Genomic DNA, 72,089 nt, shown 5'->3' with positions numbered 1-72,089 from the left:
ATCAAGTAAAGCTTGGAATTTATTCTATTGGCGCAGAATGCGGAAACCGGCTTGCAATTGTTATTGATGCCGTTGGGCAAACATCAGAAATTTTAAAAAATGTTATTGTGATAACCATTATCACGGCACTACGCATGAAAACCGAAATCAGTGATGAGCGTTCTTCTGCCTCAGGTAAATATACCAACGCATACGGCTTTTGATATCAGTTAATAGCTTGAATTGCAGGAACGAAGCGACCACCTGTTGCAGACAGTTTCGAAAAAAGCCATATGTGTTTCTTGAAGTGACCTGCTGGACTCAAGCTCGAGAGATTTATACGCAGAATCTGCTAATGTTTTTTTTTTAATTTGGCAGCAACGGCTAGGAATGGCTTCCGTCAACATAAATGTAACATACGCAGCAGCGTCCTCTAAGAGCGAACACCCATAACAGATACCGAAGCTCCTCGATTTCTCATAGACACTTTGTGACAGTTTAATTGAAGTGAAGCTGTTGGACTCGACAATAGATTGAGGCTGTGAATTGTTTTGGTTCCAGCATTACTTTGATTCTAGCATGAACTCTAAAATGCCAGCACCCTTAAATACGACAAACTCACGTATACAGTAATAAGGCTTGACCGCATGCTTCTTGTTCTTAGCCTTAGAGAGCAAATGTGGCACCTGTTACGAAATAATTTACAGCTGATATGCATCCTCCTCACTTAGTGTGAAGTGCGCCATATTGGCAGCTTCAACGTGTGTACCCGCATGGCTTCAATCGAACCAGCAGGAAGTAATTTCTTTCCTTGTAAAAATTAGTGAATTAAAGTCAATCAAAATGAGTAGATATCCGTTTTCCTTTCGATCCACTGGACCTCTTATAATTTTTATAAAGTTAATTGGTATCGTGAGTAATTACATTTTTGTTCTTTATCCTCTCTAAAAACAGAAGTCAGTACGCACAACAAGCACAGCGGTACCGTATAACATAAATTATTGTGTTCTATACAACGAAATTAAGTCTTGTCATTCTCTTGTCTGCCCTTTGATTGGATTCATAACATAATTTACACTACGACTCTAAAAGCATTTCCAAGAAAACAAGTACGGCTCAATACCCCTATTATTGCCTATATATACGGGCAAAAAGCATGGAGCATTCAAAGGTGATCCCCAGTTTCATATCGACCATGTTGCTCGTCTCCAGAAAGCACTTGATCATTTTGGTCATTTACGATTTAACAGTGTGTTTCACAAATGGCCAGCCGAAACACCAACTGCCTCCGCAGCCTGCAGACGCTGCAAAGGTAAAACATATTTTAGCCACTTTTGACGCGCTGTGCATTTAGAGTGGATTTCTTTCCAGCGTATTGTGCTCGGAAAACTTATTTGAAGATGAACAATGCCTCCAAAAAACTGCATACAATTCTTTATACGTGACTTTGTTGGCCTCACCAATATCTGAGAAAACTAGACAAATTCACATACTATTTTGTATCTTTATATTTACCTTTCTTGATCTGCCTGCCAAACAGCGGAATTTACAAAGGTGTCGGCCGTGAACACATCAGCAGATGTTTTGGGAACAGAACCCGTATGCTTCTTCGGTCTCTTCTCAGCGAACGTTGTGGTCATGTTCTCGGCATTGCGAAAATTGCTTCCGCTGTTTGAGCAATCGCTTATTTCATATCTCAATTGAGGTGTATGTAAATAACACACAAAGTGCTTGTCAAAGCAAGCACCAAACACGAGTCTTAGACCCTACATTTACCTTTAAACTGCAGGTCAAGAATATATTTCACCAACTGTATTTCACTTAGTTGTTGGAGAAATTTTTGACATTTCATTTGGTATAGATTTGGTCAATATAAAAAAGGAAATCAAGCAATAAGAATGCTGGGACAACTTTTTCTTATCTTGACAGTTAAAGTGTTAAAATAATATCTTCCTCAGGCCCATCGTACAATATATTTTCCATGTACTTCAATCATTTTTAAAGTGAAAACGAAAATATTGACGTAAAATATTTAGTCCGAAATATAAAGTCAAATGCCTGCGGAAGTATATGAAAGTGGTTTAGTAATATTCGTGCTGTTCATGAAAATTGCCAATAATTTGACCTAGAACCCCGTGTCGTGACATTCGACGAAAAGTATCCTCGCCCGTGATATTCATTGCGAATGCGCCGAGACTCGATGAAAACCGAGGATAAATTCCCAACACGGCAAATCACCACACAATGTTGCAGCTTTGATGTCGGTGGTTATTTATTTATTTTAGTTGTAATACAACTGCCATTACGGGGGTTTGAGCAGGGTGCGGTACAAAGTAACAGAAAATGCAACATAATGGCAGGAAAAGATGCACAGGTTATAATAGTTACCTAAAACAGGCACATTAATAGGAAACCAGTATTAGGGAAAACGCTGAAAGTGACACAAACTCTACTTTGGTTAACAAGAAAAGGTGATAACACATATAACGAATTTGCTAAGACAACGTTGTTGCTAAGATAATTCCAATCCCCGACTTTTCTCATACAAAAGAATACCTAAAACAGCCATTACAGAAGCAAAACTGCGGTACTCATGAATCATGTCTCTGAAGCATCAAATTAGCAGAAGAAAAAGGAACTCATTGACTGATGTCATAGTGTTCTTTAATAAATTGATACATGTTTAGTCTTGAGCGGTTTTGTTTGGATAACGGGGATACATTAGGACGGGCCAGAAGCTCAATAAGTCAGCTGCATCTCAAATTGTGTGAATGAACTTTACGGCTCTTTTCTGGAGTTCATCAAGTTTTTGAATATAAACCTTTATAGGAGGCACATAATATAACAACATAGTCTGGAATTGGGAGGGCAATAAATTTCTATTCCTATCTTCAGCGTTGGCACCGTGTGTAAAGAAGCCTGTCGCATCCTCGACGGCAAAAACATCGCCACCCACACTCTCACGTGGTTCCCCGCTCACATGGGATCCATCATGGGAGGCCCCACAAACCTCAACGAGCTGGCCCACTCCAAGGCGCGAGGTCTCGCTTTCCGCGACCGTGGCTGGCCAGGAGTGGAGGAGAACCGAGATCAACCGACAACATACAATGAAATTACGCAGAACTTTTATCTCGGCAGGAGAGACTTTCCACTTCCTCACAAGAAGTTAAATAGAGCGCAGGCATTGACCCTCAGATTATTGCAAACAGGCTCGTATCCCAGCCCAGCTTTATTACACAAGCTTTATCCCGACACTTATGCCAGTAGTTCTTGCAGGCACTGCAATGACTTCGCTAGCTTAGACCATATGCTCTGGCGTTGCCCCTCGTTACGAGGCACGGAACAAATGAATGAGGACAAGCGGCTCTCCGCTATCAAGAGCCCCGATGCCGGGGCGCAACTATGGGCTGTCCAGAGGGCCCACGATGCGGCGGTCGGGCATGGCCTGACTGTCCCAACGTGGGAGCGGCCCGCTGCGCGCTGAGTCGCGTACCTCAGGACGTTTATTAAAGTTTTACATCCATCCATCCATCCTATCTTCGAACAGCTGAGGTAGCTATGGTTATTTCTCTTCTAAAAATAACTGATAGTATGCTTTAGCTGTGACGTATCCAACATGTTTAGTCCCACTCATATCACTAGAAATATATATGTCAAGATATTTGACATATGACACATCAGAAAAAAACCAGCAGAAATGACCCTGAAACACCAAATGTTTTTTATTATATATCTGGACAGACACATTTTTATGAAAGTTTTTACATATCTACCAGCCCTCGCTGTCTCGCACCACGAATCATGCTCAAAAGCCTCATTTAACTATATCCGGTCCGACTGACTGTTAACCTACCAGTGAAGAGCACAGTCTTGTGCATACGGTGTTATAGTAACAGAGAGGTCTTTCTCAACTAATTTATATATATCCAAATTGAAAGGCGTGTAAAACATTTAGAGTTGGTTTGTGCTTTTCGACTTGCGCCTGCACGTCTTCCAATATAATAAAGACAGGATCGGAAGACCTATTTCCTTCAGACATATATATATATATATATATATAATAAAATAATATATATATATATATATATATATATATATAGTAACTGGATTTTTCAATGGGCCAAGCGTATTTAGGAAAATCAGAAGCACAACTTCGCGGTTATCTTCGGTTTATTATTTGCCCAACAGTTTCGGTCGGTGGACCGACCTTTTTCAAGGTCGTTGAAAAAGGTCGGTCCACCGACCTTTCAAGGTCGTTTTTCAAGGTCGTTTTCAAGGCCCTTGAAAAAGGTCGGTCCACCGACCGAAACTGTTGGGAAAATAATAAACCTAAGATAACCGCGAAGTTGTGCTTCTGATTTTCCTATATATATATATATATATATATATATATATATATATATATATATATATAAAAGATGTCCGAGAAGCGAGCCCTGTGGGACACCTGATTTAAGTGTTAACTGGGCCGTTTCATGGCTTTTAAAGGGACACTAGAGGCAAATATTAAGTCAACGGTGAATGTTAAAATACGATCACAGAAACCTCTAAACGGTTGTTTTGTGCCAAGAAAAGACTTATTTTATGAGAAAATTGCGTCTGAAGTGTGTCCGTGTACCTTTAGCGCCATTCAAATCGCCTGCCTTCCCGAGCGAGGAGTGGTGACGTCTTGGTCTCATAATGACGTCATGCCGCCGGTGAGAAAGCGCCGCCAGCAGACGGCGCTACGGCTTAATTGCGGCAAACGCAGACGCGCGGCCAGAAACAGAGCCAAGAATAGTCGACGGCAGTGCGAAAGCGAAGGAATAGCGTGCGCCGCATTGTAAACATGATGACCGTCGACGCTCGTCGTAATGAACTTTGTTGACGACATTGACAACGACGCATTGGCTAGCGACGCTGGGCTCGATTTCAGCGATTCAAGCTCCGATGAGCAAGACATGCTGCTGAGGGCTCGCGCTGCCGGCATCGTTGCCTACTACGACGGCGGCCGCGACACCGGTTTTTTCCGAGGGCGAAAGCAGCGAGGACTCCAGCAATGCGGCGTCCGGCGACGAAGCTGGTCACCGTCTGCACGTGCCGTCACGCGGACTGTTCGGGCATCCCGGGACATCACATGGACGTGGCATTCTCTGCTGCTTGCAATTTCAAGTGCGAGTTTAGCGAGCCAGCAACACCAGCGCAGTACTACGCGATGTCGGAACTACTGAAACTCGAGAGCCCGTGGCGCAGAGTCGAGCGAAAACGAAACCTTTTCACCCCCCATGTCGCTTTCAAGGGTAACGCCAAAAAGTTGTTTTTTTTTTTTCGAAGAATATTTTTTTTTCGAAGAATGTAATAGAAGTAGAGAAGTAGCATTTTCTTCCGTCTTATAACCCAACGAAATGATGTTTGTAATCCGAGTGGTTGAGTACTAGTGACAATTTTTTTGAGGAGTGCCTTCGTCATCGGGTAAGTACCTGAATGTGCTTGAGGAGTCTCTTATGGTGTCCTGCATTTACCTCAATTTCCCGATTACTAAAGCTCTGTTCGCGATTATAATTAGACGCTCTACGGCATTGCTCTATCACTTTAGCTTGACTATTTATTTGCATTTAGTGTCTCTTTAAACTGCACCCTCTGGTGCCGTATACTTACATAGACTAAGATTCAGATAAGAGCTGTAAATGAGTAAGCAATGTATGTAAGTTATAAATAATTTTATGTGAGATATTTTCTCGAAAAGTTTTGAATGCTTCATAAAAGTCACATCGATTTTCTTGAATTAATCATAGATTTGGCAAAATAATAGGTGGTGGCCACTAGGTGCTTACAAGTTCAATACCCTTTCTTGAATTCATGTTGAAATTTGGTCAATATTTTATAGTTATCTAAAAAGCGTAAAACATCTTTACGTATTGTGCGCTCTAAGGATTTGTTAATGTTCGAGATTGAGCAGATAGGCTGTAAACTTGTTATGCATGGTCTCGCACCATTTTTATGGTGTCAGACCATTCAGACCATCCTCCAGCCATTCGTAACTTGGCCCTCCTCTAAGAAATACAGGAATTAGGCTGCTAGTATATAGAAATCACTCAGCATATCTTTAAAGGAAAGTGAGGAATATGCAGTCTGGCCCGGTGCTCTTTTTCTGCGTCGAGCATTAGGAGCATGTTTAAAACACCACGTTCACTTTTTAAGAGATCCGGAATAGGGGGCAAGGAATTATATAAACCAGGTGACACCTCATCATCATAAGACCAACTGGAACTGATCAATAAATGCGTTGGCAGTTTTCTCCTATCATCCAAATAAATATTCTTAACTTCAAACACATCGCATTGAAAATATTTCGGCGACACTTCCCTCAAAAATTTTTCGGAGACGCAGTGATGAGTTTGGGCAATCATTCCTGATAGAAAACTTTTTGTCAGAAGCTAGATGCTTTCGAAGGTTAGACGAAACAGGTAGAAACTTTTGTTGCACATGTTGTGAAACGTAGCCTGATTCCTTTTTTTAACGGCTTCAGCTGTCTATCCAATTGCAATGTATCCCGAGAACTGCAGGGATTATTTTTTTTCTTAGCAATAGTTTGAGCAAACTTTTGAATGACTCATTAACAACACGCTTAAAGCGTTGCCATAGCTCATACGCATATACTATAATTGCTGAAAATGTGTCCAGATGAAATGAAAGCGTGTGTACAATCGAGACGTCACCCGTACGAAAGAAGTCTTTCTAACGAATACTATGACGGTAGTTTTTGAGGTTTGCATTATTTATTGTTAACAATACACGTCTTGTCACTTCATATACTCAGAAAAACGTCGCAGGTGCTTTCACTAGTTTCGGACCACTTCGAAATTGAAGATCCCATGTTGTTTTAATATAGCCCATAGATCTTTACATATCCACTAATTGTAATAAATAAAAGAAGAGAACAATGTCCGGGATAGGTTCACCTCAAATGTCGTTATTCAAGTCTGAGTGACATTGTTTGTCAATCAACATTTTGTCAAATAATGTCTCCAGAAAGGATAATATGGTCATCGGGTTTCACATGTTTCCTCATGTACTGCTTTAGGTCCCCTAAATTTTCGACACGATAACTAGGTGCTCTGTACAAAATAGACAATATAGTCTGACCTCTCAACGCAACTGAACTCAACGTCATTCACATCAAGAATTTTTACTAGCGTACTGCTATTCTTCAAGAAGATGGCTACACCGTCCCTCTTGCTACCCCTGTCTATTATGAACGCACTGTAGCCGCGTGGAGTGAACTCACGATTACATATTTCGTCACTTAGCCATTTCTCGGGTAAAGCGACCATATCAGGATTATATGATAGAAGAGTTCACTCCAGATCAGTACGCATGTTAATCGCACTCGTAAAATTTATTTTAGGAACTCCTTTAGGGCTAAGCTCGTGCTCATGTGTTAATTTCCTGATTTCATGAGCTTAGAACGAGATAATTTATCATCGTTCCTGCCAAACACACCACTGTCAATACTCAGCTTATCGTAAACCAACTTTACTTTCACACCTGCCTGCTTTTCGCCCTCTGAACACTGCCACAAAAGCTTCCGTAACGACGTACCCTCCTAGAAAAGTCTTCAGAGCGTGATATGTCGCTACCTTTTAGTGTATGAGAGGCTTTTAACAATAAGTTTTCTCACGGTAGTCTAGAAATTTTATAACATATGATGGGTTTTAATTTTCACTTTCTTTAAAGTCTGGACATCTCTTGAAACCAGTTACGTTTACGCCTTGTTTGTAAATGCGTAAGCATTTCTATGTCTACCCTACGAGGAAGCCCGTCGGTCTGTGTGTCACGTAAGACGAATCGCTATAAAGAAATAGTGTTTACAACAATAAATTCAAAAGAAATTCAGAAGGTAGAGAACCTACGACCCCAGGCTCAGAAGCCGAGAGTCTTACCGACTAGGCAAAACACTCACGCTTGGAAAAGCTACAATATGAATGTGTTGTGCCGGTGGTATGAAAAAACAAATGTGCGAGCAGAACAGTTTCCATGAAAGCTTTGTTGAAATATTTGGTGATTGTGGAATAAAAGATATCTCTAGGACCATCTGTATAGTGGACTTTGAGCATTGTAGACATTTTGAAAATTCAGATATTGCGAAAATTTAATGCCTAACAAGCCACATACATCCCCGATGCGTTTCAGTGGTCGCGGGATGCATCTTCCGTTCGGCCATTCCTTCATCGAACGAAATACTACCGATCTGTAAGGCCGCATTTGCTTCGCGTCCCGCAACACAGATAAGCAGTCAGTGAGTTTCTAAGGAGTGATGAGGGGTTATATGGGTCTTAACGCTACTGATAATGGTTGGACGCGGATGGATGCTAAGGAGCGATAACGGCTTATAATGGTAGGAGCAATTATACTATTGATAACGATCGATAAGAGTTCATAATGGTCCGATCATGTCTGATAAGTTTATCAACGCTTATTTGTCGTTATCTGTAACGACAAATAAGCGTTGATAATGATCAGATCAATTGCGATAAGATTGATAACGAGCGATATGGGTTGGTAAAGGTCGGATAGAGACCGATAACGTTTATAACGTCCGATAAGCGTTGATAAGGGTCGGATCTAGTCCTATAAGATTGATACCAACCGATAATGGTTGATCAAGTTTCATAAGATTGATAATGCACCGGGCTACGTGGAGATGAGCAAGTGGCACAATGGTTATACGCATACTTAGAGAACTACCAGGCCCTGGAGGACACAGAAGAGCTCACTACATGGACAACATACCCAGGAATCACTCAAAACTACAGTCTCAGCCGCAGAACACTCCCACCACGGCATCCACAGCCTACGAAAACGCAAGAGAAAACACTCCGCTTGTTGCAAACGAATACGTTCCCACACCCAAGGAGGCTTCATCTTATGTTCCCTACTCAATATGACGAACAATATAAATACTGCGAACAACTAGGAACACTCCGGCACGTAGTCATAGATTGCCAACAAAATCCAGAAGTGCCTCCCCTACTCGCTACCCCCCACCCCCAGGATCAGTGGGAAACAGCTCCCACCTCTCGGACCAATCATGTTGGTTGAGAGAGTGGTTGAGGTCGCAGCCAAGACGGCGTATGGATTCCTGTGAGGAAGCAACCACTCCTGAAAATCAAGTAGTCCTTATGTTCATTAAAGTTGTTTTCTCTCACTCTCTCCAGTGGTGTTACTGCAACAACTGCTTGCTTAAACTCGCATTTAACTTTTTCTTCTAGTTTTTCGTTCATTTCAACTTTATGTTGGCCTAAACCATACATTATTCGGTGTTGTCACCTGATTCAGCTTTCCAAGTCATTGACCTGTTCTCACTATTCGCGACTTTGTCTCGTAAGTTCATATTGTGGCTTTTATACTGTCTACTTTGATGTTTACCATGTTTATGTTACCCAACCACCGCTCAATGTCATAAGTTGTTTCTGTTAAGTTGGACATGTTATTTGAGATTTAATTTCGAGCCACCTGCATGTCAGGTATAGTTGATTTAATCTTTCTGTGGTCTATTTAGCATTTCTAAGAAAAGTTATTTTTCGAAGGTCGTCAGCTTGTTTCCGGATTTCTGGAAAGCAGAAGATTTCTAACGAATGGGCTAATACAAGTCAAAAGATATCTAGCACAGATTGGGCCAGGCAGGGGCATCAAAAAAGTGATTATGAGATTGATAACCACAAGTTGGCATGCTTCTATTAACCTGTAGCAGGAACCAAAAAGGAATGCTCAGCATCTTGCCGGGATCGCTTCCGCCATGCCCACTGGTGAAGCAGAGTGCTCCGAGTGTCATTATAGCTGTTCGGAAAGGCACGTGAGATTACATCAATGGTGTCGAGGCGATAGCCGGACACGTGGCGCATCAAAAGATTGGTGGCTCCTTGACAGCCCATTTTCCACGTGTCAATAAGTGCACGCCAAGGTTGCAGCTCAAGTCTCCCGTTGTTGAAGTGGAATAAATAAATAAATTATCGGGTTTTAAGCGTCAAATAACAATCTCATACGGGGCACGCCATTGTGGGGGACTCCGGAATAATTCTGACCACCTGCCTTTCTTTAACATGCACTTAAATCTGCGTACACGGGTGTTTTCCCATCTCGACCCCATCGAAATGCGATCGCCGTGGCCGTGGCTTCAACCCATGACCTCGTGCTTGGCAGCGCAACGCCATAGCTCTTAGCCACCATGGCGGGTGCTTGTTGGTGTGTCGCAGGGGCTAGTTGAGGCTTGGTTTTCAAGAAGCGCAATAACCTGTAATGTGAGGCTGTAATGCGAGGCCCAGCATGTTGCCGAGATTACTGCCGCCATGCCCACTGGTGAAGCAGAGCTCGTCGTTCGGGCGAAGAACGAAATAAATAGGTGGTTACTTTCGTTGCGAACAACGAGACGCTACTCTACAAAAACGATCCACGGCAGAATTGTTTTTCGTGCTGGCAGTGTAAAAAAAAAATGTGCGCAGCTTGCACTAGTGGTGCAAGGCTGGAACAAACAGCGGAGCTCGTGATCGACCAATCTACTGCCAGGGTCGCTTTCCCGACATTGCTGTATACTCAACCTACAGTACCAAGAAATTCCAAGCACTGTAGTCAAACGCAGACTCTGGCGTTCTCGTTCTAGAAACTCGGGATCTTCGACTCGACGACGCCTCTTCTCGGCTGCAGCTTCGGCATGGTATTCCGGATCGGCTCACTGCCAACGCGCATATTCTCTCTTGGCCGCACGACGCGCTTCAAGACGCGGCCTGGTGAAGCGGTGACATGTCTAGGCGAAGCAGGGCCCATGTGGTTGCTAGGCGACGCGAAGTGACGTCATGGCTAGACGAAGCAGGTGCATGGTCGTAGAAGCTCGGCGCGGTGGTGTGGAGGGGTGGCGAAGCGAGGCGCAGCTGTGCCAAGTGGTTGCTAGGCAACGCGCGTGGACGTAATCGCCAGGCGCAGTTTCTGGTATACGCTATATGGGCCAACCTCCGGCTTAAACAGTTCCACTTTTAAAAGTTATGGTTGATCTCCCTTTCATAGGAATCGGTAGAACACGAAAGTGAAACGTGTCTTCACAGAAGCTGTTGCATGTTTGCCTCATGAACTCACGGTCCGATGCAGCGAAAGGCACACGATTTGCGGGCCCGCGACAACGTTGCAGGGTTGCTTGGCGCGTGGAGTCCTGATGGCGACCGCCGTCCTGCTGGCGAGTGGATCCGGCGAAGGTGCGAGCATCTGGCCCGGCTCCGTAGTGGCTACGGCTGCCAGTCGAGTAGTAGTAGTAGTAGTAGAGGTTGAGGAAAAGAGAAAAGATGCATGTTTCTGCAGCCCATATAGGGAGCACGGCTCAGCATCTGAGGGGCGGGGAAAGGGGGATACAAAGTAGGAAAAGTGGAAGAAGGGGAGGGAGAGGGTAGTGGTCATCGTCTCCGGCAGGGTGCCCTTACAGTCGGTCAGCCAGCATCGAATCGGAAAGGTAGCAGAGTACGACCTTGAATACCCTGCTGGAACTGCGGTCTGGGAAGAGCATGACCATGCTGGAGGCTGCAGGCAGGCCCATGCGGCGTAGTTGAGCCACCATGGTGGCTCGGTGTTGGTTGAGTGCGGGGCAGAAACATAGGAGGTGCTCCAGTGTTTCGTCTGCCCCGCACTGTGTGCAGGCTGGTGAGTGAGTTCTACCCAGACGGAAGCTCCGGGCGGCTGTCCAGAAGCAGCCAATCGGTAGGCGTAGCAGGAGGGATCTCTCCCTCCTTGTCAGTCCCCGGTCCGGCAGCCGGTCGAGCTGCGACGCGCACAGCTGTAGCAATGCCAGTGGCAGAGTTCGCAACGTGCGCCGCGAACGTGCGAAGGCATTTAGCTTCATGTTGGCGTGTCTCTCGCCTAAGCAAAGACAGATTCGCCCAGCGATGTCGTTGCCTTTCTGCGCTTTTTAGCGCAGCAGTTGTCTTAGGTGGTGCCATCGCAAGCGAAGCAGTAGGCGGTGCACTGCTAATGTCCGTTGAAGCCGCAATCCGTAGGCGACGAGGCGCCACAGGCTAATCCGACGTTAACTGCCTACACGAGGCCACATAAGTGCATGGGTTTGTCTGATCTTCGGGCTTGTGGACTTAGATGTTTCTGTGGCTTTTTTTAATTATTACGCTTTATTTGCCTTAATTGCCGTAAATTTCACAGCAATCTATACTTTTCGACGCGCAGAAGACGCTGTCAACACGCACAATCGCTACAAGTTACAACGGTTCAGCTTGTCGAAGTGGCAAAATCGAAACGCACCAAGCGTCTCAATTCACTGGATCGCCCACGATACCTTTACGCGTTTTGTGTCCCCAGTCGCAGCACGCGTCCATGGCGTAATGATTTAAACATCGTGACTTTCTGCTAGAGGTCCTGTGATCGCATCCTGCCATTCGTCAATTTTAATAATGTTTGTTATTGCGTGATTATTTATTGCATAATTATTGTATGACACTCTACGCACACGGCTACACTTGCTTCTTTATTCTAAGGCTACACAGCGTTGAAGCCTCTGTTCCGCTCCTTCGGTAGTCCCTGTCGGTGCTCCCTGTCGCTCCCTGTCGGCGCTCGTTTGTGTGACGATGCAGTACTTCGCTTCACCGCTCCTGTAGATGGAGGCGCCGGAGCCGACGTTTCATTCGTTGCCGGAAATCAATCGTGAAACTCGGCACAAAACACTTTCGCGTTAAAACAAAACGAAAGGCTGACAGAAGCAGGAAACGCAAATCTCTGGGGTAACTGAAGGAGAAAGGCAGCTTAATAGAACGTGTGGCTTGCTTAACTTGCATACTTGCAGATCAGGTTCCTTCTTATCTGCAGTGCAGGCGTATTTGTAATGTCATGCGTTCACTGTTTCTTTTTGCTTCTGTTACATATTCTGATGTTTCTTTTAATACGCCTTTCCTATTGGTAGCAAATGTGATGGCGCCATCTTATTTCTTTGGACTTGTGTACTAGATTATGCTTGCCTTGCTTATTATGCGTTTTTGTTGTTGTTCCCCTGAGGGAAAAGTGTTTGAAATGATGTGATGTGTGTACCACTCCTACCTGGGCTTCCAAACGGAAGCCGGCAGTATTTTTAAACAAATAAATTGATTCAATAATTAAATAATTACTTTATCAATACAATCTTACACCACCCTAAACTGGACAAAAAAGTATACACAAGCCAAGTGCATTTCCACCTTTCTTACTCCTTACTGCATATAGCTTCTGCAACAATGTAACTAGAAGACGTGGAATACCTATTCAGCCGTTCCGAGATCGTGGCTGCGGTAACATGAAACAAAACAAAACTTGCTCGAATAAAACGCATTACATGAATAGGAAACCTGAGGCTCGTATCATGTACAGGCGCGGTCACTGCTTGCGGGAACAGGGGAGTCCGTGGCAGCCCTCCACGGTGTGCCACCACCTGCACCACGTGAAGTCTTGGCAGTCGACTCACCATAGTAGACGAGTCGCCGGGCTTATTTGCTAGTTGCTTTGATTGCGCCTGCTTCGCAAAGCTTCATGAGCCGCCAGTGGTGGGGCACTCCGTAGAGCGATGCCACTTGATCCGTGTTCCCACTAGCAATGGCCGCGCCGGTACACACGACTGGCGAAAGAAACACTGAAAGCACAAAAAAGCCTATCCGTTTCCTTCTTTTTTTTGTTAAACTTTGCATTTCTTGCACGAGCGGTTCAGCAAAGTTTTTGATGATCACATACCTTATTGGAAACATACACGTTTGCCCAGGAAAGTTAAGGCAAAATATCACGAAGCTGGGTGCTGTTTTTTGTGTAAAAAAAAACATTTTTCTCAATCCCAACATTCCCCAATTTCATCCTACTTCAGCCATCACAATAACAACCACCTGAAAGTAATGACATGAACGGAAAACCAAGTAATATAGCCCGTAGCCAAACAAAAAAATAACGATCGTTCTAACATTCGTCATCATCATTATCAGTCGATTTTATTTCCACGGCAAGACGAAGGTCCCTACAATCCATCTCCCAATGCACTTGTCTTGTGTCAGCCGACTCCATCTTGTGCCTGTATATTTCCTAATTTCGTCACACCACCTGCTTCTCTGACGTTCTCGACCACACTTGCCTTCTCACGGCATCTATACTGTAACTTCAATAGAACTACAAGAAACTGCCCGACGCTTTACATGGCCTGCCCAACTCGATTTCGCCTTCTCAATCTCAGCTAGAATATCACCTACTCCCGCTTGCTCTCTATCCCCACCGCTGTCTTACAGTGTATTAACGCTGTGCGTATAATTTTTTTTTTGCCTATCGCTTAGTTGCATGGTACCTCACTTCTTCTCAAGCGTCTTTTTTATCGACCAACCTTGTGCCCCATGTGTAACTACAAGTATGTAACTAGTTATCGCATAAATCACCTACCAGTAATAACTAGTTATAACCAGTAATAACCAGTAATACCCAGTAATTACTAGTTATGCTAGTATTATCGCCCTCCATTAATAACTAGTTATCGCATAAATACTTATATGTCACTAAGAAAAGGAGCCGCAACCTCAGAACCAATACATTTTCCTGCTTTGAGTGAGCTTCCCTCCACGTGCGATTTGGTGGTAGATTATGCGCTACTATGTCCAACGATAACGTCACCGACGCTATGACAACAATAACGCCAACGTCGGTTGCAGGGCAAAGCTTATTTCTTGAATCACATTGAGGTGTTAGGAAATCTGAAGGAGCAGGCAACAGATTGGGTGTTGCACGCGAAAGCAATCAACGTGCTAACATTTAATACTGAGCAGTTCGTCAGAGAAGCTGATTGAGTACTGATTTCATTTCATGACCACGTTACCAATATTCCGACTGAACACCACTTACCCTTACCCATAGTGTTGCATTCGAGTTACGGCGACATCAGAGTGCTTCAATATCTGATGGAACATGCGATGTTGCAGGTTTTCGAGAACTTTCCAAGCGTCGTCGCTATTTTCGACGTTGACAACGATGGAGATCTTGATTGCCTTAGGGCCGTGCAGAGTGACTACGACAGGAATGCACGAAGTGTGAAATATGTGTGGATGCTCAGAGCACACGAAGGTCATGAACCGTAAGTGTAATATAGTAGCTCCACCGGCGCAGAATGAGGAATGTGAGATGACAAACCAAATGGAAGAATTCTGGCATCATACATAGAGTTAATATAACCAACTCCACCGGCAAAGCTCCCCGTATCACCTATGCATTGAAACTGGTAACCGCATGGACGCCGCCGTGATAAAACGACGTCAGAACTAAAAAAACTGGGAAAACTGATCGTATAGTGCAGTTATCAAATCTGTGCTTGTCACGTCTATTACGGGTAAAGTTGAGCTCTCAGTACGAGTCAAAAGCGAACGCCGACGATGAGATGCGATTTTGACAAAACGCGTGATCGGACGCGATTGTTTGCATCGCTTAGTATGGTGGCGCCATCTAGTAAGGCACGTGCACATGCATCCTCTCCCTCATAGTAACCTTTATAAAAAGCTATCCGCTCTTTATTAAAAATATATAGTGACCTTTACACAATGTTCGCACGCACGTGCTACGCGCGAATACTTATTTTCGCATTATAGCTTGAGTGTTGTTACTATTAAAAAAAGGTTTTTAGCCATTTTGGAGATAACTGCTTTGGCCACAATGAGTACTAGTAGCATGGCGGCTCTTTCGCCCAGCTTTTGTTCTAGGGTTAGTATACTAACTTTATCGCATACGGAAAGTACTTTCGAAAAAAATGTGAGTAACAGTACAATTCTGACTTAACAAAGTAGGCGAGACCCAGTAATCGTTTTGTTAAATTCAGAACTTAGTTACATCGGAAGGACTTGAAACACTTGCTTGGATAACACATTTGTCAATGTACGGCAAAAGATGTAATTTTTACCTGGAGTAGCTTGGCCAGACTCAAAAATTGCGGAATACTGCTGTACTAAGAAGGCAATAAACAGTTCCACTCGGTTGCGAACGAGCAACTGGCGACGTCTGGTAAGCCGAAGCTAAGTTTCCGATGCTGTGAAACTGGTAGGGCCAGTTTCGCAAAACTCAAACTACCCGTGTCAAGCCGCCATGGTAATGTGATTAGTGTATAGATACCGGAATAAAATGTGTGGCAGCATTGGACATCAAAGGTTTCTTTTGACGTGTTTCAGTACCCATGCTTTCCCCAAAAAGTTTGTTACAACGAGCGAGGCATAGTTAAGTTCGTTGCTTCGATGTTTTCAGCTGAATAAGATTTATGAAATTGTGTCTGGTAATTGAATGCACTTCGACGAATAATAAATTCCAATAGCTCAGGTTTTCTAAAATTCAAGTCTCGCTGCGCGTGTAACCTAAGAAAAGGTATAGAATATTTTTAGGGATGGTAAACAGATAACCTTGGCTAACTCGCTCTATCTAGCTACTTTGCACTACGAGGAAGGGAGAGGGTACGTAAGTGTGTGACGACGTATAATGATGAGATAAGAAATGGAAGCAGAACTATTGGTGCAGTTTTGATCAGTATCGTTTTCATCATTTACATAATCCCTCGATGCCACAGGGATGTGTGTTCTTGCTGGCGTTCCGGGAGGAAAAAAAATGTAATAAGCTAACAAGAATAAGCGGGCGTCTGGCCAAGTTAAATAAAGCAATTATATCACGGCAATGAAGAAATGTGAGAGGAACGTACAGTACGGTCCCCACCTGAATGGCATTTCAGCACATAATCACCACCCACGAGGCATAACAATGCAAGAGCTAAAATTTCCTACTGCAACAGCGGTGAATAGAAAGCGATACATACGGGACAACGCAAGTCAGCGAATTTGTAACATTCTAACACAAGGCGAGTGCAGTGGATGGGGGATAAATGCCTGCGAATCGGGGTAGACAGAGCGTAAAAAGCGGTGGAAATTTGTTTGATCAGTTCCCGACTCGCAGTTCTATAGAGGCGGACGCTGCCAGTGCATCGAGGACCCAGAGGAATTCTTTTTGGGTGTAGGTGCTGGCCAATGGGTGGCACTAGAGTTGACAAATGCCTTTCTTTGAGAGATTTATTTTGTTTTAGTGATGTGGTCTTCTGGACATGTTTTCATGCCCTCTCTCCACTCTTCAGTCGGATACGTGCACAATGACTGCACCAGGCTTAAGCTAAAAAAACAAAAACAATAATACACCCACGCTTCTAATTTATAATTACGATGTCATCTTAAAGTGTAATATTGTTTTTACTTCACACATTTCTAAACAGAAGCTTCATCCATTTGCACGATATGTTAATGTGTCACACAATTTAAATGGTGGCTTGTGTTTTCATAAAGTAAAACTTGCGATGTGTTTTTCAGGCGTAATGTTACATTTCTGGTTCTTCCGGAGCGAAGATAGGCGAGTTTATCTTCAAGAACGTAAACGGTAAGTACATTAAACCAACTCTACGAAAAGAGTGCGAAGTTAACACTGCTGTATCTGTATACGTATGCTTTAGCAAAAAACACGCAAGAAAACAAATTTAATTTCACATAAAGATCTTGGAGCTTTGCAAGCATAATTTGTTGCACAGTGAAATAAATTCAGAAAGCGCGAACCAGTGAACAAGCACGATAAGGAGCAGCACTGTGGAGAACTGCATCTAATGTTTTAAACAACGTAGTAATAGGCGGCTGTGTAGTCATTAAGGCGAAAGCCTTAAGGTGTCTATGTTGGCGGTGACCGTGGCGAAACTGCGCCGTGACGAAAAATGGCCGAGGCCGCAAAAAATGCTTGGATTGACGTCACATATCTAAAACAGGTTCCTGTAAACAAAGTAAACTAGTGGCTTTGAAAAAAAATAATTTCGTACATTTCGGTCTCGGTGGGAATGGAACCCGGGACTCTAGGGAGCGAGACCAGCACGCTTCCCAGAAGCCACGGCTGCTCCACGGTTCTGGGTTACTAAAGGTATGCCTAGTGCGGGCGTGATTGCACATGTCACGTCGCAGCCATCTCGCTGACTAAAGGTGTGGCCTAGTGCGCGCACTAACAAGCTGCACTTTAGGTACTACGTTACGTGTTCATATGTGGCGGTCAGGAGGTCGCCTTAGTGCCCCACGTGTACTTCCCATTGAGGCTCGTTATGTCTTTCAAGAAGTCTAGCCCCGATTGTATAACTTAACGCATTACCAATATGTCTTACAAAGAAGTGTAATGCCGATTGTATAACTTCATGTATTACCGAATGTGCAGCAGGCTTTCGCCTTAGTGTGTTACAATAGTCTAAGGGCCCATTCACACTTGCGACTAGGCGAGGTTCGAGCGACCGATTGCGACTGGCGACGATAAAGCTACTCAAGACGAACGATGTTCACACTGTCAAATGCGACCGACGAGTCGCTAAACCGAAATGTCCCACGATATGCCGTTCACGTCTGCTTGAAATGTCATCGCTGCTTAAAATAAGCGTCAGCGTATACGGACGTCCTGTTCCTTCGCATCTGATTGGTTCAGCTATTCTGCAATTGCGGTCGCGCGACTGAAAAATCGAGCAGTGAGCGACTGGCCCTAAATGGTCGCCTTTCGAGAAAAGCGACCATTTGCGACTACTTGCGACTAACTTGGTCGCGCGACCTCGCCTAGTCGCAAGTGTGAATGGGCCCTAACACCTGGCGAACGTGTTTTTTTAATTATTACGGCATTTCACAACATTACTCTCCGTGAGGCCACGCCTAAAATGCTTGAATTTCTGACGTTTTGGCCCGATAATTTGCCCGAATCTCTCATAGACCTCTGCGCTAGTAGTCCTCCACAAAGCTCAGGAATTGATGCGACGACGAAGAGGAATAAATTCTATATGAAAATGGCGTTCTTAATGGAGTTTATACTTAGGCTATGGTCACCATACTCAGGCTGGAGTGAAACCTCATTTCAACACCCCTTACAACCTTTTGGAGCCGTCCCTCAGACAGTGAATAGCAACACTAAATCTACTTAGACTGAAAAGTGCAAGTTCAAAACTATATTTACGTTAGTCTCAGTGTAATAGCGGAATATTAAAGGAGAAACTCAACAACCAAGTTCCATTAATTCGTTTGAATTTCGCGGCGAAACGCCGGCGCTGGTAAATCGATGACTTCAGAGATTTCAATTTTTTTCTTGTTTTTGTTTTCTTGTATTTTGGGCTGTTGTGGCTCCAGAGAAGACCTGAGCACTTGCCAAATGTTTGCCTGACTTGGAAAATATGTCAGTCGGTCTTGAGCGACAAAACTTTAACTAGGCCTCAGCAAATTCCGTACAATCTATGACGTCACAGCGATCGGGTGCGAGAACTTAGAGGCGGCGTCGCCACCGGCATCTCATGTTGAGTGTTTCCTGGCTTAACAACTCCCTACTAACAGCTAGTGTGACTTTCTCTTTGTGCTCCAGAAGGCTAGACTACCAGTACAGCCAAAATAACGTTTCTTTTGAGTGGTCCTCTGAGTGCCCAGCACGCTAATAATCTTGTGCACAAACACCGCGGTATATACGACTCACGCTTTCTTACTAATTATTATTCGGGAGAGGCGTGGTATCAGCCTTGATATATCGGTAGAAAGCAAAGCTTAGATGCCGGTAAGGCACAGTGCTTGCTTTATTCCGAATGCTAAAGGAATACTGTAAAATAAGCTCAGCACAATGGAGTGTTCAGAGACAACTTCGTAGCTAAGAGCTTCACGGGGAAGAAATCAAGCAGCGAAAATATTTTCCCCTTGCAAATAAGCAGATAATAGCAGCAGTAAAAGAAATAAATCCGAACACGTCCAACTACGGCAATAACGAAACTAAAGTGAGGTACTGACGTTAATATTGACCAAATCTGGTTTCTGCATTTCCGTCGGTATTTGTCAAAACAAAATGTTCCTGTATGAGACCTTGTTAAATGTCGACTGCTAATTAATTGATAAAATGTTACCATGAGGTATCAGAAAAAGTTTTACTGGCTGCGAAGCCTGATTATTGTAAACATTTGGCAGCAAGCTGTCCGGCCGCCAGACTTGTATTCTTTTGCACGGTGAACGAATAAACGAATTGGAACCATTTGAATTTTTCGATTCCGTGTGTGATCCAGTTTTTAAACCCAGACTGAGAATTTTGAGTTGAAGACACATTTTTTTACTCTCTCTCTCTGATAGATGACGAGCCTCTTCAGATTGGTACATATGACTACTCAGACTACAAAAACTGCATCGTCATGCGAATGCCTTACAAAGGCTGGCAAGGTAAGAAAATATAGATATAGACAGACCCTAGACCGTGAGCTGGTAAATAAATTGACTTGTTTCCTTATCACGTTAAAAACATGCATCACTTCGATGAGGGCCCCTCAGCTTTGGCAGGTCATTCCAACTGCGTGTTCCCTGACCATCGGTGCGATACAGTCCTCACTACATATTTTATCTTTAATTTTCGAATTGGTTCATTCTCTGCTACACTTCTCTCGAATGTATTTGAAAAAAAAAGCAAGGTGAGCAAATTTCTCACTTCCATTACAGCGCCCACCAGGGTTCACAATGCAAGCGATATTTCTTATTTAGTTAATAATAATTTTTGAACTGCCGTTTCTTCTTAAAATATTATTTTCCATAATTACTACATTGTAAAAGAGAGTGGTAGCCATGGTCGTGTAATTTTCATTCTTTTATATTCATTTCAGCAAAATAAACTTCTAAATTTGTGAGACTTGAGCATTATTAATGGTTATCTAATAACCTTACGAAACAGAACTCTGCTTCTTATTTTGTTTACTGCGAGACTGCCAGTAATCTTACACGCACCGAAACACAAATAGCAAAAAAACAACAGCATTCACGAGTGGAGCGAATAATTTTGGTATACAAGCTAACCACGGCGTATCACTTTTCCAAACTAATTTTCACCCTTTTTTTCCCCTGATCGCATGCTGCGTGTTCCGTGTGGCGATCCGGTGCACGCGATGACTATGTTATTGGTGGGCCTGGCAATGAGCTGATAGAGTTACGTCTAATAAGTTTTCGGGCCACTTCTGTCACGGCGCGCGGGCGCGTCATCACGCGCTACGTTTCTTAATTCGTGCGCTACGAGTAAAGAGCGAAGGAAATTGTTACGCATAATAAACCAGGCTGACAACAACTGAACGGCGGGTTTAAAGGAAATAACGCCTTTTCCGCCGGAAGCTACGCCCTTAACTCAAAACTAAGGTGTTCTTTAGATATTCGTTAAAAATTAGGCAGACAATAAAATTATCTTGTTGGCAGAGAGGACAGGTGACCAAACAACGCGTAGGTCTAATCAATGTACATTTTACTACTTATTATTTTTTAGATGCCTTGCTTTTCCTTAGCTGGGACAGCCTGTATGATCTTATGTCTGATTCTTGAAAGCGGCTTATGAAAATATTAGTATTTCAGCTTTCTAGTTATTTCCAAATGCATTGTTGAAACAAGCTAAAACGCGCACTTTATGTAGCATGTAAAAGTATTGAATTGTCCTCCTTCATTATTGCTATATACATAAACACACGACCATATATCACTAAAAAGCAATACATGAATAATGTAGCTAAATTTTATGCAAACTTTCTCGCGTTAGTTTGGTAATGGTGCCGCACAAAGGGCTTAAGCAAGCCCTGCTTTAAAGCAAACATGTTCATGAATGTTGATGGTAATGATTTTCTCAGCGCTGACATAGGAGAATAACATCTCTAAGCAAATTCGAAATTATCTGTTCATTTCGCTGGAGCAAAAACTTATGTGTTTTTTTCTGTGGCGCTACGGAGAATAGGCGCTTGGTCATGACTCAAACAAACACGCACAAGTGACAGAATTGAATTCAGAAACCTTTGCACGTTTTCTTTTTACTTCCTTTTCGCTAAATACTTTTGCTTCATCACAATAGAAAGCTAATGTGTTTCTGTATATAAAACACTCACAAAAAACAATTCTGACAGGAAGTTGTGTGTAAGAAGAGACTGTTTAATGTATACTGCGAATGACAGTGTATTACGTTAACTAGCCCACAGAAGCCGAAGCGCCTCTCATTGACGCCAAACACTGCATTCCCCGTATTTATGACAGGATGCGCCTTTACCGCCTCCCCCACACACATTTATATATGTATATATATATATATACATATATAAAGATCATATATGTATGCATATATAATCTTCTTCGACACAGGACCCTTAACGCTATCGCGTTAGAAATAGGAGTTACTTGCAGAATAAATTGAAAGGCACATAGATTTGCGCCGTCAATCTTCAGGAAAAATAGCCGCAGTTTCGTCCGGAAGGCGAAGCATCGATTTCGATAGCAAACTATTACACAGCTATACAATCTAAGGACAGTTGTTTTATCAACCGCATAATGTTGTAAACATTCCCTTACCACCTAAATAACGAGCATGGTGTCACACGCGCGCTGGAAAACACGAACACATCTCGCTCGATGGCCGCGAAAACTCGCTGCCAAAACGCTGGAGTGACGAAGCGCGGCAGCGGCAGCAGCAGCAGCAGAGAGCGAATTGCCGGTCGTGCTGCCGCGCGCTTCAACGCAAACTAAGTGACGAGAACACAGAGCACCAAAAAGCTATCAACCCTTGGCGCGCCAAGACTCTGTACCCACCTCAGATCGCTTGGCGCACTCAGCCGCGCCACTCGCAGCCACCGCAGCAGTAGAACCCCCCCCCCCCCCCCCCCCCCCGCTTCTTAGTCTCCGGTGCATTAGTCTCCTCCCCTCCTCCGTCCTTTAGCGCGCGAGATCGACCAACCAACCTCAGCTCCACATCACTTGCCTTCACTTGCATCCTCAGCCTACGGCGCGTGGCCGCGATGTTATTGCATTTCGACTTTATACAGAACATCACGGTGACTGCGGAAATGCGCGTATATCTTTCACATAATTGTTCCGCTAGCTTAGAATAACATAAAGTGTTTTCTTGTCAATATTCAAGCGCTAAAATAACAGAACGACAATGGTTTTGCTGCTATACACTTTGGGAAAGAGCATCTAGCAACTGCTGTCCTCCCCACAAATGTTTCCAAGTGGATTCACCCTGTGAAGTCACTCGCAACGATTCCGTTAATGACAATATGTGCCGCAAGATTATTAGTTAAAAATGAAGTGGCGAGATGTTGATAATCTTGCCGATGACGCATTCCAATTTCTCCAGCAGGTGATGGCCACCCCTTTGAGTGATTCAGCTCATGAACTTGAGCAGTTTTATCGGCCAAAGGCAATTTTTAACAACTGAGCATATTGAAAAAAAAAAACAGAGCACCTTGTACATTGTGTATGTGGTATAAGTTACCACTATATTCTAGTGCGCTTCGTTAATGTCCCCATGAAACCTATGCTTGGGAATTGTGGAGACTGTATTTTGACTAATAATTTCCTTTACATCACAGAATGCGTACTTTGGGTAAAAGAAGAAGTCAAAGACCACATTCCGCCGAAATGCATGGCTTACTTCGAAGACAACTGCGAGAACTCGAAGCTGTCATACGACGAGGAAACTTGCGCGGATGTCCATAGTTAAAGGCGGACGGACACAAATTTTCTGCCTCGAAGCACTGAAGGCAAAATCTTTTCAACTTTCTTGGCATTCACCATAAAGCATGCTTCTTTTTGTAAATAAAAAAGAAACGGTCTGAAACAGAGTTTTTCGGTCACTGGCGAATCACTTGTCCGTTTGTTTCTTCTAATAGCTATGACGGTATTTTCAATTTATATCTAATATTTTACACTATCACACAATTTATATCTAATATTTACACAAATATGCATAACAGCTTATTCTTGCTTCTTGGCACTGTGACGGCAGTGATTAAACGTGCATGCAGAGTAGGGAATGCAAGTGTAATTCAATGAAAAAAATACTTGGCCCTACACTGTGCTTTATACTTACTACACACCATATACCATATACACACCATATGCTTTACCGCTTAAATGGCGACACGTCTGCTATGATGATAAGTAGATTTCGGTATATTGTCATCTTTCCATGAATGAGTGAAGCACGTTCCTGTTTTGTAATATCGCATTCTGAAATTAGCAGTGCGTTTCTACTTGAATTAGCGGGTCACAGATGACCAATATTCAGGCTAGGAGTAATTAATTTCGGTCTATCTTTTGTTCTCATAAAGATAATTTTGCTAAAACAAACAAACCTATCGCCCCTCGATCGTACGTCATTTTCTTAATTGCAGATGAAAAGTGCACACGCATTTGCAAAAAAATACCATTCTCAATAACCATCCTGAAGACTGCGAACTTACTGCATTAACAAGGACATCACCATTAATAGAACTTAAATTATTGCAAACCACCGTAGTTTTCTTCTAAATTACGAAAATAGTTCGAAATGCGCAAGTCACGCACACGCAAGTCCCACACGGGTAGCAGATAGCATATTCAGGACATTTATGCATGCTTTACAGAGCTCCTCTTTTACTCAGTTCGTTTACAACCATAGCTATACTTCAAATGTAGTCATTTGATTATAAAGAAGCAAAACTATCATAAAACACCGGCAGTACAATGCGGACATCGATGAAGCGTAAGATGAGAGTGCTCGCCTAGCCTATGGACAGGCATCAAACCTACTGTAGCTCCACCTACGCAGTGTACTGTAGTGATCTGTGGTGCAGCAGCACGACGGATGAGATCGACGGAAAACCATCAGCGTTCGTGAGCGCTTAATGAATTGCACCTATTCGCTGGAGAGACGTGGCCATTTTGTAATGTTCAGAACGCCCGGCTTGCAAGATTATTGCTGATCGTTTCGATTCCTGAAAGTATCTATATATTATTGTGGTTATCATCCTTAGGAGACTATACGTACTTTCGGATAGCTTTCTGTTGGTGTCTCAAATCATTTTCCCGCCAGCTTTGGTCATAGAGATTCTGTACTGATGGAACCGGCATCGAAACCAACCGTTCGAGCAACTTAGGTCCCTGGGTATGTGCTACTCCCCAATGAACAGCTTTGACGCCAACTTGGTCCACTCGGCATGTGACGAGATATGTGGCGCCTTTCAATGACAAAAAAATTAACACACTTTAAAATTGCTCCGGTGCTGGGCGTAGCCAAAGCCTCATAATATTTAGTTAGACAATCTTGGCAGACCATATAGCGTATTTACTAGTGTAGGGCTTGCACTTACTACGAAATTTTCTCCACGTGCGGATGTTACCCCAGGCAGGCTTACAGCTACTCACTGAAGCCTCGATCAGAGCTAAGGCTACTATGCAAATAAATGCAACAACTGGTGGCCGGCTATGAAAAATTTACAGTCTCTGAGCAATTTTTTTTCTACGACGGAATAGTGCTATCTTGCAGCGGCTAGTCGGAATTGTCCCACAGGCGAGTCTGCACGTGACGTTCCATTGTAACTTTTTCTTTTTTCGAAATTTTCGCCCTTCAATGTAGGGCCTTACTCGAGGGCGGGTCTTGCACAAGTAAATGGGGTATTCACAAACATTCCAAGTCCGGTCTTTGCGGCGCCGTAGCTAGATGGCGCACCGGGCCAGTGGGAAGTGCTGGAGAAGAGCACGGCTGCACACACGCCTTATATGCATGACGAGTTTCAGAATCGCAATACTCTGTGTCGCTACATTGCATCAATGTTAATAGCGTTAAGGCTGAAACTCATGGTGAGATCGGTTCTTCCTGAATTTCGTTCAGTCGCGTTGTGCTCATTGTCATGAACAGGAGCCGTTTTATACTTGCCACAGTTCAGCAATACAACTTCTCAAATATTATCACGCGCGCGTCGATTACACTCCGTTGCAGGCAGTGCCTTATAACGGCGAAGTGCAGCGAGATCAGCAGCAGCATATGCGTAACCACGCAGATGAATTTTCGCTTCGAATGCCGTCTGCTATACGCGGCTTCCGATCAAGAGCGCACACGTAATCTTCGTTGTCTTCGTTATGCGCGCGGCCTCGTGGCGCACTGCCACATATAGCAAAGCCACACAGATATGGCATTTCAAAAAATCTCTATTTGCTTCTTTATGACAGTATACCTCCACGCCTGCTCATGAATCTCCCTTTATTTCATTGTTATTCACTGGTGCGTGCACGAGTTCCAGTATTACGAAGATAAAACGTAAAACGCATTCTAGATATAGCATCCTAATTTATACACCTATTCTCACTTTGGTTTCTCGGCAGCCGGAGTGCGCACTCTGGCAGGGCGTGTGTCCTCCTCATGGGAACAGCGTAAGCACATGATTCTCACAACTGAAAGTGTTTCGTGCACTTGCGCATTAATGTTGCCGTTCTTATCCGCTTCTCACCATTATAAGAAGTTAACACGCTGTGCCACCAAGCGATCATAATAAGAATTGTGAGGCCATGCTTCGAATTCCCCGAAGCAAATATTAGGATCAATCGTGACGAGATCAAAATGAATAAATATATTGGCAGTTTGCGCGCCAAAGCGAACGATTCAAAGTGATAGAAAGGTGTAGCGCTGCACTTGAGCTCCTCGCAGGTTATCTAAAAATGATTGAAGGCAGCATGGCGCGACGCAGTGCGCGAAGTAACAGCTGCGAGCGCGCTGTACACGTGATGGTGCACGAGACGAGAGATACTGCAAACCGTGGCCTTTTGCCAGCGCTCGGTGAAAGTGTTAGATAAATTTAGCTCATATTTACTATATGTTCTGATCAGTCATGCGAAATCTCGCGAGTGTGTTAGTATCTCGAAAAATGATTGTCCTATAGTACCGCCCAAGGCTAAAACTGAAGTGTCGAAGTTGAGCGAGGAGAACATTTAATAGACTGCTGCGCCGACTGCTATTTGATGCAACGTATACGCGGCACTTCTTGTGCAGGATTAAATTTGCTCCTTGTCGCGCTGCTCTTGTGGACACCTAGATGAAGGTGTGCACCCCTTCCTTTTCAAGTGCCCAAGGGACAAAACTGCAAGACGAAATTCGACGGCAGATTTAATTGTCCTAAATTGACGACCTTTTACCGCATAACAATACTTGGCCCCTGGCCAACAACGGGGCTTCGTAGAAAAGTACTTGTCACTTTAAAAGTTTGTCTAGAAAACTCCAGCGTTTGAGGTCAGTATTAAATTTTAGTGCCCACTGAAAGATACGCGTATGATGTAAGCCTTTGTTTATTAGGTTGTCAAATGTTTATGTAGCATGCTACGTATGATGCACCTACGGTATGTGTACTCGTCTGGGAAACTGAACTTCTTTATGGGTTCTCGTACAATACGATACATATGTGTTTGCATATGCAACTGTATACAAGTTCACCTTCTGTGGGGCCTGGGGCTTATGTCCAGAATTTTGTGATATTGTTGACTGACTGTGTTCGATGCGCTAGCATTCTTAAGGTACTTCACATGGTGCAGGCGGTGTAGGCCTACGTACTGCTGAGGTGACCATGCAGTTTCCGCGCATGGTTTGTCTTTCGCGTCCGATTAGTCTGTGACCCCTGGTCGCCTAAAAAGTACAGCTTCAATCTGCATGAGCAGTGCTTACACGCCGCCTACTGCTTCGCTTGCGACTGCACCAACCAAGGAAACTGCAGTGCTAAGCGGCGCAGAAAGGCAACGACTTCGACGGGCGAAACTCGATTTGGTCCGGTGAGAGACAGGCCAGCGTGAAGCAGAATGCCTTCGCGCGTTCGCGGCGCATGCTTGAACGCGGCCACTCGCATTCCTGAAGCTGAGCGTGTCACAACTCAACAGGCTGTCCAAGACACCACGGAACTGGACCAAAATGCAAGTACCGCCGGCGAAGCAACTCAGCAGCAGGACGCCACTCGCCAACAGGACGCTGCGCGCCAAGCAAACCTGCAACACGGTCACCGACCCGCCCGCAAATCGTGCGCTTTTCGCTGCAGCGGACCGTGAGTTCACGAAGTAAACATGCAACAGCTTCTGTCAAGATGCGGTTCACTTTCGTGCTTTACCAATGCCTATGCAAGGTGGATCGACCATTATTTTTCAGTTCCTGCGCAGTATTTCATCTGTTCGCATAATGAGGTGCTGTCACGTAAATCAAACGGAACTGGCGTCCCCTATTAGAAACTTTGAGTACACAACCATTTACGCTGTGGCTCAGTTCATCAAGCTTACCTAATGTGTATTTTATTCCCAGAGCAATTATATGGACATTCCAGGCGCATTTATGCCGTCGGCGTCAGCGTGATGTTCCGTATAAAGTCCAAGGGCGATAACATCGTCGCCGCGTGCCGTAAGTTGTATGTACCAGTGAAAGCTTGCGAGGATGAGCCGAGGATGGTCGCTCGATCTCGCGCTCGCAAGGAAGCAAGGCGGGGAAGAAGCGCGCCGTCTTCTATATAGCGCACAAGGCACAGGGAGGGGAGGCGGGAGTCGTCCTACTCCATTGGTGTGGCGCCGGCCGCGCGGGCTTTGTCTTGAAAGCGAGGTGCGTGTGTGATGGTTACAGAGTCTGCGCTTGCATAGGGCTGATAGCTTCGTGTGTGCTGTGTTCCCGCCGCTTAGTTCACGTTGAAGCGAGAGGCATCACGAACATCAATTCGCTGGCTGCAGTCGCCGCTCTCCCTCACGCCAGCGTTATAACAGCAAGTTTCCGCGGTCATCGACTGAGATGTGACCATGTTTCCGGTGCGCGCCTGACACCATGCTTGTTAATGTAGTTAGTAAGCAAATGCTTAAAGTTTATACGAACGTTAAAACTACTATCCTTACTTCGTATAGCTGTCTAATGATTTGCTATGGCAAGCGATGCTTTGTATTTCGGTCGAAACTGCGACTTTTTTTGCTAACCATAAAGATACGGGCGCTAATTGGTATTGTAGTGTAACACTTAACTACAGCTATTAGCCCCCCCCCCCCCTCTCGCTCTGAGGCACATCCCAATTCCTTTATACGAAAGGACAAAGTTGGAAATACAAAGGATGCAGAAAATCGGCGTCATATCACCTCTTGATGAGCCGACTGAGTGGTGTGCACCTATGGTAGTCGTCCCAAAGCCTTCCGGAGACGTGAGAATCTGCGTGGACTTCACAGAACTGAACCGCCATGTTCAGAGAGAATGGCATCCTATCCCTTCCTTGGAGTACACTCTCGGACTTCTTTATGGAGCTAAGGTGTTCTCCAAACTGGACGCTAACTCTATTTTGGCAAATTTCACTTTGTGAATGTTCTCAAAAGCTCACCACGTTCATATATCTCACCTATTGGGCGCTTCTACTTCAACCGGTTACCGTTGGGAATTGCGTCTGCTCCTGAACACTTCCAGAAACAGATGCCATGCATTTTACAAGGCGTCAGCAGGGTTGTCTTTCAAATAGACGACATCCCTATCTGGGGTTTGAATAAGCATGAGCACAATGAAACACTCAGAAATGTGCTTCAGCTACTCGTCAAGGCTGGAGTGACATTCAATGAAAGCAAACTCTTGCTTAATTTAAAGCGCCTCACGCTCCTTGGACACTGGCTAGACTAAGACGGAATACGACCCGACGAAAGGAAAGTTGAAGCCATTATGAAAATGGAGAGCCCAAGAAACAGGACCGAGCTGCAGAGAATTCTCGGAATGGCAACATACCTTGCCACATTCGTTTCCAATCTCTCTGAAGTCCTGCCACCACTAACTTTTTTGCTGTCAAAGAAGCAAGAGTTTGATTGGGATGCTCCACAACAGCAGGCGTTCAACAGATGGAAGTCAGTGCTCTCGTCTCGCCCTGTCCTTGGAGTTTACGATCCATCAAGAGAAGCGATCGGCACTGCAGATGCATCGTCCTTCGGACTTGTTGCATTAATCTGGCAGAAGCAAAGGAATAGCAAGTTTTCTGTTAAAGCTTATGCCGCAAGATTACTCTGAGAGACCGAGAAGCGTTACACTCAAATCGAAAAAGAGGCTCTTGCTTTAGTCTTGGCATGTGACAAGTTCAGCGATTATCTTGTCGGCAAGCTGTTCAAGCTGGAGAAGGACCATAAGCCGTTGGTTCTCATCTTCACTTCGAAGAGCCTTGACGACCTGACACCCAGATTACAGAGGCTAAAGATGAGAATGATGCGGTACCAGTACAAGATTGCATACGTTCCAGGCAAAGACCTTCTAGCCGCCGAAACTCTTTCTAGAGCGCCTCTCCAAAAATTAGAAGACACAGAGCTCGAAGAAATCGTGGAAGCTTTCGTGAGCTCTCTCTATTGCCATAAAGCAGCACTGCCTTCAATGGTTAAATGCATCTCAACAAACAGGCCCTGTTTGTGTACAACTTCGCCGGTGGAGCAAGAAAGAGTGGCCCTCCAGGTGAGATTTACCAGTTAACCTAAAGCCCTTCTACGAGCATCGACACAAGCTCACTCTGGAGAACGAATTACTCCTCTACGCTGCTCGAGTTCTATTCCCTGCGTCTTGCCAAAAGGAAGTCCTATGACTCTTACATGAAGGACATTTCGGCATAACAAAGACACTTGCTCGAGCCAGAGAGTATGTCTGGTGGCCCACTATAGGAGCTGATGTCGCGTCCCCGGTGAAGCAGTGTCAGCAATGCGCCGAAACAAGAAGTACAGTAAAATGCCACTAATAAGCTCCAAATTTCCAGAAAGACCCTGGTAATGCATTGCAATGGACTTGTTTCACTTTAAGAGCCAGTGGTGGTTGATAACTTGATAGCAACAGACTATTATTCCAGATACCATGAACTCGTTCAGCTCGAGAAGCTCACGTCCGCAGCTGTAGTCAAACACTGCAAGTAATTTTTTGCACGCCACGGGATTCCTGAGGAAGTGGTTTCCGACAACGGCCCGTATAGTTTTCGTCGACTGAGTTTTAACTCTTCGTTCAGGACTCCACCTTCAAGTACATAACCTCTAGCCCTCACTATCCTCAAAGCAATCGACTTGCTGAGGCTGCAGTCAAAATCATCAAGACTTCCATGACAAAGACGAAAGACCCTTACTTGAAGCTTCTAGCTTACAGGTCGACTCTTTTGAAGAATGAGTATAGCCCTGCGGAATTACTGATGGGTCGCCGGCTAAGAACCAAGCTTCCTGTTAGTTCGACCAAGCTGACACCCCAATTCCCGGAACAGGAGAGCCTTCGTAAGTTCAAAGAACAATACCGGAAACGTCAAAGGAAAGACTTCGACAGATGTCACGGAGTCCGCGACCTGCCGGAGCTATTCTACGGAGATGACGTGTGGTTGACAGACCTCAAGCGCAAAGCGACAGTAGAAGCCCCAGCCGATGAGCCTCGATCCTACTGGGCTAACACCGACACTGGTGCTGTACGCAGGGACAGGGCCTAGCTAGTTCGATATTCCCCTGCTAACACGTAGGCAGAAAGTGTCTGTATCAGTGACGATGTAGCAGACACCCGTTCATGTTGCTAAGACACTTCCCACATGCATACTTGAAGTGGGAGGTACGTGAAGCCGCCTGCTGCAGCAAACTGCAGCGAACAAGGACAATATATTGGTTATTAATATTGCGCTGCTTTCCGCTAGGCACAAGGTAAATTTCATACAGTTAATTAGTAATGACATTCCTTGCTTCCCACCTACCGTTCTAGTGATTGCACACACGGGACATAGCTCAGGCCAGTGACACGATCAACAGAAAAAAAAAAACGCTAACAAAAAAAAAATAAATAAGACGAACTTGCGAACTTTAATTGCCTTCCTAGTCGTATGACATCCGTAAATGAAACTATACTTTATGTTAAATCATATCTTCCTTTTACTCGCGCACATTGCCAAAAAAAAAGAACTGCCCTTTTATCAAGAATAAAATAATTTATTACGTTTCGAGAACACTATAGCGGAAAAAAAAGTTATTGTTGAGACATCTCTAGTGTATTGAGCCACAAATCGATACCACCATTTCCTTGCATGTAAAATAACAAATAAACAATAACTTTGCATTTTCAGAACAAAAGTAATTTCTGGAGTGAAATCTCCTCCTCCGGTTGTAAAGTATGCCAGGTCACATCCCAATTGTTATCTCTCGGCTTAATCAAAATTGAGAGAATTATTAACCAGGATACCGTGTCCATCTGCTACAGAAATTGACTCGCACGAGCACCGCCCTAGTCTAGGCATAGCAGCAACAGCCATCTTTTTTCTTCTGTTTTTCATTGCACGAATTATCATGAATGTCTCCCTCAGAATTCAGTAAATCAAACGCTTATAGGTATGAGGCATTCTAGGTTTTTTAAGTCTGGCGCCAATTGCGCACAATTGTTTCCGCCACTTATCACAAATGCAGCCCGTGCAGCAGCTTGCAGTGTCGTCGAAGGATGAGCACCCATACGAAGGCGGAAGCTGCCTGTCGTCTTTGATTGCTATTTTCTGGCTGTTCAACTAAAGCCACGCTACTGGAGTCGAGCAGGAAATGAGACTTCAACCTGCGGTTTCTTCATGATTCCACACTTTAACTCTAAACGGACAGCCTAATTACTCGCAAAAAATTTGTGTATCTGCACACGAAACGAGAAGTATAAGCGTATCCGAGCAGCTCGTGTTTTTTTTTTTTATTTAAAAAATTTTTTTACAAACCAAGTCACAACGAAAGCACCGCACGCGTAGTGCGGAAGATAGGCATTCGGTTCCCAAAGGCGGCAAGTTCACTTTTGGTGAACTTTCATTTCGTTTTTATAGATTATATCTACAACTCCAAGAAATTCAACACTTAAGTTCTCATTTGCGTTCAGTGGCTTCATTGCCTTTTTTATTCTTATAGAACATAGTGACACTTGAAGCTGCACAGTTTTATTCTTGACGAACAGACCTGGCAGTGTGGCGCAATGTTTTAAAGACGCCATATATATATATATATATATATATATATATATATATATATATCAGTGAAGTAAAGAGTAACCGGAGCCGGCACAGCAGTAGTAAAAATAGCAGCACGTAGGAAAAAACATAACAAGACTTTACTGACGTTTCGGCCGGGGTCCGGCCTTCATCAAGAGCTTTTTGAACTATATATATATATATATATATATATATATATATATATATATATATATATATATTGTAATGGGGTTTATTGACGACTCAGAAACGCGACCGTCTCAGTTGAGCGTCGGACACCGAGAGCGCGAGCCCGTCTTCGTCGGCGGGCCGATGATGATAGTGCGTTCACAGGGCGCGCCAGTCACACAGGGCGCCAGTCTTCTTCGCTACAACTGCCCCCTGGAGAAGAAGGAGCCATCCTGGCGACTCAAGGAGAGGAGAGGACAAGGGGGTCGTAATAGGGTTTAAGTCTCTGGACGTGGACTGTCTCGCGTCCACGACGCCTCAAGTCAGTAGATGGCGTTAGCGGCTCGACGACGTAGTTAACCGGCGTCGTCTGTTCAACGACGCGGTAGGGACCGTGGTATTGAGCGAGGAGTTTAGAGCATAGACCAGGGGTGCTTGAAGGTATCCACAGCCAGACTAGTGAGTCCGGCTGGTAGGTGCAGGGAGGTCGGTCATCATCGCGACGGAATTTTTGGAGACTCTGGTCTTCCGCCGTGAACGAACGGGCCAGCTGACGGCATTCCTCGGCATACTTGGAGGCTTCAGACAGAGGCGTGCCCTCTGATGGGTCAGGCCGGTAGGGGAGAATGGTGTCGAGCGTACATGTAGGTTCACGGCCATATACGAGAAAGAATGGCGAAAATCCCCGTTGTGGCCTGTGAAGCGGTATTATAGGCGTACGTAACATATGGCAAAACGAGGTCCCAGTTGGTATGATCCGATACCATGTACATGGATAGCATGTCGCCCAAAGTACGATTAAACCGTTCTGTTATGCCGTTCGTTTGCGGATGATAAGCTGTACTGGTGCGATGGACTGTATGACACGCGGTCAGAAGGGCGTTAAGAACTTCGGAAAGAAACGCACGTCCTCTGTCACTAAGAAGTTCCCGCGGTGCCCCATGACGCAGTATGAAGTGATGCAGTAGGAAGGACGCAATGTCGCGGGCTGTCGCTGTTTGCAGTGCCGCAGTTTCTGCATAGCGGGTGAGGTGGTCGACAGCGACAATAATCCAGCGATTGCCAGCTGATGTGCAGGGAAGAGGGCCGTAGAGATCGATGCCGACGCGGTCAAATGGTCGGGACGGACAAGGAATGGGCTGTAAAGGACCAAAAGGACAAGGAGCAGGAAGCTTGCGTCGTTGGCACGCTGTGCACGAGCGAATGTACTGTCGCACAAAATTATACATGCCACGCCAATAAAAGCAGGAGCGAAGTCTGGCGTAAGTCTTGAAGAGGCCGGCATGGGCGCATTGTGGGTCTGAATGGAGAGCGGAGCATACATCTGTGCGCAGATGGCGGGGAACGACGAGGTCGGATTCGTGGTTGTGGTACCACACGCTAGCGACACCCGTAAGATAGAAGTTGGCGTAGCTGAGCTTCGTAGGATCGTCCCATTTATTGGGGGCACTCACCCGCTCGTAGATCGAGAGCCAATCCTCGACGTCGTATTCGTCGGAGCCGCTGAAGGTGGGAGGATCGCCTTGACGCACGGGGCCAGGACAAATCAATGTTGGCGGTGCCGGAGGTGTTGTTTGGCTGGCGTCGTCAGGCATGATGGCCGGCAGCGTCCGATTGCGTAGTTCCAGGGTTGAGGAAGTAGAACCCAGCACAGCTCCACCAAATATGTAATGGGGTTTATTGACGACTCAGAAACGCGACCGTCTCAGTTGAGCGTCGGACACCGAGAGCGCGAGCCCGTCTTCGTCGGCGGGCCGATGATGATAGTGCGTCCACAGGGCGCGCCAGTCACACAGGGCGCCAGTCTTCTTCGCTACAATATATATATATATATATATATATATATATATATATATGGCCACGTTAGTAGTTGGAACTAATAGCGTCGCAGAGTCACAAGGTCGCATGCATACTATCTGCACTTCTTGACGATACGCATTGCTATGGGTGACTGCACAACGCACTCTTGGCCTCAACCGATTTTTTCCGCAATGGTGGAGTTGTGCAAAAGAAAAAATCCCAATAATTCAGACATTCTGGCGACGCCGTCCGTGTCAGAAAAAAAAATACAGTTACCATCTTCCCGTAAGGGAACCCTGAGTAGTATGCGAAGCAGCCATGGGGTCGACTCAAGTTCCCATTAGTTTTCAGTTGGTCATTTCGGTTAGGTTGAGGTACGTAGCTACCGGCTTCGCGAGCCCGAAGTTCGGGATCGGCCTGTCGCCGCTGCCGTTTCATGGCAGCGGCTCGAGCCCTCTTCTCCGCGGCGCTGTCCGTGGCACTCATCGCGGCGTTGCGGGAGGAGAATGAGAGCAGCGGAGCGCGCGCGCGCGTCATTATACCGCGAGCTACAGTGGCGCCCCCTAGCGGAGTATGCAGCGCCTATCGTCGCGCTACTAACCTAAGCTGCTTCGCATTATCGCGCGCGGAGCCGCAGCTGTTGCCATTCGTTGCGCAATCCGGAGAAGAGAGGAGCGTCGGAGAGGAGAGGAGGAATGCCGAGAAGAGAGGAGATGAGTGAGTGAGTGAGTACGAACTTTATTGAGGTCCTGAGGAGAAAGAATTAAAGCGGGGCCAGAGGCCCCGCCAATCAAGCCGGTGGCTCCACCCAGGTCGGGGCCGGTAGACAGAGTCCTTCGACGACGGCCCGGGCGCTCTGGACAGCCTTGAGCTGAGCGATGACAGGAGATGAGACAAGGATAGGAGGGGGAGGAGGATGCACATGCGCAGTGCGGGTGTGGACGCTGCACGGCGGTTGGTGGAGTGAGTGACATAGCCCCGACCATAAGCTGCTTCGCATCTAATTAGTCGGTTACTGATTTACTTTCCGCACACAAACTGAAGAGTCAAAGAGCGACAGTGCGTACACATATGGTGTTGACCACGCACCGCTGGGAAGTGTCAGGAGCAAAAGGCTTTTCCGGCGCCTAGGCAATCACCGCGCGCCTGCTGAGCCGTGTACACTTCGCTGGCTCTCCTCCTCTGGCACCTCTGCACCGCCCTCGTTGCTCTCCCCTCAGCCAGCACACCTCTTTGAGAAGCACTCTCACTGCCTCACTTGTCTGCAGGCTCTTCCGACAACCGCATTATAACGTGTATTTTGTCTCGCGTGGCTGCACTGTAAGCGATATGCGTATACATGAAGTTCTATGGGAAGATAAGTAGGAGTCAGAAGAGACCGCATTACAGTAGACTTCCGTTAATTCGATACCGACCAAAGGTTCTGGCCGGCGCCCACGCATTTCTATGTCTACGAGCACATTATGAGCACCTCTATAGACTCGAAATAAGCATGCTGGCAGCTGTTTCTGACGTTGCTGTGGCGATTCGAGCCCAGGTTTCGCCCACCATGCGTGTCTCGTATTTGAGACCGTTGACGGGGCCTAGTAAGTGTTCCTTAACTATACATGCACGCATGCGCCGTGCACTAAGAAGCGCAGAGAAACCGACTATAGTTTGGCCTGTCCTCACCCGTGGGTGTCGGCGCAATGCAACAAGTCGCTCCTCGTGCATTTTAATCAATAGGCTGTGCCTATCGTGAGCCCAATAGCAGCAACATCTGCTTGGTGGTGTTTGGGGGACAGTGAGTGCATTGAATAGTGAACGTTCAAATACCGTATATTACACTATATAAGTCGCACCTTTGTGTAAGTCACCCCCCCCCCCCCTCAAAACGGCAGTTTTTCCGAAAAGAAAACGTATATAAGTCACGCCGGGGTATAAGACGCACCTGTTCATTCGGTGCGTGATTAAAAAAAATTACAACGATGTTTCACTTCGTGAACTCGGCTCATGCGCAAGTGAATGGGCGTCATTTCTATATAATTGCGATCGCAATGATACAGACACTCAGGCGAATTTCTGCCGTGGTGGTCGCCGCGATGTTCTGGATAAAGTCCAAGGGCGATAACACCATCCCCGCGCACCGTATATGCTCTATGTGCGAATGAAAGCGTGTGACGGTGAGCCGAATGGAGCCCAAGGGGGATAGCGGGAAAGCAGTGTGGGAGGGGGCGGGAGGGGGGGAGGGCAGAACCTAGCTTTATATATATATATATATATATATATATATATATATATATATATATATATATATATACCTCGGTTTCTGCGTTCACTGTCTGGTGTGGCATTTTATAAGCCTTGAACAGGGTAGCCCTCAAAGGTTCATTCGAGCGAAATGCGCGCAAATTATTTAGTTGTACAAAGCACAACATTGAATAACAAAATATTTATGATTATTACTGAGCTGCTTTCCGCTGGGCACAAATTAAATTTCATAGAGCGAATTCACGACCGCAGCAGTGACATTTTTCTTGTTTGCCTAGAGAAGTAAATGGTCACCATAAGCAGAGTTTCACCGTATAATATGACGAAATATGCCGTTGTTTATACTGCAGACTGAAATATACTGCAGCATATCTGAAATAATGTTTCACAGCGTAAGCTGTTATGGGCTCATTCCAATAGCCGTTTCGGGTCGCGATGATGCCTCCGCCGGCGGCTTCCGCCGGGCAACCGCTATCGTCGGAAACCTGAAAAAAGTAACCGATTCCCACCTGGGTCGAACCCGCGCCCGTTGCGTGGGAGCCGGATACTCTACCACTGAGCCACGCAAGTGCTTGCTATCGGGGCGCGGAAAATAACTATATATAAGGCAAGCACCCAGGGGGAGGCGACTCGAGCCTCCGTCAGTATGGTGGCGCCATCTAGATAATATGCCTGCAAACGCAGTGTCCGCAGGCGCAGACGACGATATGCGATTCAGACGAGGCGCCCAATCAACCCGCTCCCGAGTGGCCGAGCCTCCGCGAGTATGGTGGCGCCATCTAGTTAAGGTCCCAGCAAAGGTGGGGCGCCTGACATGCAAGTTGCAGTTCTAAGGCTTGATCGGGCTCTGCAGACTGCTGTGCAGAGAGCATTACAAGCCGCAGCTCGCCGTCGACGCCAGCAGACAGTTCAGATCGTTCTCGTCAAAACGAGGCGAACAGACTGACGCGAAGACCCTGTTGTGCGTGGTGGCCAAAGTGGAGCTACTCTTGAGCCGCTCCACCAGCTTACGTTGTGACTGCGCTGCGTGTGCCGCGCAGGCCTGCGACATATTTTTTACTAAGACTCCAAACGTGATTGAAAGAAAACACGTCATGGTCAATGCCAGTTTTGTTGTTTTTATATAAAAGCAAGGCATGAAAGTTTCAAGTGTGCTCCAGAGTTTCAGATAAACCATGCTGCTCAGCAGAGAGACAGAATTAACATCTTCATTAGGTAAATGAAGCTTTGGAGAGGCGTCCTCATTCCAGAATATCTTGAGCTCGATCCGCAATCTGGGCCCTCGCAATCAGAGCAGGCGCTAATTTGTTTCATTGATTTAGCCGGATGCTTCATGGGCGAAAACCAAAGCAGCTGCTTCCGCAGAATTCCGGAGAAGCTGAAAAGGAGACGTACGTTAACGCGAGAGCGTTAAGGGCCCCGTGTCGCACAGGCGTTAATGAACTAATTGAAAATCTGAAAGTAAAATGCGTCGCAAAATTCCTAGACTATGATTTACACACAACCTGACGACATGATAGCGTCGAATTGTAATTTGAATATACGAGAAAATATAATGATGGAACGGGGAAGTTCAAATAGAAACCCCTTTTCCAACTGCCATTTGAGGTCTGGCTTAGTGGGAGCGGCGCGCCCCACTCGGTTTCTTGCAACAACATCCATATGGCGCTTGCCTCCACGGCAGCGGTGGCGCGCCCAGGGGGGGGGGGGGGGGGGGGGGGGGTAAGAATCATAATGCTAGCATTCGCGCATAGCGTTCGCCGCCACCGTTTCCAGGTAAAAATTACAGGTACATCTGCTGCAGTTGCCGGGAAGCGTGAGAAGCAGTTGGAGATCGCGTTCCACTCTTTAAAAGTGACGCTGAAGCGTCCTCCAAGTTTTTTGGGGAAAGTATGCATCAGTCGTACACGACAAACGGCTCGTAGCACATAAAGAAGTGCATAAACTGGTTCCTTTAATAATATTATTGCTTAATATTGATTAATTTACCAGAAAAAGCGTAAGCATTTCCCACGTGCAAGCCAGCGCGTTAAGGGGCCGGGCGCAGTTTATTGCAATATTAATTATATGAACACTCCATGCGATATTTTTGCATCGCCGATAATTACACATAACAATACTAATTCATTTATATACTATTTCTCAAGAACGATACTCACATTAACTGTAGGCTTCCCATTTCCGTCACAATTTTAACGTCAGGGGGCGAAATATGTGTAGACATTTTCGCGTTCTAATCGCAGAGATAGGTGCTCAGAGGCAGGTGCGTTCTCAGACATCAGGTTAGACAACTTTACTTGCTGGAACGACTTGTAACGCAGTTAAGCAGACGCGGCCAGTTCCTGCTATTTTCTTCCCACATGTAGTAGCCATGATAACACCTGTCGGTTTGAGGTTTACGCAGCGAAGCCCCACGTCTCTAGAGAAGCCAGTCCCTTGAACGACAAACGGAAAGGGCACGAACACGGTTATCGGACGCTGCATTGATCTCAACGGTGCAACGTCTGGTGTGCCCCAGGGGAAGCGCATATTGCTACACGTGCAAAGAAGAGGCGCCGCGAACATGCACAGAGAGAGAGAGAGGACACAACTTTATTCGTCAGAGTGGGGAGCTAGTTCATGGGCTCCTCAGGAAGGCCAGATGGCCGCCAGGCGATGCGTGACGGCGACCTCTTCGGCTCGCTCCAGGGCTCGGAGTTGTACGTCCGGACTGGAGCTAAGCAGCACTTCCTCCCACGATGAAGGTGAGGGAGAGGCCAGGAGAGCGGGTGGAGGGGGATCCTCTTCGCAGTCCCAGAGGATGTGACTGAGCGTAGCTAGCTCGCCGCACAGGTGACAGTACGGACTTAATCTATCCGGGTAAATGTAAGAGTATACGTAGGGGTTCGGATATGAGTATGTCTGTAACCTGCGCCCGGTGACCTCCTGACGCTTGTTTAGTTTACTGTGTGGTGCGGGCCTAGTGTGTCGCATAAGACGGTAGTACTGGGTTATGTCGTGATATGAGTGCAGGACTTCGTTTGAGGTCTCCGGGTACGGGAGGCCCACCGCTCGGATGACGAATCCTCGAGCATGTTGGTGGGCCGCTTCTTTCCCTGGATTCCCCGCGTGAGCCGGGACCCATATCAACTCTACTGAGCGTGGTTCTCCACTGTTTTGTAGTGACTGTAGGAGCTTTAGTGTAGTGTGTGCCACTATTCCTCGCGCAAAGTTTGTTATGGCGGTTTTGGAGTCGCTCATAACTATACAGGCGTCAGTTGAGGCCACGGCCAACGCAATGGCGGCTTCTTCTGCGAACATGCAGAGCGAGCACCGCGGCGTGGAAGCACCAACGAAAAGGGCGCGGACGCATTGGTTCTCTTCTCCACCTCTAGGTGCCTTCTTCCTCCAGCGCTCGCTGCCCCCGCGGCGACGCACATTATTTGGCCGATTTCACCAGCGGGCAGCTACGCTTGCGCGTAAAAACGCGACGCAGACGCACATCGTGCCCGCCCTACAGTACCCGCCCTGAGCAGGCCACAGTAAGAACGCCATGGCCACGCAAGGTGACGACGCCGACAAGACCCTGTAGTTCTAGCCAATGGTTCTCGCGGTCATCTGAGTTCTTTCTGTTCATGTGTATCTGTGCACGTCATGCCACACGTGTTGACTAAGCCAGTTATGTTTACTGCAATTTATATGGTCACTAAATCTACGAACATTACTCTATGTAATATTCTAAGACATAGCAATTGCATTCATTAGGCAGTTTTAGCTTACCGTTTCTCGACTTACGTACGCTAAACGCAAACACTTTACGGGACGTTAGGGTGTGCATCGCTTAAGGACTTTTAGTTTAACGTTCGAGAACGTAAACGTAATATAAAACGTAAGCAGACGTAGCGCCATTTCTTGCCTTAATGAACAATCAATTCCTGTCTTGGCTACAAGCGAGTCACATGTAGCCGAGGAAGTGGCCAATCCGTTTATGTGTGCGCGAGAAGGTCGCGAAAACGATTCAGCAGCAGGTTCTGCGTCGCACGTGCGTCCTGTTCCTGTTCACAAACTCATGGAGCGCTCAAGTGTTCTTTGGTACCCTTTTTGTTTGGCTTACCTAAGCTGGCACGACATTGAAGCAATTACGATGCGCGAGCGTGAACCAAGAGCCAGGTTGTATGCAGCAAGGAATGGGATCCTCAACATTGATGCCATCCCAGACCACACGTTCCGTCGACAATTCCGGTTTGAAAAACAAGACTTCCCTCTTCATGTGAAAGCGTTGCAAGTGCCGGACTACGTGACAAGCACTTAAGGAGTGAGAGTGTCCGCCCAGGAAGCCCTGTCCATGTGCCTGCGTCGCCTGGCCTACCCGAACCACCTGTGTGACTTACAAGACTTCTTCGGTCGCCACTACAGCGTCATTTCAAGTCTGTCGAAATGGTGCACATTTCACATATCTTAGGATCTTTCAAACAGTAAGAGAGACTCGGAGCTACTCACTTTTCAAACTGACACGAACAGACGGCACACTGCTATTCCAATACGGGTTTTATTTTTTACTAACTGTCTGCCACCTCTAGCAGATGACGCGTGCTGCGGAACCATTATACTGACCGCAGCGCCAATTTTGCGTCATGACGCGGAGAAGCGGTCAACTGCACTCCAGACGGGCCGGTCGGCACATGTACCTATCTAGACACCGTAACGTTATTTTTGTTTGTTTGTTTGTTTGTTTAAATTCTGCAGAATTAAGGCTGCCAACTTACATTCAAAGACATGCTCAGTCGTTCTTGGCGAAATGAGCTAACAGAAGCTTGCATCTCTCAAGCAGAGTTCTTCCGTTGAACACCTTCTTCGTCGCAAATGCCATGTTTTTCGCAGTCTGTTGTCATTTTGATGGATTTCGAAGCGGGTTGGAAGCCTTCACTTCACGGAGAGCAGCTTAATCGTCTTTCTCGGTGAAGCGCAAGCGTGTCACACCTGGTTCTATTTGTAGACTGTTTTCCAAAAGGTAACTCGCGTTACCATGGCACCGCCAGCGACATTGAGTTTTGCCAAACCCGCCCAAGACAAGACAATCCATTAGCATCCATCCTGGTGTTGCTATACGGCAACGTATGCGGAAGTGTCGCGTTAGGCCTACGGTCGCCGGAATCGCCGAACGATCTCAGAAATTTGGCGCGCTATGCGCTCAAAACTAACGTTTCAGGTGAGTTTAGAGAAAGCGAAAGCTCATTTGTATAGTTAGTGGTGATCTACGCGAGTGAGAGCGCAACCATCACGAGAATTCATGCTGAAGCGGGAGCCAGTGGTGCCGCCATGTTTGACAACGTTATTTCTTAGCGTCCGTAAACATTACGAACGTTAAACTCGCCATATAACGTACGTTATCATAGCGCACGTAAACCGCAGAAACCGAATAACGTTCAGAGCATGCGCAGTAATGACAACGCTATTTTTTACGTACGTAATGCGTTTACGTTTGCTTGCAAACGCTAGACTAAAACTGTCTATTGTTTCACCCTTATGGTAACTTTGTGATTTTTAAAGATAATAAATAAATAAAACTGTCCGACGGTCGGATTCAAACAGAGGACATCTAGCACGGAAGCCTGGTATTGTAACCATTAAGCCACACACGCTATTATTGCGTAACGTCGCGCCTCATAATCGGGTCGGAGTTTTAACAGCGGAGCTCTTTGAGCGTTTGGTTAGGCCACGTAGTGCGAACAAAAAACTGCACCTGGCGATGACGCTACCACGCGTTGCCTAGCAACCACCTCGCAGAGCAGCATGTGCTTCGCCTCCTCTTCGTGCCATGCACATCTTGCCTTGACAGGAGAGCATGCGCGCTATGCGCGCTATGCTCGGGAGAGAGCAAGAGTAAATGAGAGCAATAGAGAGAGCAAAATAAATTGTAGCAGCACCAACGAGGCAACGCGCAGAGCTGCTGCCGACGCCGTCCGCGTTTCCACATGATCGCGCCGAACGAGCGCGGTGTCCGTGCATGACTGCAGCCGGCGCCTCTGGCGGCTTGGCTTGGCCATGATGTCACCGGGGAGATAAAGCTCGGAGCCGCCGCGACGGCGGCAGAACTCTCGTTGACTCTTTGGCGAGTACATGTTGCGCGGCCAAGCGAGAATCTGTGCGTCGGCGGCGATCCGATTCGGAATACCGTGCCTAGCAGAACTTTGCATTGCCTAGCAAAACTTAGCCAAGCCTAGTAAAACCTGGTAGAAGCCAAGGTCGATCACCAGCTCCGCTGTTAACTCGACCCTTGCACCACTAGGGAAAGCTGGCCACATTTTTTTACATGTTAAATGTGAAAAATTTTTAAATGCGTAAACATGTCTATGCCTACCCACCGAGGAAACCCATCCATCCGTCCATCATGTAAGACGAATTCATATAAAGAAAATAATGTATAAAGCAAAATAGTCACAGGCCAGCGCGGTACAAGCACAACAGACATGGCGTACCCCAGGGCAGCCTCTTAGGACCTTTGTTATTTAATATTTATGTTAATGATTTAGTGCAACTAGACAGTGAAATTGAATACGTCATTTACGCAGACGACCCAACCTTATTTATTTCAGGAACTGACGCCAACAGCCTCATAGGAAAGCCAACGTAGTATTACAAAAATTACAAGCGTGGTATGTGAAGAACGCTCTTTTGATTAACACAGGCAAAGCTAAAGCAGTTTTATACAGAGCAAAAAACATGTCGTACACACTCAACCAGACTCTTACATTGGGCGGCAATGTAACCAATATAGCTAGTGAAGTGACAACTCTTGAGGTGACTTTTAACGAATTTATGTTGTGGGACGCGCACATCAAGACCGTGACAGGAAAACTATCCCGGACTTTAGGAATTTTAAGAGTACTTCAGAACACACTGCCTGAAAAAACTAACCGGCTAATATATGTTGCACTGTTTGAATCACACACAATATAATGCCACTTGGTGTGAGAAACTACCACGATAACAAATATGAACAAATTAATAACATTACAAAAGGGTGCGTTAAGAGCTATTACCAATGTGCCGTTTTCAGCTCCCTCAGTACCGCTATATACTCTAGTTTACGTGTTAAGAAAGTTACCGCTCTTTATCCCATGCGTATTCTCTGCCTGTATAAGTTGAAAATTAAGTACACAATAATTTTTTTATCTGAAACTGCGAATATACAGATAAACCCAAATCGCTATACAAAACGCCACCATGAATTCTGGTATGCCCCACGGCCGCGCACAAATTATGGAATGCAAGCACTGAAATATGCTCTTCCGTCAACTCCAAATAACCATAGTTTAAATGATTTCTCTATCAAATCCGCTGCATGGTCTCAATAAAGTTGTTTCACTCACTCACTCACTCACTCACTCACTCAAAAACATCTCTTATAAGAACCTTAAGAAAATATTTTTGTGATTTCTTTCTTTAGTTCTAATAGTTGTGGTGGTAATGTAGAATTTTAGGTTTCAGTTATGTTATAGTATTCGCTTAAAGCAGTGTTTGCAATATTCTTATCGAGTGGATCCTCCGTCGGCATGCAAACTGCTTGATGTACTTACTGGGGATGGGAGCTTTGTCAAGCCGCGATACAGTGGCTTTTTTTCCCATCTCTTCAGCCATGTTATGTATTACATGTCTGGAAGAATAAAAGACTACTTATAGTCCCACGTTATCGGCACGCGGGCGAGCGTCATCAGACGCCGAGCGCGTCGGAGCGCATTGGCCGCGCGTCCAGTTACGTTGGCGGCGCCAGTACGTCGAACCATCTGACGAACTATAGCCGCTGTTGTTCTCGCCAACTTGACATAACGCGTGCGTGCTTTCATGCTACGTCGGACTATATTTAGGCCTTCACGGAGCCCTGAAAGGGGACATTGCCACCGTTGCCCGAGTAGACTTGGGCCCGGCTGCGAGTTGAAAACAAGTCTCACTACTTTACTGATCACTGCAGTGTCTTCATAGGCATAAAAAATGATGAATAAACACTGTATTCATTGCAAACATGTCTGTATATCATTTCAAAACCACACCTCGGCCACAGCTCGACAATGGCCCTAGCCAGGGCAGTGAAGCTTTCGCTATCAAAGCTAAACCACACCAATTTTATATCCTGCGTTCACTCTCCCTCAGCTCTCTCTCCCCCAGTTCGGCGAAGCTTCGGACGACGGAATGGTCATCATAGCGCGGTTGTAACAGCTCCTCTGTAAAAGGTACAGCCTGCCGCGTCAAGCCGGCTGCAATGGGAGCAAGCGTCCGAGCCGTAGTTGCATTCGCGGCCGCTTGGCTGGCCCGAACGGCGCTACTTGCGTGGGTTGGGATGCGTCGGCGTCCACGGGCGACGGCGTTCCTAGCGCGTTCCACGGGATTTTTCTAGCTACGACGTTCCCAGACAAGAGTCCTTGACCAAAGTTCCGTATATGCAACCAACGCTAACGCGAACTCCTCTCACACCCCACTCCTCCGTTGACCTACATTTAGGTGCGAAGCACCCGGGCTGTCGGCGCCTCCTGTCGTAATCGTCGTCATCTTAGTCACGGTAACCAAACGGTTCGTACTCGCGCTCGAAGCATCTTATGCGCTCGGGCTGTCGGCGTCCCCTATCGTAATCATAGTCATCGTCGCAGTCACGGTGAGCAAGCGGCTCGTGCTCGCGAGGATACAAGAAAAATACTACTGGCCTCGCCTCTCTGCCGACGTCGCCCATTACGTAAGGACATGCCGAGACTGTCAGCGACGCAAAACACCGCCGACAAGGCCTGCCGGACTTCTACAGCCAATCGAGCCACCTCGCCGACCGTTCCAGCAGATCGGGATGGACTTACTGGGGCCTTTTCCGACGTCGACGTCCGGAATAAATGGATCGTCGTCGCTACGGACTACCTCACCCGCTACGCCGAAACAAAACCCTTGCCCAAAGGCAGTGCCGCCGAGGTAGCCCGATTCTTCGTTGAGAACATCCTCCTGCGTCACGGTGCCCCAGAAGTCCTCATCACCGACAGAGGCACGGCCTTTACGGCAGAACTAACTCAAGCCATCCTGCGGTACAGCCAGACAAGCCATCGCCGCACCACCGCCTACCACCCGCAGACGAATGGCCTCACCGAGCGCCTAAATAAGACCATCGCCGACATGCTGGCAATGTACGTCGACGTCGAACACAAGACGTGGGATGCCATCCTTCCGTACGTGACCTTCGCATACAACACGGCCGTGCAAGAAACGACGCACATGGCGCCGTTCAACCTGGTCTACGGAAGGAACCCGGCAACGACGCTTGACGCCATGCTACCAGACGTCGCTGACGAAGAAAATCTCGACGTTGCCACTTATTTGCAGCGTGCCGAAGAAGGTCGACAGCTCGCCCACCTGCGCATCAAGAACCAGCAGAGGACCGACAGCCGACACTACAATCTACGACGACGCTACGTCGAGTACCAGCCCGGCGACCGTGTTTGGGTCTGGACTCCGATACGCCGACGAGGACTTGGCGAGAAACTGTTGCGTCGCTATTTCGGACCATATAAGATAATCCGACGTATTGGCGCACTGGACTATGAGGTCGTGCCAGACGGCATTTCGCAATCACAGCGGCGCCGGGCACGACCTGAAGTCATCCACGTGGTGCGTCTTAAGCCTTTCTACGCCCGCTGACGAGCTTATAGGTACTTTGTTACTTTGTTATTTTCTTTCTTTATTACGCGTCGTTTTGTTTTCGCTTTCACGTTTGTTTGTAGCATCGGGACGATGCTTTTTAAGGGGAGGGTATTGACACGTATACATGTTTCTTTCGCCGATGGCCGCTTTCCACCGGCTAACAAATGTTAAACGTTATCGCTCGGCGCAGGACGCGCCTGTATCGGAAGTTTCTAGAACGTTATCGATGCTTCTTTCCGTTGCCTGTTTTCACCGACGCTTATGTTATCTGATTGTATGAGCGACGCGAATTGTCTAGAACTTTCTGGAAGAGACGCGCGTACCAGGGATTAATCTGGAACCTTCGATGACTCAGGTATAAAAGCCGACGCGTTTTGCCGCTGATCAGATTTTCGACGATCGCCGACTGTGTTCGCCGCTATCGTTGTGCTTGGAGTGTAGCTTGCTTTTGTGGGCACAGGTTCGCCCAATAAACAACGAGTTTCGTCATAACTGTTTTTATTTACCGTCACTACTACGTGACAATACCATACCATAGCCTGCAAGAATTTAGTATGCCTTGCAGTAACTGAGCCATGCCACGGCATCGACAAAACCACTGTTACGCGCCTGGTTGCCAAACGGCCTATGTTTATGTGAAGGATGGGCCGAAGTTGTCCTTGTTTGGCGTCCCGAAGGATAAAAATAGGCGGAAAGAGTGGGAAAAGAACCTCCACCGAGCTGACAAGCCCCTGGACGACACGAGCGCCGTATGCGAGTTCCACTTCGAGCCACGTTTTGTGCTGAACTTCAACGCAGTTCCTAATCACTGTGAATTTTCTTTCTTTTTATGGTCTAGTTAGGTCAGTTAGCGAAGGAAACTGCGAGGAAGTAACACTGGCCTCCTTACTGGAAGTTGACTCTCTCGAAGCATCAGGTGACAGAAATGAGTGAAGTCAAATTGCTGCTAGCGCTACTGCCACAGAGGCCACATAAAACGTGGTACCCCAGCATTGCACGGGCCTGCGGGTTTCAAACGACCATAACCAGCACGTGACCTGAAGCGACTCGAGGCTCACATACCACATTGCGGGCTATGTTGGTCGGAAGTGTATTGTCAATTCCAGCACAAAAGGCCAAAAATGCATAAAACTGCTTACTATGACGCCACCAGGCGAAAGTTTTCAACTTGCCCGGCTAACAAACTTCTGTGACCGAGGAGGCCTCCTTTATCCCTCCAGTCAGCTGTACGGCTTCGTGAAAAAGCTGGAGGGCACAACGCTTACACAAGCTTTAAGGAACTCCCAGAGTAGCTGTTGCGGTATTTTACTTTTCATAGAGTACACCCGGCCACTCAGACTGGGTCTCCGCCCTCCCATCAGTTACAAGAACCGATGGAGGATCTTTTCACAGAATGCTTCTGTCAGAGTGAGCTACACTCTGACAGCGTTATGGATATGCTAGCAGTTGTTAAAAGTAAGCTTTCCCTTGAAGTTGGCTGCAATGTGCATGCTCTTAGCCTCACAGCTAAAATAATTAGCTTTTACATTGTCACACCTCTGCATTTTTATGTGAAAGGAATTAACTGTGACAAGGCAGGAAAGCGGCAGAGGGCTAAGCAGCTGAAGTTGAGCCGTTGCACTTGAGTTGAAGTGCGTGAAACAATGGCTTGCTGTACTTCTTGCAAATAAAAGCTTTGTGTCAGCAACAGCCCTGTTATCTTCATTTTCCTTACCCTTATATAACTGTACATAAGCATAAGCCTGAGCCTTTGTCAAGTGAACTAGTTTTCACTTTTTGTTCTGGCCTCCCTCCATTTCTTTATGGAAAAAATAAACATGGTTTGATTTAACAAATGTGTGCCGGCGTAATGATAGTTAATAATAAACGCAGAAGGCTACTATGAAGCATGGAACAACTAAAGTGGAACAATAAAACGTTTAAGCCATATATACAAATTCATTTTAGCAAAGCAAAGGCACAAACCTGGTTAGCATGCCTGATTTTTTTTATTTATTTTTTTTTTGATCCCAGCTGGGAAGTATGCGCGCACTGTTTTCTGTCTGACAAAATTTTACATTAGGTCGACACGGCATAAGACCGTATATTTGGTCACCGTCCTCTTAATTCAAAATTTTATTTCAAACTTTATTTACGATTGCCCGATAATTCGGAAAATTCCAATGCCCCTTCCGCATAAGCAAAATCTGTCAGCGACGACCTCTTTGCACAAAAGGTCTAATAGGCAGCAAATTGCCCAAGAGTTGCCGTCTTACTTTTCCACAAGGTACTATTATGGCAAATATCATGTGACCTAAACAAATATAGTGCTTGCTAAAGATATGTAAAGACTCTCAAGTTTGCCAAAATTAAAAACAAATAAGAGTGTGACTGCGTCAGAGGAGCGGCTGAGTAAGCCCACTGCCCCCTTCTAGTACACTGTAGCTGTGCATCACTGCATGCTTCGCACCTCCCCAGGTTTCACGTAAGTGGAGCTGCATTTCGCTCAATGGGTCATTCCAGCACCGAGTTTTTTTTTTTCCTACACCACCATTGGTTGGCGCGCCTTACACTCTCCCCCTCGAACGCGAGTATTGGACAGCGCGACTTCCGTAAACCCCCTACCCGTTCCCCTTTTCATCTGCGCCCTCTCAAAGCATTTTCACAGGTTTAAAGGGGTCACTCCTACTCCTTTCCCCTGTTGAGCTCTTCTTTTCCTCTTCTCTCCCGCTAGGTCGTGGCCACTTTTTTGCGAAGTCCAACAACGACGGCTCAGGGTCCGCATAAGCAGCTTCGCTGTAAAAGGTTGGTGGTGGTGAGTTTCCAACCTTCTGCCCCACGCTCAGAAGACAAGTGTCTTACCAAGTGGGCTAAACACCTACGCTTGCAGAACGTGAATATATGTATGAACCATATGAATGTGTTTTATCAGCGGTACAAAACAAATATCAAAGAACAGTTTCCGTGAAGGCTTTGTTGAAGGATTTAATGAATGGCAACTCATCAGGCAAATTCAGATTTTGAAGAAAATTTGATGCCAAACATGCCACATCACCAATGCATTTCGGCGGTCGCGGGATACGCCTTTCGGTGGGGTGTTTCTTTACCGACCGAACTGCCACCGATCTCTTAGGGCTCATGTTCTTTAAGTCGCGCAACACAGACGTATACGCAGTCACTCAGTTTATAAGGATGATAAGGAGTGATACAGGTATCATCAATGTTGATAATGGTTCAACGGGGATGGATAAGGTGCTAAAGAGCGTTAAGGGCCAATATTGGTTGGAGCAAATCTGATAAGGTTAAAAGCATCGATAACGATTGATAAGGGTCGAGTCAAGTCCGATAAGGTTGATAAAGACCGAGAAAGGTTGATAAAAATTGGATGATTGCGATAAGGTAGATACCGACCGATAATGGTTGATAAGGCTAGAATCGAGTCTGATAAAGTTGACAACAACCGATAAGGGCTGATAAGGGTCAGATCAAGTTCGATAAGGTTGATGTGGTGGTTCGTGGGCCCAGGGACTCAGATACAGGAAGCAAAGTCATAGACAGGACAAACATTTATCGAAGACAGACGGCAACAATTACATTTACGATCAGTTACAAGACACTGTGGCTATTTGTATAACGGTCCACGCAGTCCACGACTCACGCGAGCTATCACAGTGCTACCACAGTGGTAGAGCGCCCGCCTCGGCTGCGGGAGGCTGTGGGTTCGATTCCCACCGCCGCCGGGCACCCACTGGTTCAAAAGGGTACAAGCGTACCCCGGCCTGGCGTTCGGCTTCCTTCAGGGGTGATACGCTTGGGAAAGGAGCCTGCGCCCTGAATTCCCGTCGAAACCAACGTGAGCACGGAAAACAAGTGGTGTTTCCAAACCCCTTCGGCCATTTCGTAAGATGGTCATTCACAATACTGATGACGATGGCGGGGGCGTCGACGCTTGCAGACGCAGCGGTGTTTGTACGAAGAACTCGTACAGGCGGCCAGCGCACGAGAAGGTGAACTGCTCGCGCGACAGCACGGCAGGCCCACGCGGTCAGCAACGCGGCACCGTGACCACGACCCCAGTAGGCGGTTGTGCCGGACCGTCTCACGTGGCTCGCCCGAACTTCGCACTCCCGATTAAGGCCATCCGCAGGTAGCGCGCTGAACTCGAACGCTCGTTCACCGCACGAACAGCACCGACCCGTTCAGCCTCGTCTGCATCTCAGCTCTGGCCGGAGCACAGGTTCACCGTGGGACACGCCAGTCTCGTCCCGGCTGGTCTGGTAGCACCGGCTCGGTCCGTTTTGTGCCTCAAGTCGAACCCGTACACGCCCTGGCTAGCCTGGCAGTGCTAGCTCAGCTGTTTTGTTCCGAAGCGCCCGAGCTCCCATGCACGTTCGTCATGAGCTTGCGCATTCTCTTCTTCGTCGTGGCTTCTGTCGGCTTCTTCCAGGTTGCCATGTACTAGTTTCTTACTACATTTCCCCCAACTTCAGTACGTTCTACACACATGTATAACAGTTCCTGGACGTGAGACACAAGTTCCAACATAAACTAACAACACATGACAATGGACGAATCACCACACCCCCGATCACTTAAAAAAGAATAAAACAGTGTGTGTACTACGGCAATACGTCACAAATGTTCAGTAAGTACCGCGCGACTCATATAGTCAGCTCCGACATTGTCCACATCGGCTTAAATTCCTGTTTGTATAAGACACTCGGTGCAAACGACCTTGATGTTCCTGGAGCAGTTCTGCCCCTAAGCTTCGTGAAAACACATATGTGGGTAAAACAAATGGCTTGTGCAAGTTTGTGGATTTCAGCACAGGCTGCGTCTTTCCTGGTGTTACATGTGGTACGTCACTGGAAGAATCCTGGTTTGTCACACGATCAGTCGGCCGAGCTTTGATAGTGCCTGCGACCATCTGTAGGCTTAGTGGCTTGTGCTCTTCATATTTCTTTAACATATTTATATGAAAGAGCGTGACCTTATTTTCAACGCTGACGAGGTAATCGAGTTCACTACGTTTCTCAATAACTGGAAACGGGCCTTTCCAAGAGAGTACCAGTTTGTTTTTATCGGCTGGTAATAAGACTAACACCCGATCACCTGGAAAGAGTTCTCGCTTCTTCGCCTTCTTGTCATAATAGCCTTTCTGCAGCTTTCCCGCCTTCTCCAGTTCTTCGTGTGCAAGTGCACATGTGCGTTCCAGACGTCGCCGAAGCTCCATCACAAGTCCAGCAATCTGGGACATCTACTACTGCGGTGAAGCCAACCCTGGGGCGATGCGGTTGGCGTAACTCTATGGGCAGCATTTTTTAAAAATCGATTGCTGAGCAATGGCTCGTTTCTCGCGATTTGCACTTTAGGCACTCAATCTCGACAACGTTCTCAAGCTATATGTCGAGTGTAGCTTAATTCTGCCGGCTGGATTTTTTTCCTGGGGCACTTTTGTAGACCCATTTAAAATGCATGGGGTGATTTTTAAAACGTCATTTGCAGCACAGTAAAAACTAATCCGCTAATTGCACTCTAGTGGCACATACTGTAGGTCTCTCTATATATGTAGGTCCAGTTTGGTTTTATTCCGCTGGCTGAATTTTTTTCCTGGGGCGCTTTTGTTTGGCTACTATGCGGCAAAGCATCTTTACAGGGGCAAAAGATTCGTCCGCCGTTGAATTGATGGGAAAGAGCTTGTGGACCATGCTAAAAATGGACACGAATGTGCAGCTGTGATGCATATTTGCGCCCTGGCGTATAATGAAAGATGATGGTGTCAGATTCTGCAAGAAGGAGCGGGCCAAATGGCTTTATGGAGTGCCATCGAAGCACTAAAAACGGCTGCGCCTGCCCCCTTTTCTCAAGTTTCGACTCATGGTAAAGTGTTTCATATGGTATTTAGAACGATAAGGTATTTAGAAAGATTTACTATTACGCAAATTTTTGACACAAAAGGACATCGCCAAATGGAGCACTTGTTACTTGTGTTTACTTGACAGTGCAATGTGCCAACAATGCGAAGGCTTGAATATTATCAGTGTAAAAAAATTGAAAGGGAGAACTTATGATCTATAGAATGCGTGACGGAACGAAATAAAGAAAAAAAAACAGAGTCCCCATGTTACAGCGAAAATCAGCAGCTTCGTCTCGTTTAATAAACGATGTCATTTTAGTTTTAAATGCAAAAGCATTTCTATGCCTACCAAATCTATGTCTACCATTTCCGTCCGTCACGTCAGACTAATGCAATGGCTCATAACCACGTAAGGCAGAGGCTACAAGCGCTCAGCGAAGTGAAGCGAACAGCGCATACATTCATTGAGGTCACCCATACAATACAAATAACAGCACATGTTTCAACAAAGAAAAACTTCAAAACAAGCATCCGAACCATGAATAAAACATTGCATGCCCCCCTCAGCAATTGTAGTGGTAGTTTTGCAACAGCTTAGCTGGGCATCCAGGTTGATAAGGACCGATAATAGTTGATAAGGGTCAGATCATGTTCGATAAGGTTGATAACGATGGATGAGGGTTAATAAGGGTTTATGCGGGTCGAATCAAATTTCATAACATTGATAATGACACTGGGCTGCGTGGCGATTAACAAGCGGCACAATGCTTGTGCATACTTAGGCAACTTCCAGAGGACTTTCTGCGTGATTTCTTTTTTTTCAGTTCGGAAGTATAGCTAAAAGCATGCGTGCCTGTTAAGTGTACCCAAATCTCGCACGTTATACGCGAAAGTAGGGTTGTGAGGGTTTGAGAAAGTGGAGCCGCAACCGCTGAACTACACCGGGTTAATTGTTGTAGGGCCTGCTGTGAGCCACACGATTGCTTAGCTGCGCAAATAGGTAATCGCTTGACAATACTTCTCGGAGCCCCGCCTGGTCGGGAATATTTCCTCTCGTAAGGTGACTCTTACAATATCCTCGTAGCGCAAGAAAACACTGGTCTGACAGTCGTTCGGACATGACTAACTTGATTCCGGGCTTTTAAATGCTGTCGCACCAAATCGCTTGGAAATACGAAGAAAATATACAATTCGTTTGTTTCTCCACAAACTCAGTCGCACTGTGGGGAAACAAGCTTCTAGTTTATGGCAGCGGTATTTCCCGTACAAAACTTTTTTTTATTATTGTGAAATAAATTATATGTACACTCCAGGCGCATTTACGCCGACGTCATCCGCGTCGCCTTCGCTGTCGCCGCCATGTTCCGTGTGAAGTCCGAGTGCGATAACATCGCGGCCGGATGCCGTAAGTTGCCGGTGCGAGTGGAAGCGTGCCAGATTCATATGAGAAGCCTGGTGGCTCAATCTCGAAGGTTATGAAAAATGGCGCACAACAATGCCTCAAGCAAGCACGTCTCGCTGTGTATTGTGTGTATTACACGGACAAACAGGTGCACGCAGGGTAACGTTTAACATCGACTCACCACTCTCGCATTGCACTAAATGCTGAAGAAATTAAACATGCACTGTTAAGATCACCGCGTACTATCGTCAGTCAAAGCAAACAGCAGAGAAAGCTTCGCTTACTCTGGTTCCCACACTGAGTCGGAACCACATAATTTTATTGCGATTGCAAATATATGGACACTGCAGGCACATTTCCGCCGTCGTCGTCGACGTGATGTTTCGTATAATGTCCAAGTGCGATAACATAGTGGCCGTGCGCCGTATGGTGTGGGTGAAACTGGAAGCGTGAGAGGGGTGAGCAGAGAATGGTTGCTTAGTCTCGCGTGCGCAAGGGAGGAAGGCGGGGAAAAATCGCTCCGTCGTCCATCGCGCACAAGGCCGCAGGGAAAGTGGGTGACGTTTTACTCCTGTGGCGGCTACGTATGACGCGGCTGAGCGCGGCCGCGCGGCTCCGATCCAGAGAGCGATCTGCGCTGGGTACAAAGTCTAGGCGGGCCGATGGCTGGGACCCTATAACGTAAAGCTATTCCAATCTGTTTTCCTTCCAATCTCCTGATGTCCAATTTACGTAACCGCCAACGCAAGCATCGGGCGGTGACTCGCAGCGTTGTTTGAGAAGGCTATTGAAACGCTCTCCTATTTTCTAGGAGGTCACTGTTGTTTGCTTTCAAAAGGAATAGCATTGCCTAACTTGACATATATTTCTTACCTGATTGGCTGACCAAGGGTGATGAGCACGCAGAAGTGGAGGCGGTAAGGTGGGGCTGGGCTAGCGCAGTGAAAGTAGATAACCTGATGAGGAGGGTGTTGCCGGCGTCTGCGTTTGCCCTGCTTCTTCTTACTTAGCTATCGGTGTCATGAGTAAGACGCCGGCGGCGCCATAAAAGAAGAAAAAGACGATGTGAGCGGAGCGTTCGGAACGGCACAAGCTCTCGAGGCGCGTGAGCCGAGCCGTCATCGAGGGATGAACGGCGCTGTCTGAGGATTATCGACGTGGTTCCGGGCCAGGAAGGTCGCATCGCCAGCACCGCACTGGCGACGGGAGACTTGGGGGTCTGGCCGAGTCCGTGACGTTGGCCGTCCAAGGCGTGGCCGTCGACCTCGGCAAGTTCGGGCGAGGCTCCTGGACGAGCTGCAGCTTCTCACGGCAGGACCAGGCACCCCAGAGAGGCTCCCCCTTCTGCGGCAGACCGGCACGATTGATCCTCCTCGGGACGCCACGTCAGCACTCTTGAAGGAGTTGGAACGCGTCCCGACGCTAGGCCTAGGCAGGTAGGCCTAAGCTACGGCGACCGCCGTTGCGGACGAGCCGACGAGCTCATCACCGACGAAGCACCAGCGAGCTCCCTACTGGTAAAGAGACGACGCGCCGACAACAAGGCAAAAGCGACTATAGCATCAACGAGTACACCGACTGCTGGAGAAAAGGGACCGACGAGCTTCGAACTCGGACAGACGTGCAACGACGAACGCAGCAAGGTGACTCTTTGTTTGTAGCGTCTCTGAGATAAGACAGGGTTGCCTGACTTTGAAGAGTTAGCCGCCACGGACGCGCATAGGCGCCATGTAGAATGTGTTGCACATTAGGCTTTGTATTTTAGTTTGTATTTTTATTAGTATTTCTTCCCGTAGTGTGCTTGATTTTTAGTTTTGGTTTTGAGTGTGCGTGTTATTAAAAAATCTGTTTGCTGTGTCGCCATCCTTCTTCCTTCTCCATCCCGTCTAACACCCGCACGCCTCCGAGATCGGTGACAACAAAACACATCACAATCGGTGTCTGCTAGAAAATCACGTCGGCATGAACGGAAACGTAACAATGCAGCTAAAACGAATCTTCAGTGAAGAAAATTTGACATAGCGATGTTGTTTATGTGCTGAAAGGACTCGACAACGATATAATGTCAAGCAAAATTTTTAGTACAGGCAAATTAATCCATTCTCCACGGCAGCAACGACTAGCCAGTGCCAGAGCGATCGGCGGGTACCCACCTTCTATTCATGTCGGAACGGGGCAGTGTCCGGCTATTAAAAAGAAAATTAAGTTTTTATCGGCGCAAGAATGCATCTTTAATGCGTACACGCCACTTTGACGCAGTGATTTTTCACTGTTTTTGGACGTCAGGTGACAGACAGGTGAACTGGATGCAGCCCGAAAACTTTTGACCAAAAACGGATGGCTGATGGTAAAAAGGCATAGAATCGAAAAATTAGATTTTTCTGTTGTTCGGTCTCACATGCATAATTAGTGTGCACACGTCATATAAGAGTGAGTAGCTCTCGAGGTTTTTTAACAGCGGAGCTGTTTAAGCCGAGCGTTAGTCCGTAACCTGCGAACAGAAATTGTGGGCCGATCCTGGCGGTTGTGCAGAAAGGGTACAAGCGCAATGACACGTACCTCTGTGAACTGGCGAAGCTGAGCCTGGTTAAGTCTAGCTAAGCATGGTTGGGACTACTTAATCTTAGTCTGTCATCGATAGACAACCGATAGTCAAACAGCAGCTAATCGATAATCGATAAATGATCAATAAATTCCGGAAATGCTGGGGATGACTTGGTAGTGCTTAGCCTAGCCCAAAAGCCAGACGAAGCTAGGTGCCCATCAGCTCCGCTTTCTCTGTAGCATTGCGCCTCCCGTGCAAGCTACGCAAATATTTTTTTTACGTTGCGTGAAGGACGAGTGAAGTTGGGCAATCATGGAGGCCTGATTTCAGAAATAGAATAGAGGCAGTTTGGAATAGCTTTTCGTTAAAGCGCTCCTGATGCCGTCGTGTGCGGTGTATTCTCGGCGCAATTAGTTCGCGTTGAAGCTAGAAGTAGCACGATGGACAATTCGCTCGCTGTTGCTGCCGCTCTCCCCCACGCCATCGTTTTGACAGTGAGTGTCCGCGCTTATCGAGAGAGATATGTTCGTGTGTGATTGTGCGCGCGTGACAACGTGCAGGTTAATTTAGTTAGTAAGCGAATGTTTACAGCAGTTTATGCAGCTGATAAAACGACTAACCTTAGTTTGCACAGCTGTCTAATAAATTTCTGTCACAATCAGTGATTCGCCTGTCGGGCGAAATTGACCTTATTGTTAATATTGTTACGGGGAGAATATATATAGAATGGATATATTTACAGGGTAAGGCGCACAACGCTGCAGCAATCGTTCAGGGGAGCGCGTGCACACCAGAAAAACCACCCGTCGTCGTCGTCATCGTCCAAGCACCGACCACAGGATCGCCGCTCGTGACATTACCCGCCGGCGGCAGAAGCACCGTCCCGGTGCAATTAGGGCCCGGGCTGAGAGTGGTACGGTTTTAGACGCGAGACATGGACTATGTCACTCGCGATTGTTGCAGAGGCCGACGTAGGATTTAGCGGAGCGATTTCATAGGTCACATTAGTGACTTTGCGTACGGCGCGGTAAGGGCCAGCATAACGGGAGAGAAGTTTTTCGCATAGGCCAACGCGACGTGACGGGAACCACAGCAAGACGAGCGATCCTGGAGGGAAGTTCACCTCCCGGTGTCGGCGGTCATAGAGACATTTTTGTTTGACCTGTGAAGCCGACAAGCGATCGCGGGCAACCTGACGGGCGATGTCAGCACGGGCAAGAGCATCACGAGCATAGGCAGAGGATGTGTCTGCGTGAGCATGAAGTATGGTGTCCATAGGTAATGGTGGGTCGTAGCCAAACAGTAGATAAAAAGGTGAATAGCCAGCTGTGTCGTGACGAGAAGAGTTGTAGGCGAAGGTCACAAAAGGCAAGTTAATGTCCCAGTCTCGGTGGTCCTCAGACACGTACATAGCAAGCATATCTGTGAGAGTACGGTTGAGGCGTTCAGTAAGGCCGTTTGTCTGTGGATGGTACGCAGTGGTGAACTTGTGATTGGTCTTGCAAGAACGAAGAATGTCATCGACCACTTTAGACAGGAAGCAGCGGCCGCGGTCCGTGATTAACTGACGAGGAGCACCGTGGGGCAGGATGACGTCGTGAAGAAGGAAATCGGCTACATCAGTAGCACAGCTGGTAGGAAGTGCTCGTGTAACAGCGTACCGCGTTGCGTAGTCAGTAGCGACTGCAACCCATCGATTGCCAGTGGTTGACATGGGAAAAGGCCCTAGAAGATCGAGTCCCACCCGGAAAAATGGTTCATCAGGGATGTCGAGGGGCTGAAGGCTGCCAGCAGGCAGTAGGGCAGGAGTCTTGCGTCGCTGGCAGTGGTCACAAGCCGCAACGTACTGTCGCACAGAACGGTAGAGACCAGGCCAAAAGAAGCGCCTACGGATGCGATCATACGTGCGTGACACGCCTAGGTGTCCGGCCGTCGGTGCATCGTGAAGCTGGCGCAAAACAGTAGAGCGAAGATGCGCGGGGACAACAAGCAAGAGCTCAGCGCCGTCAGGCCGGGCGTTGTAGCGGTGTAAGGTGTCATTGTGGAGCGCAAACATCCGTAGGGAAGGGTCAGGGTGTGGCGAGTTGAGACCGTCTATAATAGGCCGCAAAGATGAGTCGCGGCGCTGTTCGTCAGCTATGTGGGCGAAGTCTGTAATGGCCAGAACAAAGGTGTCAGATTCATCTTCCAGTGTATCAGGGGGATCGACCGGGTATCGTGACAAGCAGTCAGCGTCTTGGTGAAGCCGTCCAGATTTGTAGAAAACAGAAAATGAGTACTCTTGCAAGCGGAGTGCCCAACGGCCAAGGCGACCAGTGGGATCCTTGAGCGAGGAGAGCCAGCAAAGCGCATGGTGGTCTGTAATAACTGAAAAGTGCCTGCCATACAGGTACGGACGGAATTTGCGATGGCCCAGACGAGTGCTAAGCACTCGCGTTCTGTGATAGAGTAATTTTGCTCCGATGGCGACAGAAGGCGGCTTGCATAGGCGACCACGCGGTGGAGGCCGTGCTGTTGTTGTGCAAGGACGGCGCCTATACCGTGGCCACTGGCGTCGGTACGAACGTCCGTGCTGGCTGACGGGTCGAAATGTGCTAGAACAGGTGAGTTCGTTAGGATGGCAACGAGCGATGAAAAGGCGTCCGCTTGGTCACGACCCCAAGTGAAAACGACGTCCTTCTTGAGCAGGCCAGTTAGAGGGCGGGCCACTTCCGCGAAGTTCTGGACAAAACGACGGAAGTATGAACACAGGCCAAGAAAACTGCGGACATCCTTGGCCGACCGTGGAGTAGGGAACTGACTAACCGCGCGGACTTTGTCAGGGTCTGGCTGCATGCCCGCAGCGTCAACAAGGTGGCCGAGGACGCAGATTTGACGGTGCCCAAAGCGACATTTCGACGAGTTAAGCTGAAGACGAGCGCGGCGAAAAACATCAAGGACGGTGGACAGGCGAGTGAGATGGCTCTCAAACGTAGTCAAAAAAACGATAACATCGTCCAGGTAGCAAAGGCATATGGACCACTTGATGCCTTGAAGAAGAGAGTCCATCATGCGCTCGACAGTAGCAGGGGCGTTACATAGGCCAAAAGGCATCACTTTAAATTGATAGAGGCCATCAGGAATCACGAAGGCGGTCTTCTCGCGGTCTTGGTCGTCCACAGCGATTTGCCAGTATCCTGAGCGCAGGTCGATGGAAGAGAAATATCTGGCGCCGTGCAAGCAGTCCAGCGCGTCATCAATACGCGGGAGAGGATACACATCCTTCTTGGTAATCTGGTTAAGGTGGCGGTAGTCTACACAGAATCTCCAGCTATGGTCCTTCTTTTTCACGAGTACGACGGGAGAGGCCCAAGGACTGCATGAGGGTTCAATTATGCCTTTGCCCAGCATTTTCTCCACTTCCTGTTGGATGACAGCACGCTCCGGAGCTGACACACGGTAAGGCCGTCGGTGAATAGGACTCGCATCGCCGGTATGAATGCGGTGGGTGACGACGGAAGTCTGGCCCAAAGGATGGTCGCCAAAGTCAAAGATATCCTGGTAGGAAACCAGCACGCGGCGAAGGGCAGCGGACTGTGCCGGAGCGAGGTCTCCTGATATCATGCGGGCGAAGTGGTCGCAGGACGAACCTGACTGCGATGACGGCGGTGAAAAATCCGGTGGAGGTTCTGTGGTCAAGGCAGAAACCGTGTGGCCGGCCAATGGGGTCAGATGAGCGAGTGATATGCCGCGAGGAAGAACTTGCGTCGAGTAGCCAAAATTGAGGATGGGAAAGGCGGTGCCGTTGTTTCTAACTGTCACCACCGTATAGGGTAGCGCGACGTTGCGTGTCATGGCGACCTCAGGAATAGGGCAGGCAACGTAGTCGCCGTCGGGTAGGGGCGGAAAGGCTGACAGCTGGACGTATATTGCGGCTTGCGGAGGCAGTCGAAGAAAGTCGACGGAGCGTAGCCGGGGTGGGCCGGCATCAACGTTGTCGGGGCACGAAGGAAGTTCTAGCCGGAGAAGGCCCGCGGAGCAGTCGATAAGGGCAGCGTGAGTGGACAGAAAGTCGATTCCCAAGATGAGGTCATGGGGGCACTGTTCTAGAACAGCAAAAATAACAGATGTGTGGCGACCAGAAATAGTGATGCGTGCAGTGCACATTCCAACATTCCAAGTACGGCAGGTGTACTCCCGTCGGCTACTCGGACGGTAGGTGAAGTCGCGGGCGTCAGGACTTTCTGGAGGCGGCGCCGGAGGCTCGAGCTCATTACAGAAATTTGTGCGCCGGTATCAACAAGAGCGGTAACTGCCACACCATCAACCAGAACTTCAAGAAGGTTGCATCGGGTATAAGGGACAATCAGAGGATTTTCAGGCCGGGTCGTAAATGCAGCGTCACCTCCGGGGGCTGCACTGGCTAGTTTTCCGAGAGGCGGCCAAAGGGAGACCGAGAGCGGCGAGGTTGGGGCGAGCGGGACTGACGGCGCTGGGGCGATGGTGAGCGGCTGATCCGGTTTTCCCTAGGAGGACGTTCAGCACTTGAGGCCTCAGGACGGAACGACGGGGCATATGGTGCATGGTCCGGGCGATTGTAAGTGTTTGGGCGATAGGACGTGGGCCAGCGGCTGCGGCAATGGCGGGCGATGTGTCCAATCCGAGAGCACGTGAAGCAGATGGGCCGGTCATCAGGTGTGCGCCAATCGGCTGGATTTCGATAACGTGGCCTGAAGGTCGTGTTCGGTCTTGCAGCAGCGATGACAGGGGCGACCGGGTTGGTAGCAGTATGACCGTTATCAAAGGTGGGTAAAATGCCCATATTCGCGACCTCTTGGCGAACCACGGCCTGAATTAGCGAAATCGGAGCCAGGTTGTTGCTTTGCATACCGTCATGAGGTGTAACGGGTGCCATGGCCTCGAGTTCTCGACGGACGATCCTGGTGACGTTTTCTGGAGCTTGCGCTTGCCGAAGCGTGGCTAAACCTTCGCAGGAGGACGTGGCAGCCGTATTAGGAAGTCGGTCGAAGCGGTGAGTGATACGTTGACTTTTGGCCAGCTCAAAACGACGACATTCAGCGATGACCGACTCCACCGTTGAGCAGTTCTTACACAGTAGCAGATTGAATGCGTCGTCGGCTATGCCTTTCAGTACGTGGCCCACTTTGTCCACTTCAGGCATGTCCTTGTCGACCTTGTTGCACAGAGACAACACGTCCTGAATATACGAGATGTACGGCTCCGTAGACGTCTGAGCACGAACTGCGAGCTCCTGCTTGGCCGCTAGTTGTCGTGCGATAGGTCTCCCAAATAGATCGCGTAATTTCTGCTTACAGACGTCCCAACTCGTCAGATCTGCCTCATGCGTCTCGAACCAGAGTAGCGCAGTGCCCGCAAATAGAAGATGAGATTCGCCAGCATTATGGTCGGGTCCCACTTGTTAGTGCGGCTGACGCGCTCATACATTGCCAGCCATGCATCGACGTCCACGCCGCTGGTGCCGTTGAATGTCCCGGGATCACGAGGGTGCAAGAGAATGACCGGCGACGGGTCTTGGTCACACTGGGTCGCTTGGTCGGTCATAGTGGTGGCAGCAACGCGCCGTCCGCTGCGAAGATCCAGTTCCCGGTGTTGGAGCGAGCGTACCCCGCACCTCCACCAAAGATGTTACGGGGAGAATATATATAGAATGGATATATTTACAGGGTAAGGCGTACAACGCTGCAGCAATCGTTCAGGGGAGCGCGTGCACACCAGAAAAACCACCCGTCGTCGTCGTCATCGTCCAAGCACCGACCACAGGATCGCCGCTCGTGACAATATTACCCTTTTCAACCCAAGCTAAAGAATTTCTGGACTTTTGTTCTGTTTTCTCTTTATCACATTTGGTAACACGTCCTACTAGAGTCGCCTTCCATGGTGCAAATACCCTAGATTTAGTTCTAAGTAATCGACCTAATCTCGCTTCAGATATGACTTTTCTACCGAGTATAAGCTATCATTCGTTACTAAACTTCAACCTCAGAGTGGTTTGCCCTAAGCCAAATAAAAAAATGAAAACTAATTCTAGATTATAAGAAAGCCAACTTCGAAGCTATCAATAGCGAATTATCTGCCTTTTTATACACGTTTTTGACTAACTTTCACCGCCGTACTCTTCACACTAACCGGGATAGCTTTGCATTCAAAGTAAAAGATGCGACTGATAGATACGTTCCAAGCCGCCCCATCACTTCCAATTCTCACGCCCCTTGGTATAACGCACATATCAGACGCTTTCTAACAGAAAAAAACGCTTCTATTGAGCAGCTAGGGCATGCCCTACTAACTCGCGTTGGATGATATACAAACTAGCTTCTTCCGCGTAGATAACTGCTTTAAAAAGCGCAAAGCATTATTTCCTATCTAATTCCTTGCCATCTATGTTGAAAACAAACGTCCGTAAATTCTGGCGCGTAGTTAACCCTTCTTCGGATAATTTATTTACTTTACAGGGCTCCTCTGGCGAACAAGTTTCTAACGAAGAATGCCCAACTTTATTAAACGACACTTTCCCCCAAAATTTTTACCTTGCTCCTAGTTCTCACCTTCCTGAATAACAGAATTATGACTACCCGATCATGTTCCCCATTGTCCTATACGTTGGTGGTGTTGCTAAACGTATTGAAAATCTCGACTATCACTCTTCTCCCGGTTTTGACTCTGTCAATGGAAAATTTTTGAAAAATACGTCCGCATATAGTTCCATCATATTAGCGAAGATGTTTCAGCAATCTCTTGACACATGTACTTTACCTTCACAATGGAAGATTGCGAAGGTGGTTCCTCTTCACAAGTCAGGCAGCAAAGCCATGGCCATTAATTATCGCCCCATCTCTCTAACAATAATAGTATTATAGGGTTTTACGTGCCAAAACCAGTTCTGATTATGAGGCACGCCGTAGTGGGGGACTCCGGAAATTTCGACCATCTGGGGTTCTTTAACGTGCACCTAAATCTAAGTACACGGGTGTTTTCGCATTTCGCCTCCATCGAAATGCGGCCGCCGTGGCCGGGATTCAATCTCGCGACCTCGTGCTCAGCAGCCCAACACCATAGCCACTGAGCAACCACGGCGGGTGATCTCTCTAACAAGTACATGCTGTAAGTTACTGGAACATACAATCCTTAAAGCGCTGACAGAATTCCTTGAATCTAACTTGTTCTCTAGACCTGCACAACATGGATTCCCTAAGTCATACTCATGTGAAACTCAACTCGTATCTTTCACACATAAACTTCATCGCATTCTCGACCAATCATCACTCGTCGATTGCATATTTTTAGATTTGGCCAAAGCTTTCGACAAGGTTTGCCATAAACTACTACTTCATAAACTTAGTCATATTAACATTGAGTCTAATGTTTTAAAACGGATTGAATGCTTTCTTACTCATCGTTCGCAATTTGTCTCAGTTAACGGTCACAACTCTTCACTTACTGAGGTGCACTCTGGTTTACCTTAGGAATCTGTACTTGGTCCATTACTCTTTTTAATTTACATTAATGACCTCCCCTCTCAAATATCTTCAAACATTCACCTCTTTGCCGATGACTGTGTTATTTTCAGCGAAATTAAAGGTTCTGACGACTTTAACTCTCTTCAGACTGATCTTACTGCGATTGCTAACTGGTGTGAACTTTGGTTAATGAAACTTAACATTAGTAAGTGTAAAACTATGCATGTAGCCAGGATTAATAATACCCCGCATGTATACTATTTGAATAACGTTTCTTTAGAATCAGTAAGTTCAACCTGGGGTTATTTGTTTCATGCAACCTCACTTGGGCAACCCATATAGAATACATAATTAAAAACGCAAACCGCATGCTTGGTTATCTACGCCGTAACTTTTCCAGCGCTCCATCTTCTTTGAAGCTATTGCTGTACAAGACTCTAATTCGCCCAAAATTGGAGTATGCGTCATCTGTATGGGATTCATGTCACGAAAAACTAATTAGCGCCATTGAACTTGTACAGAATAACTCTGTTCGTCTTATTAAATCTAACTATAGCCAAGCCGTAAGCATTAAAGCCATGAAGTGCGACCTTCAGCTTCCATCATTATCGTCACGCCGCAAAATATCACGTTTAGTACTGTTTCACAAGCTGTATCATCATTCTACGCTGAGCAACGATTTCGTTCTTCGACCTCATTACTTATCACATCGCATGGATCACCATCATAAAGTTGCCATCGATAGGTCTAACACTTACACTTTCTTGCAGTCTTTCATGCCTCGAACATCCACTGAATGGAACCACCTTCCCGCCAATATTGTGTCCATCAACGATAACTCACTTTTTCGTAGCGCTTTAGCTAATATTATATAACGGCAGGATTACTGCGTTGCTGTGTGAATTCTTACTGCAGTTGAGGAAAGCATGGTTGCGCGATCAGGAAAAGAAATACATGGAAAGAAAAGTAGGAAACGATAGGTCAGGCGCTCACCTATCGTTTTCTACTTTTATTTCCATGTCTTTATTGTCCTGTTCGCGCAACCATGCTTTCCTCAGATGTCAACCAACTCGCCCAGCAGCAAGTTCTACTCTTACTGCATTGTTTTTTTTCTGTCTTTGCTATTTTCAGCCGCGTAAACAATTCAGTTGTGTTTATTTTATCTCGTTTGTTAATCCACTCCCCTCTTCAATGCCTTCACTGGCCCTGAGGGTATTGTAAATAAATAAATAAATATGCATGCTTAACCAGCCGTTTTCGCATTAGTGGTTTTGGCGTTGCACTGGTTAGGTCACGGGTTGGAACCATGCCATCGTATCTGCTTTTCGATGAGCCCGAACGGCAAAAACACGGCGAAGAACCTCAGAGAGTCGAAATTAATCCTGACCCTTCCATTGCAACGTGCCTCATATTGAGATCGTGATTACGGGAAGCGCTATTTAAGAATTGAACTTGTTTTTCAAAAACGCCGCTGACTTTGGTGCTTGTATTTAATTTCACAGAGGAGGCAGGCAAGGCTGATGTCGAAACAACACCGCTACAATAACTTGAAGGTTAAGACCGGCCTCTCATTCGAGTTGGCCACACTGGTATACAATAGGACACAGGATGGTGTCAAACGAAACGCTGTGCATTTTGCAATGGTCTACACCGAATGCGACCTGTTCTTTACGACGAACTTTGACGTCGTGGTAAGTTTATCTGTTCCTGGAATCAGTGTTTCCTTCGATTCATCGTGCTAGGTGACTGATATAAGAATTACGCAAAATTCACTTAATCGGCGACCACCTTGAAGTACAATTCAAAATGCTTCTTCATGGTCCGAAATGTACGAAAGAGAAAGCTGAGGGTAAAGGACTGGAAGGTTTGTAAATGATCGGTTTGTTATGCGAGCGAAGGTTGAACACGCCACCTTCCCAGCCCGAGTCCTGGCACAATGAAAACTGCCGTCCTTGGGAACACATTCAGACCTGACTCTATTGTAGCCCACTTTGAATATTTGCCGTTTTTCAGCCCTACTTTACTCCTTCACACCCTTTTGTATATCTCGCTTTTGGTGCAAAAATCATCTGTATATAGAAACGCTGCCTAGCAAAGCAGTTGTTAACCTTACTAAGGAAAAGTATTTTAGTCGAGACATCCTCCCCAAGCTCAGGCTTTTCTTCGCGCACTGTTAATCACTTAACCTTCATTGTTTGCCTGTGAATCCCTTGCAATATTTATATTTGGTAGGCGTGATTTGCACTCTTCACTTCAGTAGAGAGAGAATAAACTTTATTAAAATATCGTGATCAGTTGTGCCTCGAAGGTGGAGACCTTAGTCCGGGGCCCCATAGGTAGCAGCCACCGCCTCGGCACGGTCGACCAGCCATTGCTGGCCAGTCGCAGTCGCGTACAATAGGTAATCATAGAGCTTACGGCTAAATTTCTGTTTGGCTCGATCATACCTGCTATGAGTTATGAGTTCAGTTCGACCCTGGCGCATTGAATGCTGATAATCGCCAGAATATATTGTCATATCGTTGTGTCCGAAATGCTTATGTTTATTTGAGATATACATTAAATGTAATTGGCCGTTCAGTGGCTCTTCACTTATTGGGTTCAAGCGTGGTTTTTAAATATATGGAATCGTTATTGACACAGTTCCTTGCCGGCTTTCATCGGAATTGGCACTTTTATGACAGCTTAAAAGATATATCGCATTTTGCAGCAGCGCTTTGCTCTTTTCACTCACTCGATTTCGGTGTCTCTTAAGAGAAGACTGCTCCAAGCGAAGTCCAAACCGTGCTCGTGCGCACAGACACTGAATGACAGCACGGCAAAGGCAACTCCTGTACAGGCCCGCAATATTTACAGTACTGTTCATATTATAGACACGACTGATAGGACATATACGCATACCCTTACGATTTTTCTTGTTTTGCAGCCATGTAAAATAAATACGGACTCAACTCGTAGCCTTGTGCACCCCGACATCGGCATGGCATTAGCGGAAAATCTGCCATCTCTAGTTTTCCTATTTGAGGACGAGGATACTTTGTGGAAGAAGGTGAGTGTTTCGGCATTTGCATCGTGTGCTTATTGAAATCGTTGTTTGCGCCTATAGTAGTTTAGCTTCGTATACTTGCCACAACGCTTCACATTGCTGGGGACATGAAGGAAGTAAACAGGCAGGAGGGAGCATTGCACAACTGGATTGACGCCACGCGAGTTGGCGCAACGCATGATGTACACGTCTAAGCGCACACTCGGCAGCGTTTAGCGATCCCGCTCTACAGCCAGATCTACGGTAGGGCAGTCGAAAAAGTGCCGCAGCTATCAAAAACGGCTTATAACGAAGCATCCTCGGCCAATACGTCGAGTCTCAGAGTTCACGCATTGGGCCGAAATCCTGAGGGGAAAGCTCCGGTTTAATTTGAAAGGAATCTATGTGGTGAAAATAATACGACAATAATAATGATTCCTCATCAAATTCGGTTTCTAGCATGTAAAACCCCTTCATGGGCAGTCCCTATCTGGCTGCTTGACGCATTGCTCCCTCCTAGTTTATTTCCTTATTGCTTAGAACTTTAGACGGCGTTATATTGTTAACGACTGCCGACGGCTTGAGCAGATGTTGATATGTGAGTGTCACTGACTCGTAGTTCATATCAGTAAATAGCAATGGAACAGCCCAAAACAGTTTATAGTCTTATGTAGCGGCTTAAAAGGAGCAAGACACCCTAATTTATTTGAGCCGAATCATTCTCTGCACGTTAAACCATGCCCGTCTCATGGCAAGCTCACCAACCTAGGCGCATTCGGTGTGGTAGGACATTTGCGTTTCCTTGAGTAGGACGCCCCCCCTCCCCCCCCCCCCTCCCGACCCTACCTCCGGAGCGTTTCGTGCGACTGGTAGACGGCGCGCCTCCTTCCCTCTTCCTGAAGCCCCTTGAGAATTTCAAAGAACCGACACTCTCCTCCCCACGGCGCTTTGCTCCTTGATTCTCCTCGCGCGCCGCGTGCGTGCGCTGCACACTGCACGCATTTTCTCCTTGGCTCCCGCGGACGGGCCGCTGCATTCGATAGAGACGCATGATTTTGGGCAAGTTGCGCGCACCAGTGGTGTAGAAAATTCTGACAAATGGTGACAACAGCATCGATAGTGCTGAAGAAAACGTCTATGATGAAGTTCGTTTCTTCTTAAAGCCGTATGACTGGGGCATACTGATGTATTAGGACCTTTGAGGCGAGTTCTATATTCCAGATTTTTTTTCTGCCACAAGATTTAACTCTTTCATTTGTGCATCTGATCTAGTATTTCCTGTGGCACATCCCTCTGTGTTTGGATTTTTAATGCGATAGCATTATATGGCTTATGAGGCGGAAAATGCGGTGTTGTCAGCGTTCGCATGACCACGATAATCCAAAATGTCAAGTGAGCCAATCGATGTAGTTGGTCATGTTAATTACGGGAAAGTTAATTAAGGCAGAATAAATTAAGGCAATGTTAATTAAAGCAGGTTTTATTAGGTTGCATCTATTAGGGCAATCGAGCCCACGACTTTTGGTGCCAAGGTGAAGCTAATTACGGTACAGTTAAGGCACTACAACCCATGACCTTTGGTGTTAAGTCGAAGTTAAGTAAGGTAGAGTTAATTAAGGCATTCGAAAGAACGATCGTTGTTGGGAGTCGAACCGAAGGTAGAAACCTTTGGTGTTAAGGTGAATCTAATTAAGGCAAGGCTAATTAAGGTAGAGTTTGGTGTTCAGGCAAATAATTAAGACGACCGAATTAGCATATAGGCATCGCGCGGTGGTTGCAGTGCTTTCGCATTCATCCACTTAAGGATAACTAAGTTCCCCTTGAATTTTTTTCTTGCGTGTGCGCGCATGAGGACCTCAGGTATTACATTCAGCGTGCCTTCTTATAATGAATTAGTCGCTAGTGTCGCGAGTCACGTTTCCCTGCCGCCTGGCAAGCGAAACACGTGGCACTTCTAGAATTAGAACTCGAACCGCCTGCGCGGCTTTTCCATTATACCGCGTGTTGGCTTCTCTGTTTGCGAGCTTTTATAAGCGGACTAAAAAAACAATATATGGGCACGTTCCAAAAGCTTCATAGCAATATTTCTCTCAACGCCAAGGATATGTAAAAAAAATGTCAAATTTACTTTCAAGTGCTATGTGAGCCTGCCACGTTCTTGACCCTTTTCTGCCTTCCCAGCTCCGCAGTTATCGCATAACCACACAATTTTGCGAATAATGTCGTAGTACAATGTTTTTTTATTTGATAAACGGCCCATTTTTGTAGTATTTTTTATTACAGCGGAGCTCTATATTGTAAAGTGGTAGTGACTGTCAAAACACGCACCAAAACTGTGAATTACGAAACTGATTTTTATTGGCCGGACCTGTGCCAAGAAAAACCAGCTACACTCAAGGCACAACGATAGCGGCGAAGATAGTCGGCGATCATCGAAATCTTATCAGTGAGTCAAGCGCACCGGATTTTATACAAGTGTCATCGAAGGTTCCTGAGTAATCGCTGATACCGGCGTGGTTTCTAGAAAGTGTACAACACAATTCGTGTCGCGCATACATGCAATCAGATTAAACAAGGTTCGGTGACAACAGACAGCGGATAGCACCATCGATAAGATTCGAGAAAGATGCGATACATGCACAGAGCGGCCTCCGCGGAGCGATAACATTTGTTAGACGGTAAAACTCGGTCACCCGAGAAAGATGAACTAGCGCACGTGTCAATATGTCTACCCTCCCATAGTCGCGGGTGCATCATCCGTCGACGTGGTTGTCTTCTGAATCTGAAAGTAGCTTTTGCACTGTGAGCTGTAGACGAAATAGGACGGTTGCGCAATTTCAGTGCGAGCGAGCGTTCGCGATCATGCGAACACCCCCCGCCTATTACCTGTACATGTCATCATCATCATCAGCCTATTCATGTCCCCTGCAGGACAAAGGCCTCCCCTGTGGTCTCCACTTACCCCTGTCTTGCGTCAGATGATTCCAACTAGCGCCTGCAAATTTCCTAACTTCATAACGCCACCTAGTTTTCTGCCGTCCTCGACTGTGCTTCCGTTCTCTTGGTATCCATTCTGTGACTCTAATGGTCCACCGGTTATCCATCCTACGCATTACATGGCCTGCCCAGCTCCATTTCTTCCGCTTAATGTCAACTAGAATATCGGCTATCCCCATATGTGCTCCGATCCACACCGCTCTCTTCCTGTCTCTTAACGTTAGGCCTAACATTTTTCGTTCCATCGCTCTCTGTGCGGACCTTAACTTGTTCTCGAGCTTCTTTGTTAATCCTCCAAGTTTCTGCCCCATATGTTAGCACCGGTAGAATGCAAGGATTGAACAATTTTCTTTTCAGCGACAGTGGTAAACTCCCATTCATAATTTGGCCATGCCTGCCGTATGCACTCTAACCCAATTTTATTGTCCTGTAAATTTCTTTCTCATGACCAGGCTCCCCTGTCACTAATTGACCTAGACAAACGTACTTATTTAGAGACTCTAGAGCCTGACTGGCGATCCTGAATTCTAGTTCCCTTGCCAGGCTATTGAACGTTATCTTTGTCTTCTGCATATTAATCTTCTACCTTACTCTTACACTTTCTCGGTTAAGATCCTCAATAATTTGCTGTAATTCGTCCCCATTGTTGCTGAACACGGCAATGTTATCTGAAAACCGAAGGTTGCTGAGATATTTGCCGTTGATCCTCACTCCTAAGCCTTCCCAGTCTAAGAGCTTGAATACTTCTTCTAAGCAAGCAGTGAATAGCATTGGAGAGATTGTCTCTCCTTGCCTGACCCCTTTCTTGATAGGTATCTTCCTACATTTCTTGTGGAGATCGAAAGTTGCTGTGCAATCCTTGTAGATATTTGCCAAGATATTCACGTTGTGGTGAAGACGAATGCCCGGCGCTGCAGCCACATCGCCAGTCATCCGGGAAGCGCGAGCTCGAGATTGCCTGAGCCGCTCTGGTTGAGACACGCTGCCAACGCTGCCCGCTGCTCTCTTGTCCTGTGTTCGCATTAGATTCTCGTGGAGGTGCTGCGGTTTCCCCTAACCTGAAATTACGCACCCGAACTCTGCCGTCCGTCATGCCTGACGACCCCAGCCCGACATCCCCACCGGTTACTCCAGCCATCGTATGTGCCGGTGCCCAGAGTAAGCGGGATCCTGACATCTTCAGCGGCACCGATGAGAAAGACGTTGAAGATTGGCTGGAATCTAATGCGAACACAGTACAAGAGAGCAGCGGGCAGCGTTGGCAGCGTGTCTCAACCAGAGCGGCTCAGGCAATCTCGAGCTCGCGCTTCCCGCATGACGGGCGATGTGGCTGCAGCGCCGGGCATTCGTCTTCACTACAACGTATATATCAGTAAACATGTGTACATGAATTCGTGTGAAAACCAAATAACAGTCGTCACCCACTCTTGTGTGCGTGGTAGCCCAATTAAAAAAATTCATGAACTAAAAAAATGCAATGTGAATTAGATAGTGGTATACTTGCTATTACATTTCTCAGGGCCTGCATACATTGTAATTCATTGACTGACGAACACATGGAAGTAAGTTAAAAAGAAGGCTCCTCTAAAAGCCGCTATTTTAATTTTCAGTAAAAGGGGCAACGTATTCTAAAGGTCCCTAAAAGTGCAATCCAGACGCTTTATCTTCGCACGTAGTGGAAAGCAGAAACTATTGTGCCGTATTTCCGACTCAATAATAGTGACCACATGTGAGCTGTAGGAGTGCCAGCAGAATATTCAGCGTACTGAGGACAACCCCATTTTTACGCAACGTCCAAGTTGCCGCCGCAAAAAAGATGACAAGCAGGCCGAAAAAATTTTAAAAAGCAGCGTTAGGGCATGCTTTAACACGAGCAATAAATAAGGCGCCTTACGTCGCCAACACCGTTCTCTGGGCGAACTAAGTTCTTTTAGCCATGTTGTGCAGCCACTGCTCTTGCGCAAGCCATCACTCTTTCCTTGAAGTATCGTAAAAACTTACATAAGCATCATCTTGAGGCTTCATGCTGCAGCTATATGTGCTACAACACGGCATAGCGCCTACACAACACCGCAAGAAACACAGCGCGCAACTTTCGTTGCGCCGAGCCAGCCGAGCTACGGAAAAAAATGGCGCCAACGAAAAAGAAAAACACAAGCATACGCAAGTTCCG

Source organism: Dermacentor silvarum, chromosome 2 (genome assembly GCF_013339745.2).
Source record: "Dermacentor silvarum isolate Dsil-2018 chromosome 2, BIME_Dsil_1.4, whole genome shotgun sequence".
Lineage (NCBI taxonomy): Eukaryota > Metazoa > Arthropoda > Arachnida > Ixodida > Ixodidae > Dermacentor > Dermacentor silvarum.
The sequence above is the reverse complement of the archived record's forward strand: the minus strand, read 5'-3'. Positions refer to the sequence as shown.